General features: G+C 38.3%; 4 protein-coding genes across 4 annotated transcripts; all 4 read left to right on the plus strand.

Annotated features, from left to right (window-relative positions):
• Positions 1–31084: 31084 nt before the first annotated feature.
• LOC100957574 (interferon alpha-5-like) lies at positions 31085–31654 on the plus strand. The gene has a single exon (XM_003782852.1). The coding sequence runs from the start codon at positions 31085–31087 to the stop codon at positions 31652–31654; it is 570 nt and encodes a 189-aa protein (XP_003782900.1).
• Positions 31655–39844: 8190 nt separating this feature from the next.
• Positions 39845–43751, plus strand: KLHL9 (kelch like family member 9). Its single transcript, XM_003782853.3, has one exon. The coding sequence runs from the start codon at positions 40372–40374 to the stop codon at positions 42223–42225; it is 1854 nt and encodes a 617-aa protein (XP_003782901.1). The 5' UTR covers positions 39845–40371; the 3' UTR covers positions 42226–43751.
• A 9659-nt stretch (positions 43752–53410) lies between these two features.
• On the plus strand, positions 53411–53980 carry LOC100958440 (interferon alpha-5-like). The gene has a single exon (XM_003782855.1). It carries the CDS (start codon positions 53411–53413, stop codon positions 53978–53980), a length of 570 nt encoding a protein of 189 aa, XP_003782903.1.
• Positions 53981–71129: 17149 nt separating this feature from the next.
• On the plus strand, positions 71130–71702 carry LOC100958763 (interferon alpha-10-like). Its single transcript, XM_003782856.1, has one exon. It carries the CDS (start codon positions 71130–71132, stop codon positions 71700–71702), a length of 573 nt encoding a protein of 190 aa, XP_003782904.1.
• The last annotated feature ends 387 nt before the right edge of the window (positions 71703–72089 follow it).

The following is a 72089-nucleotide window of genomic DNA, read 5'->3' on the forward strand; positions in this document are numbered from 1 at the left end:
TTCTGTTTAACATTGCTTTGGTGATGGGGTCTCTTCTCTGGTTCCAAATGACATACATCCAATTCAAATATGATACATCTATTAAAGGGCTAATGTCCAGAATCCAGAGAGAATTCAAGAAAATCAGCAAGAAAAAAACCCAAACAACCTTATTAAAAAGTGGACAAAAGACTTAAACAGAAGCTTTTCAAAAGATAGACAAAGAGCTAATGAACATATGAAAAAATGTTCAATGTCACTAATCATCAGGAAAATGCAGATTAAAACCACAATTTAACCACAATGAGATATCACCTACCCCAGTTAAAATGGTTTTTATAAAAAGTTCAAAGATAATAAATGCTGGTATGGATGCAGAGAGAAAAGAATGCTTTACATACTGCTGGTGGTACTTCAAATTACTACAACCTCTATGGAAAACTAACATAGACCTACCATTTGATCCGACAATTTCACTAAAGGGTATTTACCCAAAGGAAAAAGAGTCTTTTTATCAAAAAGACCCCTGCACGTGAATGTTTATTGCAGTACAATTCACAACTGCAAAGATGCAGAATCAACCCAATTCGTGAATGGATTGATGTTGTATATGCACACCATGGAGTACTACTCAGACATAAAAGGATGAATTAATGCCTTTTGCACCAATTTGGATGAAAGTAGAGACCATTCTCCTAAGTGAAGTATCTAAAGAATGGAAAAACAAACACCACATGTACTCACTATTAAATTGGAACTAACAGCTAAGCACACATGTGTTTATAGGGAAGTAAAACTCAGTGGAAATCAAGCAGTGGGGAGGGGCAAGGAGGAAATGGTCAAAAAACTGCCTAACAGATACAGTGAGCACTATTTGGGTGATGAGCACTCTTATAACCAACTCAAGCATTTAAAAAGTGATCCAGGTAACCAAAAACATTTGTACCCCCCTTAATATTTTGAAAAAAAATTATATCATAAAAAAGAAGTTTGAGTCTGAACAGAATGATAGAAATAAGATAATACTTACAGGTGGTTTTAGATCTGAAGGATTCTTGTATTAGGATAAAGGAGATGAAAATCGAGCACATTAAATATTGATGGAAACTAGCCAGGAAAAAGGAAGATGTTAATACAGGAGAGAGAGGAGGTAACCAATAAACCACAGAGGGTTGGCTTACTGACCCCCTTTCTGCCTTCCCATCTAGGAAACCCCTCTGAAGAACAAAGCCATAATAATGCATTATCTTGGGAACCTGTTCTATTATTTACACATGTTTAAATGTATCGGTATTGAAAAATTTACGTTGACCTTGAGTAATTACGAAAACATTTTTCAATGCTCTTTTGAACCTGGCACCATGGCACACTTTTACTCCCCAGCTACTTGAGAAGCTAAAGCAGGAGGATTGTTTGGATCCAGGAGTTTGAGCTGTAGTGGGTAATGATTCTACCTGTGAATAGCACTGCACTCCATGCTGGGCAACACAGCAGCGAGACACTCTGTTAAAAAAAAAAAAAAAATTCTCTTTCACCATTCCTTTCCTGAGTCACTCTTGTGGTAGCTCCTTCTGTGCAAATTTCTTTTTTCTTCAAACGTCAGCATCTTCATTCTTATAGCCTGCTCCTTGCTCTGTCCTTTATTTCATTCATTCCCTTGTCCCTTTCTTAGATGGGGCTGTCCTTTCGCTGCTGTCCTTGATTCAGCATCTGTTTTTTTCACCTGTGAAAACCGATGTCAGATCCTCTTTTAGAAAAAGGGTTGAGAATAATTATACTTAACAATTTTGTCTCTGTCATATATGACTTGAACTTGAAATATTTGGTCACAAAGTCAGCTGGTATATCATAGGAGCTACATACATAATGCCAGGAGGCGATGCCAGGTTACATGGCAATGTTTCATTATGATTTATTCTCTACGTTTATTTGAGGATAAAGAACACGTTCCTTGACGCTCCCTTCATTTGTTTTATGGCACATTAATCCTGAATTGATTACAAATTCTCTGTTTTCACTAATTTGTAATCTCACCTCCAAATGTGTAGATGCATTGGGAAAAAGAAGTATCTTGATTATTTTATGTAACTGGCAAAATGGAATTAACAGTTGGTAGTTATTTCTAAGACTCTAGCATGTGATCAACAAAATCAATGATTTCAGTAATAGTATAACAGAAGGATAAATAGATAAATTCATTATACTCTCGGTGGTTCATATCTATTTCTCTGCGAATGGTCATAACAAGTTAATAAGACGCGTGGAAGGCAAGACCTGTGAGAGTTATGGGTCCTGCACCGGAGAATGAGTGAATTACAAAAATTCTAGTGACTGTGAGCGAGTGGTTCCTGTGGGTTAAAAGAAGAGAAGAGATACTTATACCACCTGCTACCAACTTATGTGAATATGGGAAGTATATTGGAAAAATAGAAGATGGCATATGCTGATGGGTGAAATGTGGGAGATCAGCGCAGACAACAGGGAGTGCAGAATTTCAGTGAATCCCCAGGACCGCAGCCAAACTGAGCGCTCCGCCTCCGCGACCTGTGCGCAACGTCCAACGGCCGACAGAGGGCGCCCACACCTCCGTAACGGACCAACTGGCTGCGCGGCGGGCCGGCGGGCCGGGCTGGTGTCCAGCGCCATAGACGCGGGCGGCGCTTCTGCCTAGGACCCCAGGGTGCTGCAGACACCGTGGGGCCGCCAGCGCAGCGAATGGACTTCGGAGTCCAGCTCTACTCCGCCCCTCCCCTGACATTTTTCTCACATTTTTCTCATGGAACCGTTTAGCGAGACCGTTTTATCCAAGCGTCGGTTTACTGAGGGGATTGACAGCTCGAAATCAGATCATCCTGCATGTGTGTTACAGATTCAGGACTTAGACTCGATTCAGAGAAAGAAGAAAGGCAGAGTCAATCAGGGCACGAATCTGTGAGAAATGGACCTTCCAGTGGACGCGGCCAGTGTCAAACAAGTCCTACAGGAGACCAATGGGGATAAGAAGATGTGTACCCCTAGGTAGGTGCTTCTATTTGTAATGCTTAATTTTTCCTGCAACGTTAAAGTAGTTGAAATATTGGAAAATCGAAAAGTATTAAAAACACATTATTTTAGTTTTTAAACATTTATGTCAAAACTAGACCTTTGCGTACACCAATTTCCATTGTTCTGTTATCATACACTTCGCTGGTAGTATTTTTATGCCAATATAATGGTTTTCTAGTTTATTAATGATTTAATATGCTATATCATATCCAAGTTTGTCTTTCATTTTTAAATGTCAGAACCTTCTTTTGCTGTTATTCTTGGTTACTAGCTGTTTGTTAATCAGGCTCTTTGCATTTATAAATTAATCTAATGGGTATATATGTCTAAAATGTCCAGCGTTTTTAAACCCATGGCAGCGGTATTGGATGTCATCACAAATTCAGCACCTTTTTCCCAGGAGAAAAACAATTGGTTTTACAGTACAAATGTAACTTGCATATGTGAAACAGAAGTGGAATTTCAAGTAGATTATAATTTCAGCAAAAGGTTCTAGAAGGTGCTAACTAACTTGGGTGCTCTTTCTGGATGTCTTTTTTTTTTTTTTTTTGAGTCTTAAGCAGTTTACCCATTTCTAAAACTGAATGATATTTTGCCCAAAATACACAAAATACGAAATGACTAAGGTGTATTCACTTAAGCCTTTTCTAGGCTCCCGGTAGCCTCTACAAAGAGCAAGTCAAACAAGTTTTGAAGAAACAGCATTAAGTTTCTGACTTACATCAGTTCTTTTCTCAATTCTTATAGCCAATGCATTTCCAACAGGAGGTATTCTTCCTGTTAGTTTGCAAAGATGATTTCTTGGCAGGCAATATTTTATATCTTTTCTCAATGGCTGGCATTAATAGCAATAAGCTTGTTGGCACATGTCTAACCCTATCTCCTTCCATTTTGATAATGTCAATAACTACAGTAAGGCATTTGTATGTTTCAAGGAAACAGAAAGGTGATGAGAATTTTCATTATGAAAACTTCAAGATGACAGGTAAATCAATGACATGCTTTCTGCAGTGTTTTGTTCAAAGTGTCCAGTACACTAAAAAGTAAATACCTTTCAACTTTGCACTGTGCCCTCTCCCACCACTCTCAGGTCTTGAGATTGCAGGACTGGATCCTGTCTTTATTGAAAATGTGGATTATTTTTATCATGGGTTTTATCATTTTCATTTTTTAAATTATTGCACTGAAATTCTTTTTCTTCATTACTGAGTTCTTTCACTTAAAGAACTTCTTTTTACTTCCTAAACTGGTGCCTAATCCCCTCATACTGGAAATAGTTTTTGGTGTGAAGTGTTGGGATTTTCCTTGGTTGAAAATTATGTCTGGAAATTTGGGAATGGCCCCAAACATCCCATCTCCTAACCTTTTACTCCCCTTGTATTTTTTTTTTTTACATGTTCTGTCTTCTTACATAAAGTTTCACTAGAGGTGGTCTAAAACTAATTAAAGATGAGGGAAGAGATTATTTATATCATTGATTTATACATTTCGCAGAGTAGCTATGATCTGTTACACAATGTGCTAAAATGCTGGGGTTTTGGAAGACCTTCAGGTGTGCATTGGTGTTTCCTCTCTGTACAAAAGGATTTCACATTGTGAACCTGGGCTGTCCTCCTTCCCTATCCTACAGATAATCTCCTTTCCTAGAGTTTCCATTTGGGGCGAGGGGAGTGCCAAGTTGCCTGACTTTGAGAGTGTCAGGAGAGCTGCCCTCAGTTGTGATTAGAGCTTCTCTTAGCTTGTTTTGGTTGAATAAGAACGTAGAGATTATTATTATTGTGTTATGTTAATACTAAAGGGAGCTGTCTTTTACTATGTTCATACCCAGTAATTAATGGACTTTATTTTCTTTAATCTATATGCGAATTACTAAAATGGTCATCTATTATCTTTTATTATGAATAAACAGAAAAAGGAAAGTATTTAATTTTTTAGGAGACAAATTTCATCAGATATTGGACCCTCCTTATTTCCATTTTTCCTTCATTTATTTTGTGTTAGATACGTCTCAGTAGGGTGGCAGAAGGGGTGTGGGCCTGGGGTTGACTAATGCAGGAAGTCAGAATGCATTGGACAGTGCTGCTCTAGAGGATGGAGCTTCATATTGGAGTAGAGGGAGAAGCCAGAGTAGGGAGACAGGTGAAATAGAAGGGAAACAGCAAGCATGCAGACTGTTATCGGTAATGGAGGAGATACACTGTGGGAAAGGGAGTGTGTGTGTATGTGTGCACACGCACAGCCATGTGCACACATGTGGTTTCCCCATTCCTCCCACTGACAGGACCTAGGAGTAGCAATACAGTAGGAATGACCAAATCTGTTTCCTGATCATGCTTTTAAGCCAGTCTCCACTAAGGAACCAGATCTCCATGGAGAGTAATTATAGGATTGTTTCAGGGGATGTGCAAGATGACCTTAAGAACATTCAGTTGTACCTGAAGGAAGAGAGTGCTCAGGAATGATGGGGAAATGCCCAAAGCATACCAAAGCCATTTTGACGGAGCTCACGCTGGCCAAATTTGAGCCCTAAAACGATGATAGCAACAGATTATAAATCATTATAGAAAAAGGCAATTTATAAACAAAGACATGAGAACTAGATACCAGATGTGATCCTAGAATAGATCCTAGAATAGATCCCTTTAGTATAAAGGACATTGTCATAGTGATTGGCATGTGGGGCTCTTTGAGTGATGAGCAAATGGGTTGGGTTGGACACTGACAGCCTAGAATTCCAGTCCTGGCACTGTCCTTTACTAGCTGTGTGTTCCAGGAAAAGCTGTTTACTAATCAATTTAGCAGTAGCAATACTAGTAGTAGTACTACTAATAATAATAATATCTACCTCACTGGTTCAAGCATTATTTAGAGGAAATAATTAGTAAGGGGTAATAAGGGGTAAACATACTGGTACAGACAGGTTCAAGACCTTTATTAGTAACAATGGGGACTTGGTATTTTACATTGGGTGATCAGAGAAAGCTTTATGGAGGTCATATTTCAGCAAATTCTTAGAAGAGTTGAGGAAGTGAGCAGTGTGGATATCTGGTAGGAGGCAATTCCAGGCAGTACAAACAGCCAAGTGCACTGTTCCTGAAATGTGTGCATTCATGATATACTCAAGGAATAGCAAGAAGCCAAAAATTTTGACCTATTAGATAACTAGTGGAGATGTTTGACAGTTGGCTGACTCTCTGCTGATGGCTCCATGTATGTAAAAAAGCACAAACTACTGAATGATGTCTGTGGCACTAAACTGTGTATATAAAAATCATATACAATATACATGATATATGTAAATTAGGAAAAGTTACCCACCACATTCTTAACAGTGGTTATTGTTTGAGACGGGAGTGGAATTAGCAGTTAATTCCCCAGTGGTCAAGAGATTTTATTTTTTGGAATTGATTGCATTTTTAAAATATAAATATATATATATATAGAGAGAGAGCTCATATAATTCTAAAAATTATACATACACCAGTAAATGCCCTTTAAAGATTATTTTCTCAAGATCACATTCATAATAGTGTCTCTTCTTTACAAATTATTTTTCTCTTTCACCAAAAGCCAGTGAACTCACTTGTCTCCGGTTGCTGATTTCTTACTGGACTTTTCCCCCCATGAATGTAATTATTCTTATCAAAATTATTATTTATCTTAATTTTTTATTATTATTATTTCTGAGTAGTAGCTGTAATGTGCTAAATATTTACTATCTCTAATGATAATAACCACTATCCTATGTTTACATGTGCTCTATCCTTTGTATAATTTACTCAGTTAATTCTCCATACCAACTTTATGAGGTGTGTCATCTCATTATCCATATTTTAATGGATAATTCTCATTATCCAGAATTTTAATAAGTGCTGGACTGGATTTAGATATCCCTCAACATTCTTCAGATAGTCAAATGTAAAACATTTTGGTTCATGCTTAATGTTGACATTTCATTTACTATGATTTAGTACAAGTTTCTTGGTAAGCGAGGGAGAGATGTAGGCTGGATTTACAGGTAAAATTTACATAGATGAGTAGAATGAAGTATCTATAAGAAAGTGCTGTCATAGTGATTAATTATGGGTAGTCTTCCTACTCCTTCCTTTCAGCTTGTAACTTTTAGGACTAGTAGGCACATTCTGCAGAGAAGGATCCTGAAGAAGTGGCAAAGTGGGAAGTTTAGCAGAGAACTCCACAGCATGTGTGTTACAACTGTCTTTAACAGGGCCTGGGGAAAAGTGGAAAGTAACCAAACTTCTTTTTTTGAGAATAATAAAGTCCTGATTCAAGTATTTTAAAAGGATAAAACATAGAATAGAAACATAGATTTCTGAAAAAAAACCTGTAGATACATAACAAGTAAAATATCAACAAACTAAATCAAAAGGCAAGTGAATAACAAATCATAATCAAGTAAAGTTTATCTAATAATAGCTTATCCAATAGCCATTCATATAATTAAGTAGATTTTAGAAGTCTTGTGCTATAAATGCAGAGTTTTACCAAGTTTCTGGATGAAAACCCTCAGAGGTGTTTGGTTACACCTTGGTTACACCCAGACTGGAGGTCTGATGTGAGAGGAAGAGAGTAGATGAGAATCACTTCATGCGTAGTATATTTTGACTTGAAAACCTCAAAATGTAGAGTTGCCAATTCACTGAATGGGCAAGGGTAAGAACAGAGAGGTTTTTTTGTGTTTGTTTACATTTGGTGTTTTGTTGTTCTTTTGTAAAGGGGATTTCAGTCTTGAATAAACTAAATTTGAGGTGCTTCTTAGGTATCAACTATTAAATAGGCAGTTAGAATATGATTTCAGAATTTATATGTACTTGAGATCTATTGGCACTGAGGTTGTTTTTAAGGCCCTGAAATAGAAATTATATTACCAGTTTATGACTTTAAACTGAAAAGGATTCTAGGCACTAAACACAGGAAAACCAGAACTTTAATGTCGAAATTAAAACATAGAAGGGGCTATCAGAGAGAGAGGTAGAAAGAATACAGTGTGAATGTGGAATCTAGAATCTAATTGATGATCGTGCAGATGGTGAGTGTGTATCTCCTACTTACATAAAAGAAGTAAAGAGTTAGTATAAAATAAATAGAAGATTTCTTCAAGTCAGTAAGAAAAAGCATACAATGTAAAAACAATAGGTGCATTATCTATGGGTAGAAAATTCACAGAGGAATAAATATGAATTTCTAATGCATATGGGAAAACTTTCAGTTCCAACTCTGTTGCTTTCTGATTGTGGACTCAAATTCCTTCAGTTACATTTCTGTTTTACTGACAGATTTTTTTTTAATGTTCTTCCACATCAGTTTCTATGGAATAAATTATGTGTTGTCTTGACTGCACTTTGACTGATATGACAACTACCAATTAGGAAAAAGAAAACTAATACTTGCTACTCACCCATCAGATTGGCAAAAACTAAAAAGGGTGATAGTATCTTGTCCTGATCAATGTATGGGAACATTTATAAAGCAAGAATCTGTCCAGGGGGAAATTATCCCTGCCTGCCATGGTTAGCCACAGATCCTTTCCATATTTAAACATGGTCATGCTCTCTGAACTTGCCTGATAATCCTCTCTGCTTGTCAAGGCTCCCATAGAAGCAGAGAGCACACCCAGAGTCTTGGAATGAATGAGGAGGCAACTGTCACAAGTACTTAACTTACTGTTAGCCTCCCTAGTAACCCAACCCTATCCCTGGGACCACAGGTAACAGGGTAATTTGGGTTCTCATTTGCAGATCAAAAAGTATTTCTAGATGAAAGAACTTGAAAGTAGAGCCCATCCCTTGGCCCCTGCTCTAAATAGGCAGATGGGTTTATTTCCTAGTACTAATCCCCACTATTGTGGTTGTATCTAAAAGTCAGATCACCTTAGACAGTATCTGACTCCAGAGAGAAGTGTGAGGCATCATCAGTTGGGCTCTGGAGACCCTGTGCCCACTTCACCCTGAGGTGTTAGCCCAGTCTTTCATTTTTGTTAACTCAGTACTGGGCGTGGGGTGTAGGGCTTGGTCCTAGATGGTGCCACAAATGATGTCCCTGTTGTATTCTGTGTCTGTCTCCTCTTATGTTCCTAAATGTGCAGTACTTAAAGAAGGAAAGTGGGAATCGGGGCTGGAAGCAGAGCTGGACCAAAGGGTCGCTCCTGTCATGTTCCCACCTAACTGGGCTCTTGGCAGCCCCTTTTGGGTGTGCTTGTCTGAATGCCTCACTCCATGTGTGTTTTTGGAGAAAAATACCAATCTAAGAGCTAGGTATGACTTGTTGTGTAACCCATGACCAGTCATTCAGCACTTCTAACCACCATTCCACATTGGATGAGTAGTCTTTGGTCACAGAAGAATGAGAAAGCTCCTGAGGGTCACCTCCTCTGAGTTCTACCTATTTGGTTACTCATCTTCTCTGAACTTCAAATTGAGAAACTCAAATCAAAGGATGTATGTGTGTTATTATTAAGAAACCCAGACAATACTCTTGCTATGGAAGTGTGAATCTCTCTGCGAGAGATAAGGTATGCCTTTCTAGGAACCAGATATGATAGCTAAGCCATGGCATAAAGAAAACAAAACTGAGTAGACCCAGGATGGCCTGCATTGACCTAACTTCTCCTCTCTTCTGAGTGGAACAGGTGGCTCTAATGTCTCTTCTCTCTACTTGTTTTAGGAAGACTCACTTCTGTTTGGGTGACCCTACTTTACGGTTCTTGTTTTCTAGCAGTCATTCCTCTTAGACCTTTAATGGCATTCAACCAGACCAGATGGATGTAGAGGAATATGAAGGATCATTTAGAGCATCTGACCATGTTGGCCTCAGTGGTCCAAGGTGACATCCGAAGAACTATTCTTGCCACAAATTCTAGATTTTACTACTGGGTGGTTTACATGAGGGTGTGTTCCTGGAGGGGATATCTCATGGTTCTATCAAATACCTGGAGATCACAGAGGATTCCTCAGCACTGATACCCTTTGCACCAAGTCCAAGATCCTATGCAATGTCATAAAGAATGACTGAAGGAGGGCATCAATGTCACACACCCAGAAAGGGATTTCCAAGCCTGAAAACATCTCTGCAGGCATCTTTTTTGCTTATATACAAGCCACACTGACAAGATGGCACCAATGTGTTCTACAGTGTCCTTGTCAGTCACATACTGGAGGAACCTGATGTGTGTGCACGTTTGACTGGAAGGTGAGTATTGTCTTGATTAGTGACAATGGAAATATTCCCATTCTTTCCCAGAAGCTGGTTTTATTTTAAACCCTCTTCTCTGGCTTTTCTCCTTTCCCATGCACTCAGCCTCCAACCTTTTCCTCATTATCTGCTTCGTTGTTCTGCAGTCACTGTGTGGCTTTCCTATGAATCATTCCATCATCAAAGGCTGAGTGATCCCTTTGCCCTACAATGATATTGTCAAGCTAGGCACCACGTAGATTCCCTTTCTGTATATGTTGTCTTTCTTGTATATAAGGGAGTAGTTTCCCTTTCTCAAGATACCCACTTAGTGCAGAGAATTCAGTGCTGAATTCAAAATTTTGTTAAGGTAGATGAACAGCACAGGGAAGATCCTGTAAGTAGCACTTACCTTCTTCCTTGGCCTTGCAAACCCCATCCCTCCTATAATCCAACTCAGCAACGTCTTTCCGAACATGTAACCTCCCCTGAAGCTCACCCAAACTTTGTGTCCACTGGACAATGGCTAATTTTTCTAACATTCAAAAAGTCTTTGTTTTCTAGACAATAATTTTATGCCTGAACTTTCTGAAGGCCGGGCTGTCAAGTGGTAGATGGGAGATTGAGCAAGTTACCCAAGGAATAGGTCAATTTCCATATTCTTAGCTTGGAATCCAGCTCTCATCCAGTGTTTGGAAAGTCACAGCCTTCTGTTTAATGTATGTGCAGATTTCTTTCCCAAGCTTGATAAAATGATGCCCTCCTTCGATTGCCAGGTTGCTAAGACCTTACACCTACTCTGCCTTTCCTTTGGTCTCTTGTCCCTGCATGGTGAACCTCAAACATAGCAAGGATTCTGTGTTCCCTGCTGCCCCTCAGCTTGTCATACCAGGAGAAGGGGGGACATGGTCACTTGTATGCTTCCATTAATGCTAAATTAACAGTTGGAGAGCAAACCTAATCTTTCCAGCCTTATTCAGGAATGGAAGAGGCTCTTCTTGAGGAGGAAGGTGGTCTCCATAAAATATTCAGGGTCAAGAGGTTTACTCGTTACACTGCTGAGCTCAGACCACTAAGATTCCAAAACTCCAGTTCCATTTTTGGGACATGTGAAATGTCTCATGCTGTTCATGGAGGCTGAATGGGACCTTTCTGGGCCTATGATGTCTGTATAACCCTAAGCATTCCAACCCATGGGTGTACAGGTTAAAGTATCATGATAGAGCAAGGGGACAGATAAAGTCCAGTTCCTGAGGCATATTCTTTAATTTTGCTCATATTTTTAAGTCTTTAAATGTTTGTCAATTTGTTATGTGTTTGTATATGTTGGGGGATTTTTGAGTATTTTTTTCAAATTAATATGAGGGCACCATTTTTAGGTTACGTCATTCTCCCTTCCAAGGTAAAGTTCCATTTGTATAAGAGCCCCTCACCCAGGGTATTACACCCTCACAATGTGCACATTTGGTGGGATCCCATCTCCTGCCCTCCCTCCTTCTGGCAAACATCTTCCCACCTCCCCCTCCACCTTCCCTCTACCATCAAACTGGAGTATGTCAATGTTTTATTGTTCTTATGAGCATGTTATTGCTTATATATTGATTTCATATTAGTATGGAGTACATTGGATTTTTATTTTTCCATTCTTGTGATACTTTACTAAAAAGAATATATTTCAACTCAATCCAGGTAAATGTAAAAGATATAAAGTCCCCATCTTTTTTAGTGGCTGAATAATATTCCATACCATATATATACCACAGTTTGTTGATCCATTCATGGGTTGATGGGCACTTATGTTGCTTCCATGACTTGGCAATTACAAATGGAGCTGAAATAACCATTCTAGTGCAAATGTCTTTGTGGTAAAATGATTTTTGTTCTTCTAGGTATATACCTAGTAATGGTATTTCAGGGTCAAATATTTGTTTTTTGTTAAGATCATGTTCAGAACGACAAAGGAAGGCACCAGAGATGGTGGTGGGTATGCCATGCTACCATCAGGCTCCCTGCCTAAGTTTTCTCAGTTTTGAAAACTCCAAGTTGGCTGTCAGTCACAGCTGAGCCAACCTCTTCTTTTCTCCAAGCTTCAGTTCCTTGGAGTCCTTCCACCAAATGTAGCAGATGCAAAAGAAAACACTCTCTTTTTAGAAGAAGCAAAATATTTGTGAAGAGTAAGTTTTTCTGTTTTTGGAAACAGAAAAACTATCCTTTTCAGAGGATATGTAATATGAAAAACAATTTTTTTTCTAATTTTATCAAAATACTCTTTTGAGAGAAATTATGTTGGGAGTAGAGGGTGGGGAAGGACTTTCTAGCTGACCTGAGGAAACACATCCCCAGAGACAGATTCTGGGGCAGCTCTGAGGATGGTCTGATGAATCTGCCACTGTAGGTCCAGGCAGTCCTATCCTGGCTGGGGAGATAGGCTCTTTAGGGAGTATGAAAGTGGAATATTTTTGTTCCCTCCCTTTTTTATTTTTGCCCCTCTCCCGAGAGAGATGTCTGATTATGTTTTTGTTGTTACTCTTGGTGGGACTGATGGCAGGAACTGGGGTTTCCCAAGCCCAGGAGCCTCTATTAATCTATCCTGAGCAGGGGCCTCTTCTCCCTGAGGTGGATGGTCACCATTGCTACATCCTCTAATTTACTTTCTTATGCTAAGATTCTCTCCTAAAGATTCTCTCCTGCTCTCTCTCTGTCTCTCTCTTTTCTCTCTCAGTCTCTCATGTTGATGATGAATTCCATTTCTGTTTGCTATCCTCCCCAGTCAGAGGGAACTCTGCAGACCTATAACCAGAATTGGTTACAGGTCTTATGACCATCTGTCTTTCTTTTACCCACAGGTGACCATGGAATCAAAGAGCTATCCCGGCAAGAGACTGAATCTTTTCCGGTCACCTCCTTTCTATGACCTGCCTGAGGGGTTGCTCCAAGAAGGGTTGTGTGACTGAAGAGTCGGCCTTTGAATCACGGGTAGATGAAAAATGAAGTAAAAGTGGAGTGGGGAAGAGGTTGGGATTGGGTCTTCTTCATGTTGAGGTATTATTGTCAAGAACCTCAAAGAGTGTGTCCTGTTTGACATACTCAGAGCTTCCCAATATGGGCTTCTAAAACCTGCTAAAGACCTGGATGAAGGAAAGAGAGCCCCCAAGAGGCATGCTGGTAATATTCTTGGCACAAAAAAGAGCCACATTTCTGTTCTGTCCATGGTTATGATACTTCCCAGGATGGAGCAACCCAGTATGGTGTTGACCTCCCATCTTCTTGCTCAGATATATGTCCTGGGTGTTTTCAGGATCCTTGTAGCCCAGCCTCTCCCTTGGACCCTTTGATATTTTAGATGCAGAACCTGTCAGAAACTCGGCAAACTACATTTTATCTGTATCAGAGCCTCCCCACATAAAGCTTCCCTCGGAAGACAGCTTAGACACCTGCTGTAAGAGGAGAGAGATACATACTACATGTAGAGGAGAACCGGGATGACCCGTCAGGGAAGCCTCGGAAGTGTCGCATTTATTCACATAAGTGACTTTGTGATACTGCTCTTATCTGTCATCCTAAGGCTTTCTTTCACATTCTATTCCCTGTGGACTCTCATGTCAACCCCAAGTTGCACTGGGGCCCTGGGATTCCATAGTGCAAGCTGATGAGGAATATTTGAAATAGTGGAAGAAATTAATCACCTTTTCTGAAGTGAAAGTAGGAAAAGTGCCACATTGGCACCTCTCAGGTGAGCTCTCCAAACTCAGAAAATGGGAGTCTGGATGGTGTCCTGTGAGGGAGGAGGCTAAGGAGAAGTTCCATTGAGAACAGGCTCTTTCACAGGTAGGCCCTGATTTCAAGGTTGCAGTGAGTTGTTAGGATCTCTCTCCAGCAACAGAGAGAGACCCTGCCTCCCTCCTTAAAAGAAAAGATTAGGCCCTAAATGTCCAGGAATTAGGATTCAAGGTGAAAGTTTCAAGGACAGTGAGGTTTACGTATCTCTAAGGCTGTAGCATTTGAAAGTGCTTTTCTACATTATTCCAGGTGATCATCGCAACAACCTCAAGAAGTTTGTGAACCAGGTTTTTTCTCTCAAGGAATCTGATACTTGTGGAAGCTAATTTGTCCTAAATCATAATCCCAAAATTTTCCCCTCCAAAACAATCATTTTTCCACTCCAACTCACTCTGTCACCCAGTGGTAATAGCCATGGTCCATCCCCATTGTTTATTCCTCAGGTTAGATGTTGCCCAGGTTCTGAGTCTGTTCCCTGACAGCACTATTTTCTGAGAAGGACCAGCCCTTGGAGGTGGCATGTCAGTGGTTGTGGACCCAGGACTTTATGGAAAAGATAAATAAGTTAAACCCCCACATTAAACCTGAAGAGCCTAGGGTTGAATAGCAAATGCTAATGTTTTAAAGCTCCTCCTTTTTCCCCCCAGTTTCCTGCCTCTGCATTGTTGCTCAAAAACAAAAATGACATCAGACTTTGCCCTTCTGATTTTAAAGTAGCAAACATTATTAATGAACAATTCGACTTTCTGCATGTATTTAACTGAACCTCGTACCACACTTAAATATGTGGTCCACGAGTCTTGGACAGAAGCTCAGTCCCCACTCTGCCCTGCCCTGCCAGCTCTTGTATCTTAGCAATGCTTCAGTCCTTCCTGAGACCTCCCATTCCTGATATCTCTCAGCTCTAACCATTGGGTTAGAATAGTGGGAATAAGGAAAGGAAAATCAAGATTAATCTCTTTTTGTGGGCTAGACTTTGTGTTCTTTACCTGAATGACATGTTATGTTTTTTTTTTTTTTAATTTATTTTTTTAACTTGACACAGAGTCTCACTCTGTTGCCCAGACTGGAGTGCGGTGGTGTGATCATAGCTTACTATAATCTCATAACCCCTTGACTCAGGCAATCTTCCTGCCTCAGCTTCCCAAGTACCTAGGACTATAGGTGCATACCACCACACCTGGATCTGCTTTCTTGTTTTTTAAAACCTTGGTTAATCTGGGCACTCTCAAATACAGTAATATGACAGAAAGATGGTCCCAGCTGCAAACAAATTTAAAACAAGTGGAGCCAAGGCCCCAGGTTTACTAAACCACAGTTTAACTAGGCAAAGTGCTCCATCTAAAGCACACTGCTATCTAAGATAAATGAGCACAGAGAAGTTGTACTCTGCCACAGAATTCCAGGCCCCTATCCCAGAGTTGATAAGCCTGTTAGGTGAGAGCTTCACAACCCCGTCTCCTTCTTTATCCCTCTCCACCCCCGCTTTAATTTAATTAGTCATAAAGGATTTCTGAGTGTGGAGAAGGGGACAAAAGATGAGCCCAAGGCCTCTCCCCCAATCAGCCCAGCAAATCCAGCCACTCCTCGTGGCCTGTGTGTAAATATACACAAACGTGTGTGAGGTAGAAATAATATATTTACATGCACACTGAGATGTGTGTGGCACCTGTATATGTACAGACGTGGGTCTATACGTGCATATATCGCATATCAGATGTTGTATATGATTTGTTTAAAGGTTGCAGGTGAAAAGTAGAAAAGACCTTAGAAGGGAAAATAGGACTATTGAAGGGTGGAGAGTTATTTTTATGACCTTAGTGTAGTTTTACTTTACATCAACTTTATCCCACATATTATTAGCAGGTTTCTCTTTTCTCCTTGGAGAAATAGACTTGGTCACCACAACTTGGCTTTTGGATGGCTGAAAGTTCCTCAACAATTTTTTACAAATTCCCAGGAACATTTTTGATGTATAACCCACAGAAATCACAAGTATCTTAGGCAGCTAGCATGGTGAATGTTCATACATGGAATGCACTGTGAATGCACCCGGGTTAAAAATTTCCTCCCACCTAGAAGCCTCCTGTGTGAGTGTCCCCTTCTATCAGAGCCTCCGGCCACTTTCCCTGCTCTTCCCTTGGGGGGTCACTACTTTGACTTCACAGTCCTCCTTATTTTTTGCCAGGCATACTTTGATGCATTTTGTGTGTATTTACTCATTTAAGTCTTGCAATAATCCTATGAAAAAATACTATTACTGTCCTCATACTAAAGATGAGGAAACTATGGAGCACTATGTTTGGCTGTTTCCCAAGGTCAGAGCTAGGATCCAGTTTCTGAGCTGTGGCTGCAGAATCACATTCTTTAGCCAATAAATAATGCTGGGGGGGAAATGGCAAGCTGGAAAAACAGTCCATTTCAATGCAATTAGATGTGTTGAAAATAACCACTAACCTCCATCTAGCACTTTGCAGGTGGTTTTACACTTATTGTTAGAGTTCACATTTTCTAAATTGTGTCTCAGAAGGTTGCGGGGAGTCCGGGGCTCAGAGGAGAGATTTGCTCAAAGGCCAAACTGGATGAAGAGTTAAATTTGGGCACAAGATAGACTAGAAACCATTACTTTCCCCCTCCTTTTCACAGTACAGGAGGAACCTGAGCCAGCAGGGTTAAAAGAGTTGTAGTCCCTCCTTTCCAGTAGGCCCCTCTCAGCACTCTGCATGTGGGGGATGCTAAACTTGTATGAAGTCCACGTCACCCCTTGATTTTGAATTTCATCCTCAAATGCTTTTTAAACTCTCAAACTTCATAAGGGAGCCTGGGGTCTCAACTGCATTTATGCTGATAACAGGAGGTTTCTTTATGACTTTGTTTTTAGGATGATAAAAAGAGATGTGGGGGCAGGAATGAGGTTCTGGGCGAGCAGAGCAGAGGCTTTCTGTAAATTCAGGGCTCCAGTAGGGGTGACTCATGGGCACTTGATCTGTCCTGACAACCCACGCAACCTTGGACAAGGAAAAGATCATGGCATCCACTCATGGCAACCACACAATTTTACACAATATTGATATCTTGCGTGAACTTGTCAAAAATGATATGCCAAACAACACAGTTATGACTTAAATGTAACACATTCGCAAATTCTATCTGTGGATTGTGAGCCCAGCATGCCTGATTTTGTTGAGTTTCTTACATTCCAAGTTCTCAAGCTGCTGCTGGCTCTACGGCTTCACAGGTCTCAATGCTCACTTTTCTTGAGAAGCAAACGAGCATGAAGTAACTGGTGTTGTCACTTTGTGGAATCAGAACTTCAAAGTGCCTAAACAAAGCCCCCCAAAAGCTCCTAGATTTCTTCACTAGCTTTGGTAGTGTGGATGTGTGGGCAGTGTTCTCACTGAAGCTCCTTCTGGTACTGAGCTCCTGTGCCTGGCTGGTCCTCTGTGGGGACTTGCCTACTGCAAGGCAGGGCATTGGCAGGCAGGGAGTAGCGGCCCTCAAATTCAGCTGCTTCCAGCTGATACCACATCATCATTTCCCCAAAGACATTGTGGCATCTGTTGTTATAACCCAAACCTCCCTTCATATAATTTCCCAGAGAGAATCTGCCTTGGGTGGCTAAAGTCCTGAGCCTGGGAAAGACCTGGGATGGGTGGGTGAGCAGCTCAGCACTACAGTGGATCAGTCCTCACCCCTGGCTATGCTGTTTCCAGCACCACCTCGGTTTTCTAGTTCTTTTGAAGATACAGCTGATCCTTGAACATGGGTTTGAACTGCAAGGGCCCACTTATAAACGGATTTTCTTCTGCCTTTGCTACCTCTGAGATGGTGAGACCATCCTCCTCATCCTCACCCTCACCCTACTCAATGTGAAGACAATGAGGATGAAGACCTTCATCATGATTCGCTTCCAGTTAATGAACAGTAAATGCATTTTCTCTTATGATTTTCTTGATAACATTTTCTTTTTTCTGGCCTACTTTATTATAAAAGCACAGTGTATGATACCTATACTGTACAAATGTGTTAATTGACTGCTTATGTTATTGATAAGCTTTTGGTCAATTGTAGGTTATTAGTAGTTAAATTTTGGGGGAGTAAAAGTTATTCTCAGATTTTTCATGTGGAGGGGTATTGGCACCCAGGCTGCAGATATTCTCAGGCCAAAGAGACAGTACAAAGCTAGGACAATTTTTTTTACACTATAATAATAAGATGAACAAAAGTAAAATATGTATATGTTAATATGTATGCATGTGTCTATATGCATATAATATATATAATCTAGAGAATACCATGAATAGAAAAGGTCATAATATTTGAAACATGTTAGGGAATCACAGAAAGAAGCACAGAAAAATTCAAGAATTGCCACGCCTTCCTATCCCCCCTGCACTCCCAGTCTCCGGCCCACCTGCTCTCCTACTCATCCACCCAGAAGCAGTAGTAGTGAAGGAAAGAAAGACAAAAGACAAAATTTGTTAAAATATTGCTAAGATTCTCCCTACCCACAATTATATCGAAGTAAACTAAATCATTGGCCTGACACAGGTTCAAAAAATCCAACTTGACCTCCCTCCCTGCTGCCTGAGCAATGCGTGCATGCTCCTTCTCTCACCTCTGTGTTAACCTCAAATACAAAACTGTGTAGGTTACAGCGACACCTCCCAGATTCTGCCAACATCAATATGCTTCAATAATAAAGCCTCTATCACTTGGCAGGACTAGAATCCCCTAACTTAAAATACATCTGAACTCAGCATCTACAGAGGTGCTGATATCACCATTCTTCACGATGACCATATTTTCCAATTATACAGTCAGAGATAACCCGATATAATGAAACTGGAAATTTGCTATTGACAAAGGGGCTTAACACAACTATGAGATTTCTCTCTGATTAAACTGCTGCTGTAGTTCACTGAGTTTACCTGCCTCTACTTCACAGTGTGGATATAGAAGATGATTAAGGAGGCTGTGACTTGAACAACAGGCTGGAGACAAGAAATGCATTTTAGCTGCTATTGCCCAAAAGGCCAGGCCCTGCCTGAATCTGGAGACTTGTTCTTTTTTTAATGATATAAGCTAAAGAGCAGTCTTGTTCCAGTATTAGTACAATTCCTACCCCTAAAGGGCCTGTTGTTCCCTTTGGAGGTCAATCCCTAGGAAGGGACCGCACTTGTGTGTAGAAGAAGCCTGCCTTCCACAGAACCCTACTGTCAACTGTGCCTGAGAGGGAGTGCCTGGTGATCTAAGGTGGAGCTCAGGCAGTGAGTGATGTTAGCACTGAGGAGTGGCTGTAAATACAGATTACCATTAGTAAAGAGGCTTGACTGCACAGAGACCACAATAAATCAATTTCCTATAGACTCATATCAAAACCATCTCTTGCCCCCTGGAAAAAATTGTCTTCCGTGAAACAGGTCCATGGTGCCAAAAAGATTGGGGACCACTGCAATAAAGAATTTCAAATACTTAGTCCATGGTATTTGTATTCCAGACTCATATTCCCAATTTCCAATAAGACTTCTGTACTTTTGTGTCTCCCACTTTGGGAGGGGCATCAAATATTTTATTGACCTTCCAATTATTTATACCTAAAGCTTCTGGTGGAAGAACATCATTGCCCTTTACTTTTATTTTGTAGCATTTCATATCATTGAAATTTAGTAGATGTTTACACTCCTTTTATGTCTATTTCCCTATGAGAAGGAAACCTTCAACACGCAATGATCTCTATTAGCGTTATTCACTTACATCGCTTGGAGGATATTCACAATCTGCCACTGTAAGACTCAGTTGGTACATACAACATGAATGGAAAGAATCAGTGAGTAGATAATATAACATCCATCTTTCAATTTCATTTAAAAAACCAGGATTATGATTTATTTTAAAAAACTCAAGTTTTTAATAAGAATATACTAAAAAAAATACACATTTGATAAAATGGAAAGAACATGTTTTATAAACTTTAATACAATGATAAAGGTGGACAAGTTATTAAGTAAAGCATCTATATGATGTAAGAGTAAACAAATGGGTATATAGATAAATAATCAAGAAACTAACAATAAATAACATTAGGATAGTCATCTCTTAAGAACTGATACCCCTGGAACTGAAAGGTTTTTTTTTTTTTTTTTCAGTTTTTGGCCAGGGTTGGGTTTGAACCCAGAACCTCTGGTATTTTGGGCTGGTGCCCTACTCCTTTGAGCCACAGGCACTCCCCTGGAACTGAAAGTTTTTAACACATATGAGCTTGCTTTTATATACTGACAAAGTATTTGCTAAATTCAAATCAATAAATCCAATGACTAAAGTAGAAATAAAAGCCTTTTGCAATATCCAAAGACAAACACACTAGTATGATATGGAAGATAAGTCAATGAGAATATTTCAGGTTGATCTAGGCCTCCATCTTTGCTTCTCAGTCTTTCTGGCAAGTTTGTTGATGTGGAGAAGGATCTCCTGATGTCCACTCTGACAGTTTCCCAGGCACAGTATATCTTCTCTCGAAGGTGGACATGGGTTCCCTGGAAGAACCTCTTCGAGGCCAGTGTAGGGCCCTCAGTCACCCTGGCAGGGTCTTCCTCTCCTATGGCCTGCACCAAGCAGGTGTCCAGGTGTTCCAGCTCCTCATGAAGTGCAGGGTACAGTCTGTCCAAGAGGGTCGTGTTCCAGTAGCAGAGGAGCCTCTGTGTGGAGGAGGTTGAAGATCTGCTGGAGGACAGACATGGCCTGGCTCTTCTGCAGCTGGCTGCCATCTCCCATCTCCCAGGGGAATCCAAAGTCACTTCTGTCTTTAAGACACAGGAACAGGGATATTTTTCTCATGTGGCTCAGACAAATCCATTTCTCACCTCCAACCCAGACTGGACTTTGTATTGCCTGTAGACGGTATCCAGTGAAGAATCCTTTCTTTTTCTTCCCAATGATTGAAATGTTCCTCACACAAGAGAGACTTTATGCATGACGAATTTGGAAGAATATACTTCCTGTGCGGAAGTCGTGTGCGCTTTTAAAGGGGCTGCTTACAGATGACAGTCTGGCTTGAACATTGGCTTGAAGTACAAATTCAAATTGTATGGTGGTGGTGATTTTTGTAGCTTCATGCTCCTCATCCCATTAAAAGCTCATACAATAAAATTTCATAGTGAAATAAACATACCATTAAAATCAGCATTAATTGGGACATGATCAAAGTATTACTTATCTTGGAAATAAAAGTTGGGTAAATTACGTCTACAAAATACAATCAGTCAGCAATGAGGTTTCCAAGAAAGATTCCTGTAAAGAAGAGTGGGCCAGGTAGGAATCATGGAATTTAAAAGACAAAGGAAAGATGTGCCATCAAAAAAGTGGCTAGAAATTCCACTTTAATGCAAATAACATCTCTGAAATATTCATAAGGCAATAACAGGAAGGAGGAGGGAAAGACTGACTATAAAACAGCTTTCCTAAACCTTTGGGTTCAATTACTTTTTAGACACAATTATTGAGGACCCACTAAGTTTTATACATAAAAAATTTAAACTGAGAAGCTTTTAATAAGATTATACAAGCACACATTCTATGCCCTGTTATAGCCGTGACAATGTCACACATCACTTGACTTTCAGAAGATTATCAGAAACTCAAAAATTAGGAAAAGAAATCTTAACCCTATAATAAAAATACTTTGATCTGTGTACTCTCAGGAAGTGTCTCAAGAGTCCCCAGGCAACAATACAGCTATTGAAAAATATAAATAAATTGACATTTAATGGAATGTTGAACTTAGCTATATAAACTGTGATAATATGTCTGTTATTGATACTAAAAACGTTAAAAGCTGGTATGGAGTAATGATTTTTAAAAGAAACTAGAAACATTAGCATTGACTTTCCACCTAATCCAGATCTCATTAATTTTGTTTATAATAAAGGGCCTAGGGTGAGTTGTTTTCGTGTTATTATTCATCAAAATAGATGATTTTTTCATTCTAACACATCACTGTCTATTTTTCTTAAGGACAAGCTTTAAAAAGATATCATTTTAAGATCTTACAAGGGTGCATGTGAAATCTACTAGATGTAGAATATAAATGTCTTAACACAATAACTAAGAAAATGCTGTGAAGGCTATGTTAACCAGCTTGATGAAAATATTTCAAATTGTATATAAAACCAGCACACTGTACCCCATGATTGCATTAACATACACAGCTATGATTTAATTAAAAAACTGTAATACTCAATATATACTAATAACATTTGTTATTTTGCATATTGTATCCTATATCTCTTGTAATTTCAGATGTCAAATGTGATTTGGATATTTCAATTTTATTATAGCTTTTTTATTTTCTTATAAAAAAAGATATCATTTTGCCTGTGCAAGTATTTATGAAAATCAGAAATAAGAATATGCATAGCTTCCCGAATTCCCTTCATCACTTGCCTATCTGTGTGCCCAATACGTATTACACATACAGAGACAGAGACACACAGAGCTTTTGCTTATGGCCCCAGGGTTCCATTTTCATAGTCCATGTGTAACAAAGGCCCTTGTTACTGTTGGCTCAGAGCCATCCAGGGGCCTGATCAGCTATCCAGGGGGGCTAGTCTAGGGCCCTACCACTATCAGTGCAAGATAAAGTTAGCTTGCTTTGTGGAATCCATAGAAAACTGAGCACATGATGATCCCCTAACAGGCTTCATGGGACTTCCCTTTACAGGATAAAAAATTAGGTTTGCTTGTTTGTACTTTTTTTTCACTTGGTTTTTATAGACTGGGTCATCCATCAGCTTTAGGATTGTCACAAACAGATCTAACAGCCTTTTAGATACGTTAATTGTTATTGGTTCTAGTTTTGGGTTCTGTGTATTTTGAACCTTAATCCTCAGGAAGGACTCCAGACTCTAAATGTGCCTACTGACTGCTGTATGTGCCATTTGTAAAGAAAAGAAAGAGAATAGAGCCACCAATACCCTCTTTTTAATTAACTAAATTAAATAAATGAATTTTCACAAGGTCTTTTCTCTCATTAGAAGTTGTGATTTTCCAGTACTTGCATTACTAATACTAGGCTCTTCACCACTTGTTGCTAAATGCACTCAAATATCCGTCAGTGTCCCTTCTGATCAAGTATTGTTTCATTTTGTTTTGTCTTTAAAGGAGGCTGTATGCAGAGATTTCTTGGAATGCACTGGCCCCATGAATAATTTTCCCTGCTGGAATGATTTGGTGGGTCCTAGGGAGAAAACCCAAGATGCAAATGGCACTGGGATAGCACTGGTCCCCTCCAATACTGGGCAGCCTGCTGTGGAATTGGTGCCCTGGTGCTGGGGACACTGGTTTAGCCATCTCTGCCGGAGAAGCTCTCAGGGTCCGTGTCAATCCTCTCTCCCTCTGATGGGTACAGCTGGCTCCACAGTTGACTCAGTGCCCGTATCCCTACGGTTCCACCTGCCGCAGTCCAGCCAACTCTTTAAAAGCCTATCTGTTTTTCCCAGTTCCCGAGCTGCTACTGGCCCTTTCTACCTAGTTTCGTGACATGAACTTTGTTTTTTTCAGCAAATCAGAGTCGTGGGCCTGCTGCAGTCCGCTTCTGGGTGGAATCAGAACGCCGAAGCGAATACACAGAAGCTCAGACGAGCGCCTGCGTTTTTAATCGCCTCATCGGGTGTAGTCCTGTGGGCACGGCTCCCTCTACTTAACGGTTTCTGTGCCCGACGGGCCACCCTCCACCTCCGCAGCGCAGAGCTTGGCAGGAGGGGCGGGTCTAGGCGTAGCCACGTTTAGATTCTTCCTTCTGACCCTGCTCCCAGCTGCGGCTGCACGGTGATCCCTTACAGCTCATCCCTGGGCACCAGGCTCCGATTCCCGCCTTCCCGAAGTTCCTCCTTCGATAGACGGAGGAGGATGAAGTCCTGCTCGCTGCAGAACCCGTGCGGGCTCAGGGCAGCGCAGCGCTCTCTCCCCTCCAACCCTGGTTCTCCAACACTTCCAAATCTTTAACAGTTTGTAACTCCGGGTATAGCTAAAGGGATTTTCAGGGTAAGGTGACGATGGAGCCAATTCGAGGAACTTTTGAGTTCCGAAATTATAGCGAAAAACAACAATTTTAAATGTATTACACTTAAAAAGCAGCGAAGAACAGAAGGTGTTGGGTAATCACAGAGAGAGGAAGCCAGATGAGTCCAAAAAATGTTCATTTCCTTGTTCCTAAACTGCAGTCGAAAGAAAATCAAAGGGAGAAATATGGCTTAAGGCAGGTGGTGCAGTCATGCAGATCTGTAATCTTAGTAACTCGGGAGTCTGAGGGGACAATCCTCAGGGCCCCAGGAAGCCACAGCAAGCTCATACAGAGCCACTGTATTCCAGCCTGGGCGATGGGGAAGATCTCAGTCTCCTAAATAGCCTTTAACATAACAGTCTCCCAATCCTACCCCACCCCATCCTCATTGGGAGAAAAGCAATATAAAAGTTGGGTTTGTAATCTGAAGAAACAATTTGAGAGATTACACCTAAATTAAAACCACTATCTGCTACCTAAGCAATTTACACACACATTTCCTGATTAACTTCTTCAATTATAATCTTGTGGATAGTACCTTAATATCTCTCATTTCTACCCAAATAGACTCTCCACAGAATGTCAGTTGCCAACACTTGTGTTCTCTGAAATCCCCTTATAGATGTCTACACTCTTTTTTTTTTTTGAGACAGAGTTTCATTTTGTTGCCCTTGGTAGAATACTGTGGCATCAAAGCTCACAGCAACCTCCACCCCTCGGGCTTAGGCAATCCTCTTGCCTCAGCCTCCGGAGTAGTTAGGACTACAGGCGCCCACCATAACACCCGGCTATTTTTTGTTGTTGTTGCTGCTTTGCCAGGGTCAAGTTTGAACCGCAACCCTCAGTATATGGGGCCGGCACCCTACCTATTGAGCCACAGGCACTGCCCTACACTCTCTTAACTACTGAGTCATAGTGGAAGGGATGCAAGGTTATTTTCAAAGAGATAGTGAGAAATTCCTCCTCGACTGTAAAGACAAGCAACATGATCTGATAGTTGGATTTGTAGAACTATCAATTTACTCTTGAGTTAATAATGTACCATCAAACAAGAGATCTTTCCTTATATCTCTTGTCTTTCTGCACCCAGATTGGCAGGTTCCCTGCCTCCCAGTGCGGACACAGTATGTTAAGGGAGTGATCATTCGGGTCAGCTGAACAGGCTGGAGACTAGGATCACATTCTGATCCTCTCTCTCTCCATATCGCTACCCATTACTTTAAGAGAGCATACTGTGCTTGAAGCTGAGAGTATTTTTCCTCTTTAACACAAAAATCTAAAGAAACAGGATTCTTCTAATGTTAGGGTCAGTTCTTCTTTCTCACATTTGGAGAAAACTAGGTAATGGGACAAAATTTCTCATGTTACTTCGGCTACCCACATCGGCTATCAACATACTCTGTCTCTGTGTTTGTCCATCCTGGCCAGTAGGTGGCTCTCTATGCCTTGTAAATATGTTAATAGCCCCCAAAGTAAAATGGATCCTGTTTCCTTTCTTCCTGTGCTACTATTAGTTACATCATTGCAATGGGGTATTCCCTTGTTTCCAAAAACATTCACGGGCGAGGTTGGGGGGGAGGAAACCCCTCTCTTGTGGGAGTTTCTGATGAACCTCCAACTTTTGCTTTCATTGGTAGTAGTGTACTCTTAAGGGAAAACTGACAGCCAGAAACCACAACGGGAGAGGAAACAGCTGCACGGATGTGCAGTGCAGGTTAACGAGGAGGGAATAAGGAGACCACACTGGGGATTTCTACACTGGGGAAGGAGGAAACTATTGTGATATGGGAACGAAAACATGTGGTCTAGTAAGCAGGGAGGAGGGGAGGGTATGTGGCAGGCATCACAATTAGTACTTAAATTATATATCCTTTCAACTTCACTTTAGTAAGCTAACCTCTCTTTCAGATATTTACAGAAACCACCATTTCATAGGACAATATAAAAACCATAGGTATCTCCAATGTTAAGGGTAATCATTTTTCAGTCTTCTTCCCCAAATTGCTTGTTTTTAAACTGTTACTTTTTATAGTCAGTTACTGAGAGACAAGAGCTCACTGTTCTGATATAGATAATGTGAAAAAAAGTGACACCTTCCACATACATGTCCACTCCCACTCCCACTCTATATGTCCCCTTCCACATGTGTTAAATCATCTCTCTGTGAAAGATATTCTGCTAAACACTTTAAAATGTTTTTGTTTGCTTAATAAAATAACTCTAGATATATTTTCAGTTCATTTTATACTTGAGGAAAAATGAGATTCAGAGAATTTAGTGAATTGCCCCAGACCACATCTAACTCTGAAGAATTTCGATTCAATACCGAATTCCACATTGCATGTTATAGGAAATTGCTCAGGTTTCATATTTTGGAATTCTGTGAAGTTTTAAAACTTGCTTTGAACCCAAGTTACATAATCACACGCTTTCTTGTCTTCATTTTATTCATGGGTGCTATTGTATTTTTGCTGATTTTCACTTGATGTATTCTTTACCCTTGATATTGGGAAAGAGAAATTCTCTGATCCAGTTTCATTCGTCCATCATAAGAAGGGATTGAGGTAGACTATTACGTTCATTCAGTTTGTTTATATGTGCTTCTCCTACAATTTATTTATTTTTTTGGCCGGGGCTGGGTTTGAACCCGCCACCTCCTGCATATGGGGCCAGTGCCCTACTCCTTTGAGCCACAGGCGCTGCCCTGCTCCTACAATTTATGATAATGAAGATGACATACAAATTTAATCAGGAGAAATGCAAGGAATCTTAGAAAAGGCAGAAGAAAAACTCTTGGCATGCCTCTATGTACTACAAAACAAATTGCGTTTTTAATTACAATAGTAAAAATAATATAACATATTGGACAATTAGGTAACCAGATTATTAAAATATACAACCCCTAAAATTAATTTATCTGCAGCATTTAAATTTGGGAAAAAGGATATGTATGAGGTTAATATCAGAGAAAAGAGTATTAAATGGATTTTTGTAGCCTTTTTAAATTGTCTCTCAATAACCTCTTACTTCAACAGTAACAAACCTGGTTCCCACTATCTGCCATCTGTGCAGGTAATAGTTCAATTCCAGAATACTTTATGTTAGTTTTAGAATTGCTAACTAGTGCCACCATGAGAAACAGCTGTATTGCATAAAGCCTAGTGGTTAAATACAATTTCTTTTGCTTTTAATCCTAACAGATGCCATTTGTCTCCAAAGTTACTTCTCTCAGTATCTCTTCCTCCACTAACTTTAGTGAATTTATTTCACACATCTATAATAGTTTGAATCTTTTGTCACATTCTGCATTCTATCCTGAGGTCTACTGATCCTCCTAATGATTTTTTAGATTTTTCTCACATTAAATCTGCTTGCATCAATATTTGCATACTAAGATAAAATTATTTGGGTTTTGATAAATGCATATTGGGATTATCAGTCATTCAAGTATCACAGAGAATGGTTCACCTTCGGCACCCACTTTGAACTCCTGAAAACCATAATTTGTTTACTATCTCTCCGGTTTTGGCTTTTCCCGAATGCCATATAAACAGAATCATACACTATGAAGAGTTTTTTGCATAGGTTTCTTTCACTTAGCAACATGCACTTAAGATGCATCCATTTTATTGCCTGGCTTTATGGCTTATTCCTTTTTATCACTGAATAATATACATTACATGAAAGTATCACTGTCTGGGTTATCCACTTACCTATGGTAGGTCATTTTGGTTCCTTCCAGTTTTTGATGACTATGCATAAATATTGGCATGCTGTTTTTTTCTGTGGATATAATTATTCCAACCAGTTGAGTAAACACCTAGAGTTTGAATATTGGATTCTACAATTAGACTATGTGTAGCTTTGAAATAATCTACCCAAGTGTCTTCCAAAGTGGCTGAACCTTTTTGCATTCCCACCATCAATGGATGAGAATTTCCATTGCTCTGAATTCTCATCACCACCTACTATTAGAAGGGTTCTTTTAATTTGAGCCATTCTAATATGTATGTTATAGCATCCTTGTTGTTCTAATCTGTGTTTCCCTAATTACGGATGATGTGAGTCTTTTTGAATGCTAATTTTTATTAAAGTATCAATTCTTATTTGTATATCTTCTTTGGTTACATGTGTATTAGGGTCCTTACTCATTTTGAATTGGAGTTTGTCTTCTTACTATAGAGTTTTATGTGTCTCTGAATATTTTGGATACAAGACCTTTTATTGATATGTATTTTGCAAATATATTTTCTGAGTCTGTGGTTTGTCTTTGTATTCCCTTAACAACACATTTTAGAGTAGAGTATCTTTTTTTGTTGTTGCAGTTTTTGGCCAGGGCTGGGTTTGAACCCGCCACCTCCAGCATATGGGGCCAGTGCCCTACTCCTTTGAGCCACAGGCACCATCCAAGTATCTTAATTTTTTTTTTAATTAAATCATAGCTGTGTACATTAATGCAATCAGGGGTACGTGTACGTGTGGTGTTTTCACGTACAATTTGAAATACTCTCATCAAACTGGTTAACATACCCTTCATGTCATTTTCTTATTGTGTTAAGACATTCATACTCTGCTTTTAGAAAGATTGACTTGTACCCTTGTAAGATAAACCACAGAGGTGACCCCACCAATCACCCTCCCTCTGCCCATCCACCCTCCTCCTTTCCTCCCATATTCTAAGGCTATAATTAGGTTATAGCTTTCCTATGACAGCTATAAATTAGTTTCATAATACAGCTGTGTACATTGGATACTTTTTCTTCCATTCTTGAGATACTTTGCTAAGAACATTTTTCAGCTCCATCCATGTAAACATGAAGGAGGTAAAGTCTCCATCTTTCTTTAGGGCTGCATAATATTCCATGGTGTACATATACCACAATATATTGATCCATTCGTAGGTCAATGGGCAATTGGGCTTCTTCCATGACCTAGCAATTATGAACTGGGCTGCAATAAACATTCTGGTACAAATACCTTTTTTGTAATGTGATTTTGGTCTTCTGGATAATATACCTAATAAGGGAATTTAGGATCAAATGGCAGGTCTATTTTTAGTTCTCTAAGTGTTCTCCAGATGTCTTTCCAAAAGGAACGAATTAATTTGCATTCCCACCAGCAGTGTAGAAGTGTTCCCTTTTCTCCATATCCATGCCAACATCTCTGGTTTTGGGATTTTGTGATATGGACTAATCTTACTGGAGTTAGGTGTTATTTCAAAGTAGTTTTAATTTGCATTTCTCTGATGATTAAGGATGGTGAGCATTTTTTCATATATCTGTAGGCCATGCACCTATCTTCTTTAGAGAAATTTCTTTTTAAGTCCCTTTCCTACCTGAGATGGGATCACTTGTTCTTTTCTTGCTAATATGTTTGAGTTCTCTATGGAGTCTGTTTATTAAACCTTTGTTGGAGACATAACCTGCAAATATCTTCTCCCATTCTGAGGGCTGTCTGCTTGCTTTATTTACTGTGTTCTTGGCTGTAGTATCTTAATTTTAATAATGTCTACATGATCAGTTTTTTTCTTTCATTGGTAGCATTATGCTTTTGGCACTCTACATAAAAACTCATCATCAAAAAAAATTCATGAATACTTTATTCTATGATTACTTCTACAGGAATTTCCATTTAAGTCTATAAACTATTTTGAGTTAAATTTTGTGTGAATTAAGAAGCGTGTATCGAAGCTCATTCTTTGTTACTATACTAATATACAATTGTTCCAGCACCATTTTTTATTTTTAGAAGACTGTTTCTTCATTGAATTGCCTTTGCTCTTTTGTAAAAGTTGACCATATTTGCATGGCCCTATCTCTGGGTTCTTAATTCTGTATCACTTCATCTATATCACACTCTCTTAATTACCATACTTTTAAAATGAATTTTGAAATAAGGTTGCGGTAGACCTTCAATTTTTTTCTTCTTTAGTATCTGTTGGTTATTCTAAGTCCTTGTTTTCCATGTAAAGTTAAGAATCAGTATTAATGTTTTTAAAAAAACAACAAAAACCTAACTGGGCTGGGGTTTTGATTAGGATTGCTTTGAATCTACAGATTAATCTAGAAGAACTGATATGTTATAACAGTATTACATACCTGTAATCCTAGAATTTTGGGAGGCTACGGTGGGAGGATTGCTTGAGCTCAAGAGTTTGAGACCAGCTTGAGCAAGAGTGATACTCCATCTGTACAAAAAATAGAAAAATTAGCTGGGTGTGTTGGTTCATGGCTATATTTCCAGCTACTCTGGAGCCTGAGGCAAGAGGATCGCTAGAGCCCAAGAGTTTGAGATTCCAGTGAGCTCTGATGATACCACTGCATTCTGTGGTGAGAGACCCTATCTTAAAACAAAACAAAATAAATTATTGGTTCTTCAAATCATGAGGAAGGGAGCATGATGTGTCCTTTGAGAATTAAATGCAAATAGTTTATATTTTACCATTTAATTTTAATAGTTTTTGAACACATTAATTAATATATAGAGTGCTTAAAAGAAACCTTGACACTCTTTGGCTATATCTAGCAACTACTGAAGTTGAAAATAATTTTCTCATATGAAGGAAAATTAAATATTAAGTACTCTAAAAAGCATTGTGAAGAAACTAATTTCACTTTTTTAAGTTAGATGTTCATAGAACTTTTAGATTCAAATTTTTTACCATTTTTTACCCTGCAATAAATAAAAAGTAAACTTTATACTTTTTTGTTTTATCTTCAGATATATACATAGGGTATATGAATAAGCACATAGTATATCTGCTATTAAAATGTAATAGGGGTTTTAACTAAGAAAAAATTTATATAAAGGTTCTAGGAGAAAGAAAAGGGAGACAATAATGAAAACAAAAAGATTATGTGCCTAAAGGAAAGCAAAAACAGAAGTGGAAATGTGAGGAAATCCAGAAAATGGAAACTACAATGTTCCCTATTTAAGGCCCATGCGAAAGGCAAGCTCTTCAGAGAACCTAGAGACAAAGGTTCAGGGTCACTTGTCTCAGCCAGCCCAGCAGCATCTTCAATATCCACAATGGCCTTGCCCTTCTCCGTTCTGACGGCCCTGGTGGTGCTCAGCAGCACGTCCATCTACTCTCTGGGCTGTGATCTGCCTCAGTCCCACAGCCTGGGCAACAGGAGGCCCTTGATTCTCCTGGCACAAATGAGGAGAATCTCTCCTTTCTCCTGCCTGAAGGACAGACATGACTTCAGATTCCCCCAGAAGGAGTTTGATGGCAACCAGCTCCAGAAAGCTCAAGCCATCTCTGTCCTCCATGAGATGACCCAGCAGATCTTCAACCTCTTCAGTACAAATGATTCATCTGAGGTTTGGAATAAGACCCTCCTGGACCAGTTCCGCAGTGGCCTCTATCAGCAGCTGAATGAGCTGGAAGCCTGCCTGATGCAGGAGGTGGGAGTGGAAGAGGCTGCCCTGATGAACCAGGACTCCACGCTGGCCATAAGGAGCTACTTCCAAAGGATCGCTCTCTACCTGAAAGAGAAGAAATACAGCCCTTGTGCCTGGGAGGTGGTCAGAGCAGAAATCCTGAGATCCTTCTCTTCATCAACAAGCTTGCAAGAAAGAATAAGGAGAGAGGAATGAGGACAGTTCAACATGGAATCTTTTGATTGACTGATGCACCATCTTACACATTCATGAGTTCTGCTATTTAAAAGACTCTCATGTCTGCTATAATCATGACATAGATTTTGATTTTTTAAGTATTTTCAGGAGTAATAAGCAACATTGTGTTCAGTTCTACAGGTTCTGTTCCCTTACAGATGACCATGCCAATGTATCTATATATCTATTTATTTAAATGTTATTTATTAAACTATTTGTAAGATTTAAATTTTGTCCATGCAATATCATCCATACTTTTGTATTGTAGTTAATATAACAAAAATTTTCTTTATATTTATTCAAATTATTATTTTGTTTTTGTTTATTAAATTTTATAAAAATAGTTGTTGTATTTGTCCATTCCTTTAAAAAGAAATACCAAGTCTGACTGTAAAACCTGATCAAAGAAAAAATGGTATAACTCATTTACCCATCATTATATTTAAGTTATAAGAACAGTTCAAAATGAAGTTCTTTGTTTTAGGTTGTATGTTGTCCTCAGGATATGGAGGTAACCATAAAAATATAGCTTCTTCCCTCTTATAACTTTGAATTTTGTCAGGAAAGAACCTAAAAACTATAACCATACTTAATTAATATATGTTAAGATAAATAATATAGTAACGAAAAAGAAAACCAGTAATATTCCTTTAGTAGAAGCTAGAGTGAGGGAGATAGGGAAATAAAAACAAAAGTAGTAGATATATACTCTACAGTTGAGGGACACAAAATTAACTGCAAATGTCCACTGATAATTCAATATTTGAGTCTGCAATTTTCAAACAAAACTATGAACAGAAGTGGTTATATGGGAAGAGTTTACAGAGTAAAAATAGGACTTAAAACTTATCCCTGCAAACTTTAACTTTAAAGGGAGGGAAAAGACCCCCTTTTTTTTTGGCAGTTTTTAGCCGGGGCTGGGTTTGAACCTGCAACCTCGGCATATGGGGCCAGCACCCTACTCCTTTCAGCCACAGGCATCACCCAAGGGAAAAGACATAAATGAAACTAGTTGGAATGGCCATATACTAGAAGGATAAGAGAAAATGGTGATGAGAGGATATTTAAAGAACTAAACTGTTTAGAAATAGAATTGATACATTCATGCAAACTGTAGATTGAAATTGACTGCTACAATGGGCATTGGTGGTTTTAGTAGGAGCTGTTTTGGTAGAATTAATCAGCAGAAACCGTATCAATATGCATGGTAGGGAAAATAGGAGAAAAAGTTAGTGACAATATATCTAGAAAATAATTTTGAGAATTTTGTCTTCTGAAGTTAAGGAGAGAAATAGAGTAGGATCTGGAAGAAAATGTATATTATATTGTCATAGTTTACTCTTTTGGAAATATACATATTATAGATATATAAAATTATAGGTCATTTATATGGATTTTATGTATTGATAAATCATATTAATGTTTTACATTTTATTTATCTTAAATCATGACATATTATTTCCAATGATCATTTATCATTATTTGGATTAATACTATGTTGAATGCCAGTAAACTGCTCTGTAGGTTGAAATCATCTACTCTAGTGGGAAAAGAGTTGTTATCAGCAACTTTAGTGAAGCTGGCTTAGTAGAATTAATGAGCAGAAACCAGATTGGAGTAGGTGGAAAAGTCAATAAAAGAAAAGAAAAACACCCATTGTCATTTTTTGACCTGGGGAATCACTTTCCTTTCATCATATTCAGACTTGATTTTTATTTCCTTTTGCTTCAACTTATTCAAGTATAATGATGGTTTTCTATGAATGTTTAATGAAAAAAGGAAAAAAAATGACACATTGAAAACTATGGAAAATAATGGTACTGAATCTTTATATTTACTTCCATATTTTGGTATTTACCTCAAGGTAAAATTGAAAGTAATTCAGAAGCAGCCATAAAATAATTGACCAGGAAAATATTAAATTTAAAAGAATGTATACAAATTTCAAAACTAGTAAAAGGAAGCAGGCTAATTTTATCCAAAATAGTAAGTTTGGCTTCATTGACCCACACTTAACACTTTGAGATGGAGAATGATAAACTAAAAAGCTCAACAGAAATTCATGAGTGAATGATCTAAGGACAGTTAGTAGTTACTTCAGCGTAATCTTCCGATGGGAGCAAAATCAGGATGAAATATCTTGTGGCCAGCTTAGAAATGTAAAGCATAAAAAAAGAAAAAAAAAAAGAAATGTAAAGCATAAAAAGTATTGAAAAGTTTAATGAATTGAATTCAATATGGAAATCAACATTTGATAAAATTTCTTTTCCTAGTTAAGGTAAAAATTTAAATAGGATATTTTACACAACTCCTTGCCCACATGCACACATATTGAATTTTTGCTCCTGTCACCTGGAGGCTATGGAAGTATTAAACACCTTTGTATCAGATTAAAAGAAGAGAGAGCTGCTGCTGACAACCTAGTTCAGTCATAGAAACACTCTGGGATCTTCAGCAGTTGATTGAAAACAAAACCAACCACTCTCCAATGAAGGTGTACCCAAATTTCTAAGTTGTAATGAGTAGACTCATGCCAGCCCAATAATGAGTTAGCAAGGGTTGAATTAGAAAACTGGAGACTCTGTTAGCCAGAGCAAATGGTTAAAGGTATGCTATCTCACCTGGGAGGTGAAGTGATGCTGGGGAAAGATAAAATGCTGTGGGTCTTAATTCAAACTGGCACACCACATGCACCTGAAAACATAAGATAGTAAGTGATTTTGGAGTCACTAATAAAAAAATCAATGAAACATGGAAAACTTCTGTAACAATCCTGGACATGAGGCATTGGTGAAGTTCAGCCACAGGGCCATATTTGAAAGTTTTCCTTTGTCAGGGAAAATCTGAGAATATTATTTATTAATAATTACATCTTCAATCATCACTATGAGCTCTGTGATAATGATAAAATAATGAACAAGATATAGCGCTTTCTCTTAAAAAGGTTACTTGCTAAACAGGTCTAATAAATCCTTTCTCAAGAGGACAAATTTGGAGCCTGGTACGCAAAATAAAGCAAGGAAAGAGCCCAGTCAGAGGTAAAATCTTGTTCTTAGTAAGAAAAGGAACACTATGTTGGTTTGACTTTAATACAAACACCTTTCTCGTTTTAAAGATTTGAATCTATGTTAGGACATCAGAAGTTTCTTAGCAAAATTAAACTTAGTTAAGAGAATTAATGGAATCATATAAATTGCTGATGCCCTCTATTCAGTTTTAGAGGCAACACAAAAGGAAGCAAAGAAAAAATGCATACATAGGAGCATTCAGAAAATGAATAGCACTATGTTCTCTACTTACGAGACAAGCATGTAAAGGTCTTCAGTGATGTTAGAGGCCAAGACTCACACAGACACACACTTCATTCAGGCCACTAGCTATCTCAAGATCCCCAATTGCCCATTAATATTGATGATTTTAATGATGGGCTGTGACCTGTCTCACAACCATGAACTAGTTGCCAGGAAAACCTTCATGATTCTGGGCCAAATGAGGAGACTCTTCCCTTCCTGTGTCTGAAAGACAGATATAACTTCAGATTCCCCTGGAAGATGGGAGATGGCAGACAGTTGCAAAAGGCCCAGGCCATGTCTCTCTCCACAAGATGCTGCAGTAGACCTTCCACCTTTCCCACACAGAGTACTCCTCCGTGCTCCTCTGCTGCCTGGAACATGACCCTGCTGGTCAAACTCTGCACTGGACTTCACTGGCTGCTGGAAGACCTCTTTAACAAAGAAGAAGGGACTTGAATGATGAATATTCAGTTTTACAGGGTGTTTTGGCATTTCATCTTTATTCAGCAATTGTGCTGAACACTTGTGATTATCAAATAGGACCATTTTTCATTGTACGTAACAATATGGTATAGAAATGTTCACTTTTATGTTGTGGTAGGAAAGAACAGCAGGCTTGAAGACTATTTCTCTTTTGATGCTCATTTAATTCATGCAGAACCCGTCTATCCAGCTTCTTTTCCTTACCAATTTGTTTCAAATCATCCAATATTGTTGGAGTAGTAACTTCAAACCTTACTGCTAATTCACACAGGCTGGATTGGATTCGTTTCCACTACAGCTGTCACCTCGTCATTGTACACATTGGTCTCAGGTTGCCCGTGTGGCTCATTTTCAAGATTAAAATCACCAGAGCAAAACTTCTCAAACCATTGACGTACTGTGCCTTCATTAGCCATATCCTCCCGAAACAGTTCATTTATATTATTTCAAATAGTCTGCACTATTGGGGTCCTTTGGGTCCACAAAGGAACTCATATTCCAAAATAACACAAATTTTTGACTTACCCAAGGTTTCGCAAAAATTGTTTTAAAAAAATTTTGAAAGATAATCACCAGCCAAAATTTTCATTTGAAAGAATGTGGATGTACTTTCACAATAACCTCCCCCACCAAAAAGAAAACAATACAAAAAATAGAGGGCATCAACAAAGTAAAATGTCAGAGGTATTAACTGTCAAACTTAGTACTTAAGAAAATCGAACATTTCTTGCTTAATAACAAAAAATTATTATTTATTTTATTATTATTAAATAGTATAAACTAGGTCTGACAATTAAGTTCACAAACTCATCCTAGAAAAAGTGCTACATACCTCATTGCTGAACATCACTACAGTCACCTTCGAAGTACGAACCTTGGGAGCTGTGCACTGATGCCAGTGCCTCATCTACCCTTCAAATTTGGAACTCTTTTTATAGAATGACCATCAGAGCTACGATTATACAGCTCACAAGAACGCACAATGCCACTCAGCAAGACATTGGAATACTACGTTAACAAGAACACAGTTTTAAGACACTGATATACCACAGTGGTGAAACCTTACCAAAGTGTTTGTACAGTGCTGCCAATGTACATGCATGGTGGCAAGTTCACAAACTTAATTGTCAGACCCCTTTGGACAACACTTCATGGCAAAATCTTCTCCTTTAGGGACTCTTATCTTCCTGGGATAGAACAGAACAGGAACAGATCACTGATTTTTAATACAGAATAATTAGTGCTCTAAGTATCCAGCATTGAAAGAGGATTACTTCTGCCTACTCAACTCATCATAGGAATACGGTTAACATCTGCATAAAGGGTTTTATAATCTTTTAAGAATTATGGAAGTAGAAAAGCATAATTCATAAGAACAATACAAAAAATAGAGTTAATGTCATAAAATGAAATGTAAATAAAAAGAATTAAAAATAGCAAAGCAAACGGAAAAACATTCTAGCCCAATGTATTTTTAAAAATGTTATACAAAGATGCCTGAAAATTTTAGCTTATTAGGCAGTTATATAAACATTTTAGCTTATTAGCCAATTAAATAAATATTAATTTTATATACTTCGTGTCACTACATCCATTCTCTGAAATCAGTCCTTAAGAAGTTTGTAAAAAGGTTAAAAAATTCATTTCAACAATATGACCACACATTTTTCTCCAGGTACTGCTCTTTTTTCTTTCTCTCTTCACAGATAAACTCAAAAGAAGTTTCTGTCCACTTTGTCCAATGCCTTTTTTCTTACGTACCCTTAGTCAGTATACTCCAGTCTAGATTCTGCAGAATAACTTCTGTCAAGCCAGCTCTCCCTTTGCCTTAATGTAAAACACTGTCCTTTAAACACAGTTCTTCCCTTAAACAACACTCTTTATCACTGTTTTCTCCTGGCTGACCTCCTATTATGCTATCATTCCATCCCAATGCCTTTCTCAGGTTCCTTGTTCTCTTTCCTGCATTAAAATATGAAGGTCTCCAACTACTTCAATTTTTAATCATCTTCTCATTCTCTATTTCTACCAGCTTCACTTATCCCTAGGCATTTGGGTACCAAATATATCCCAGCTCTCAGATTACCATATACAGCCATAGCACTCTGCAAATTCCAGAGTTGTGCATGTCCTCCAGCTGTCAAGTCTCCAATTTCTGGTGATAGAAGCCACCTTTCTTTTGCACATGGTGTTAGCTTAAAATGCAGTTGAAATTAATTAACTAATTAATACTTTTATGTCTTTTTCCAGGAAAAAGAAAAATTTCAAGCAAACTGAAGCTCTCTTTTTACCCTGAAGATAGTCATACATCAATTGTTACATATAGCTTGAACTAGATGAATAATGAACTGAACTTCCATTCTTCTCTTAAGGTTGCCAAATCAGCTTTGGGATCAATTTATTAAAAATAATGCAAAAAGATCTGAAAATAAAACTTTAAATAATAAAGAAAATAATTTAAAAATATAAAGGTAAACACTTTCTATGTAATTACCACAATGTGTAGGTGAAAATATCATAGAAGCAGAAATACTGAAATACAATAAATATTGTAGAATTGATATAGTTAATTATGTAAGTAAATGAATTAATAATGTCATCTACAATGGGTTAAGGTTCCTAACAGCTATATGCTTTAACATAGAGTTGCTTACCATTACCAACAGGAGTGGTGACAAATTTGATTCAGTTTATTTCATGATGAAGGCAGAAAAAATAGTCTTTTGAAATAACTAAACATGCAAGAGTATGATGAAGAATAACTGTCCCTAATAATAATTTCATTGAGAGAACAGGTCTGTTCCTTAGCTATTAATTTTTCTTGCAAGTTTGATGACAAAGAGAAGTACCTCATGATTTCTTACTCTGACTTCCCAAGCACAGCAATGCTGTTCTTTTCCAGATAGAGACCAATTCCCTGGAAGTACCTCTCCACAGCCAAGTTGGACCTGTCACTGCTCAAAGAGTCCTTCTAATAGCCCAACTCCGGCACCAAGCAAGTTTCTTGAATTTCCCAAAGCTGATAAAGTCCAGTAAAGAGTTTATACAGGCTAGTCTCATTCCAACCAGCCTCTTGAGTTGTACAGATTGACAACCTGCAGAAGCATCTCATGGAAGACCATCCATCACAAACAACAGGAAAAAAAAAAAAAGAAAACATTAAATGTCTATCAGGAGGGACTGATTAAATAATTTATGATATACTCACTCAGTGGGCAACAACTGAATTATTTAAAATATAAAGAAGCTCTATATATATCATAAAAATTTGAGGATATCTTGAGGAGGTGAAAAGGAAAGATGCAGAACAATGAATATGGTATGCTAGCTTTTATATAAAAATTAGAAGAATGTAATAAAAGAATATAACTATATTCTTAACTATATTCTTAGCTTGCATATGCATTTGAAACTTTGGATGGATTCAGAAGATGACAGTAATTTCAAACTTTGGAAAATGCTGGAAGAAATTTGCTTATATGTTAAAATTTAAATTTACTAGTAATTATAGAAATTTGAGTTAATAAAATACCCATAAAGAGAAAAATGAGCAGAGGGGAAATGCGCAAACATCGTTGATGACAGTATTTTGGAAATATCATCTTGAATCCATAGTCTGTTAAATATTATCCCAAACAGAGCAAACTTTTGTGTCCAGATTCTGTTAAGTTTATTACAGATGCTATAAAACAATGGAGACAAGAAGGTATATATTCAGAAATAATGGGCAAACTATGTAGAGTTATTGAAAAAGTGTGTAATCATTTAGAAATTGCAGAAAATAAAAGCACGAAAAAATTATTTATGATATCACCGTGAGCCAAAAATTCAGAATTTATCATTTATCATAGTATAGGTACAAACTTGGTAGACAAATACTGTGTGTTTTGAATACAGAATATGAACCAAATTGTACCTGAGGGGTTTATTAAATTGTGTGAGATAAAAATTAAGTGCTTTATAGAAAAAAAAAAAAGCATCCTCCTTCTGTCTTTTACCAGATCCTCTTACAATTTATACAAAAGCTGCATTTGATTGTTACTCAAAAGACAAGCCAGGAAGTGTAAACCCTTTTTTTTAAAGTATCGGTTTTGTGGAAAGAAAAGCTCAGACACCGCGAACAGTTTTATACCAGAAGTGCAGGAAAACACACGCATACTACCTGGGTCACCCACTCTGGTCTAATTTAGTCCCACAAACACCGCCACCCTAAGAACCCCAGGGGGCGCCCACCCCAAACAACTCGGCTTCCGCAATCTCGGCCCTCCCCGCCCGGCTCACTTCCTCCCCGTCCCGCGACCCCTCCCCCACACGCCCGCCCACTGACAAGCTCTGCAGGCCGCGCAGCCGCAGTACCTGCTGTGGCCGCTCCTAGCCCGGGGGATCCTGGGACTAGGCCTTTCCGGAAGGACCGGCTCGGCGTCCGGGGCTAGGCCCGTGTTCCAGGCCCAGGCCGGTGTTCCAGGCCCTTGCTCGAAGACAGGCCGGTGGCCGCCGCAACGCTCCAGTGACGTCGGAAGGTGCAGTGAGCCGCTCGCTGAGGTGCCGTGACTCGCGGCCTAGGGAGCAGCGGAGCCGCAGTACGTGGCGGTGCCCTCCCCCCACCGCCTTGGCCTGAAGCGGAACTGCTGCAGGAGCGGCCTCGCAAGCCGGCGGGACGAGGTGAACCGGGTCATTTAACTGCCTTCAGGTGATGAATCATCTGCATAATAATCAGATTTGAGGTCCACAGCCATTTGTGGTCCTCGTAGAGAACGATTATTATCGGTGGGTGACTGTGTGTTCTGAGGGTGCCACAGTGACTGCTCTTGATAAGGAACGCGAGCTCTCCTGCTCTTTGGACACCTAGTTTCCAGTAGAACTTTCGGGTTGGAGCCTCTTTCTTTGGCTTACACCTCTGTGCAAAAGGAAGGCTTTCCCATGAAAGTGTCTCTGGGTAACGGCGAAATGGGCGTCTCTTCCCATCTGCAGCCTTGCAAGACAGGAACCACACGCTTTTTTACCAGCAATACTCACAGTTCGGTGGTATTGCAAGGTTTTGATCAGCTTAGAATAGAAGGATTGCTTTGTGATGTGACTCTGGTACCTGGCGATGGAGATGAAATTTTCCCTGTTCACAGAGCTATGATGGCGTCTGCTAGTGATTATTTCAAGGCCATGTTCACAGGTGGAATGAAAGAACAAGATTTAATGTGCATTAAGCTTCATGGGGTGAACAAAGTTGGTCTAAAGAAAATCATTGATTTTATTTATACTGCAAAACTTTCTCTAAATATGGACAATCTTCAGGACACACTTGAAGCCGCCAGCTTTTTGCAAATTTTACCTGTTCTGGACTTTTGTAAAGTATTTCTTATATCAGGAGTCTCTTTGGATAACTGTGTTGAGGTTGGACGAATTGCTAACACCTACAACCTTATAGAAGTGGATAAATATGTTAATAATTTCATCCTGAAGAACTTTCCTGCTTTACTGAGTACTGGGGAGTTTCTAAAACTTCCTTTTGAACGGCTTGCCTTTGTGCTTTCCAGTAATAGTCTTAAGCACTGTACTGAACTTGAACTCTTTAAAGCTGCCTGTCGCTGGCTTAGGTTGGAGGACCCTCGGATGGATTATGCTGCAAAATTAATGAAGAATATTCGATTTCCATTGATGACACCACAGGACCTCATCAATTACGTGCAGACAGTAGATTTCATGAGAACAGACAATACTTGTGTGAATTTGCTTTTAGAAGCTAGCAATTACCAAATGATGCCATATATGCAGCCAGTGATGCAGTCAGATAGAACTGCCATTAGATCTGACTCTACTCACCTGGTTACATTAGGAGGAGTTTTGAGGCAGCAGTTGGTTGTCAGTAAAGAATTAAGGATGTATGATGAAAGAGCACAAGAGTGGAGATCTTTAGCCCCCATGGATGCTCCCCGTTACCAGCATGGCATTGCTGTCATTGGAAACTTTCTTTATGTAGTTGGTGGTCAAAGTAATTATGACACAAAAGGAAAAACTGCTGTTGATACAGTTTTCAGATTTGATCCTCGATATAATAAGTGGATGCAGGTTGCATCATTAAATGAAAAGCGCACATTCTTCCACTTGAGTGCCCTCAAAGGACATTTGTATGCAGTTGGTGGGCGCAGTGCAGCTGGTGAACTGGCCACGGTGGAATGTTACAACCCAAGAATGAATGAGTGGAGCTATGTTGCAAAAATGAGTGAACCACACTACGGCCATGCTGGAACAGTGTATGGAGGCTTAATGTATATTTCAGGAGGAATTACCCATGACACTTTCCAAAATGAGCTCATGTGTTTTGACCCTGATACAGACAAATGGACACAGAAGGCACCAATGACTACAGTCAGAGGTCTGCATTGCATGTGTACAGTTGGAGATAAGCTCTATGTCATTGGTGGCAATCACTTCAGAGGAACAAGTGATTATGATGATGTTCTAAGCTGTGAATACTATTCACCAACCCTTGACCAGTGGACACCAATTGCTGCTATGTTAAGAGGTCAAAGTGATGTTGGAGTTGCTGTCTTTGAAAATAAAATCTACGTTGTTGGTGGATATTCTTGGAATAATCGTTGTATGGTAGAAATTGTCCAGAAATATGATCCAGAAAAAGATGAGTGGCATAAAGTCTTTGACCTTCCAGAATCTCTTGGTGGCATTCGAGCTTGTACCCTCACAGTTTTTCCACCTGAAGAAAACCCGGGGTCACCTTCTAGAGAATCGCCTCTCTCTGCACCTTCGGATCATTCTTAAGTCTGAGATAAAATAACATTGAAATACATTATGGGTGATCTCAGACTTCCTCTTTACTTGTATCTTCTTGTGATGATTGGTACAGTTATTAGATAAAAAAGGTAATTGATGTTATTTGTCTTGTTTGGTAACTTAGTGAGTTTATCAAATGGTTAACAAATGTATTCAACATAGTTAGCTGTTTTATCAATGAAAAAGATATATAGAGAAACGTTTAGATGTCTTTTTGTGATGTTACATAAGTCAAACTGTAGGTGGTAATTTGTCCATTATGCTTAAGAGTTGAATGTTTTCATATTTGACTGCAAAACATCAAAGGGAGGCCACCTGCTCCAACCTAAAATAATACATAAATGGTTGCCAAGTATTATTAGCTACCTCCCTCTTTTCATAGTTTCTGACATTCCTGTTAACAAATTAGATTGTGTGGTTGCATTCAGAATATGTGAAGTTTCTTAGATAGTAGAAATAATATTAACTAGAAAAAATGTTGTAGCACTAAGTCAGGATCTGATATCTCTAGAGAGAGAAAGGAGAAAAAAACATGTAGTAAAAATATACATGTATACACATATACATACTTATGTATATACATACATATACGCAGTTTTAAAATGGGCACTTCAACTGTGGTGAAATTGTCTTTCAATTTAAATTGTTTTCTTTCCACAAAGCAGCTTTTGCTATTCAAATGGAAATCCTGTGCCAGAGAATAAATGTCTAAATAGTCATACTGAATTTAGATAAATTAGAGCTACATCGTATTAAGTTGAAAACTAAATTTGTCATTTGGTTAAATTGTTACTTTAAATGAAGCTTGCATTTTTTGCTTGTAGAATGTTTTATATAGAGTTGCCTTTACACAGATCAGCAAAGGTCTGGTTTCAGAGAATTATTTTTGCTCAGTAAATTTAGGCTCTTCTCTTTTTCACCTTTTTGTTCAGTAAAGTTTAGGGATATGAAAAAAAAGAAAAATATTCTGAATAAAATTACAGAATTTTAAGTTCAGTCCCCCAACTTGATCATCCTAACGTGATTATTTTGTGATATGGGGTGATTGCCCTGGTGCTGCTCCAGTCCATGTGCATTCTGAGCTGTGTGATCTGCCTCAAGGTTATGATCTGAGCCAGCAGGAGATAGACTGATAGATTCTCTTCTGCATCCAGTCAGAAAAATGTCCATTTTTCAAGGTCCTGTTTTAAGGATGGGACCAACCTCAGACTCCCTAAGAAGCCAGTTGCAGAAAACCTGGTCTTGCAGGCAATGGTAATGTATATCTTCAGCCTCTGTAATACCAAGGGTATCCTTACTGATTGAGAACCTCATGGGGAGATTTGATGGGACCTTATCAGCAAATGGAACTATAGGAGCCCTCTGTAATGAGTAATTCTAAAAAGGTATTTTCCTAGAATGATTGTCTAACAGAAGAAAAAAATACCATAATGACAAAGTATATGTATATCCCTATAGTTGGGACATTGTGAGGATGTAAATCAGGAACAACTTTCTCTTTATTGACAATCCCATGATAAAACTCAGGAACCAAGGCAAATGATTGGCTTCTAGGGATCTGAACCTTACTGCCCATACAAGTGTAGATTCATTTTAATTTTTTGATTTCTGCATTGGCAGAAATTTTCATATTTTTTGTGTTTTTTCTAACAACTCAGTGTTTTATTACTAAAAATAGCATATTTGAGTACATTTAGAAAAAGTAGAAATTGCTGTTACACTTTGTTGTATTGAATAACAAGAAATGACATCCCAATCCTTTTCTTGAATATTAATGAGGTGAATATTTGTGTAATTTTGGGTAGTTGTGTTTCCTCTTTGATCAGAACTATTCATGTCCTTTGCCTTTGTGATACCTGTTGGAGTTGCTTTGTTTTTCATATCAAGTTATGTAATCTCTTTATATAATAAATATAATTTAACTGGCATTTGTTTGCATTGTTGGTTTTTTTCTTTCAATCTACTCAGTTAATTTCTGAAGTCATATTTGTCTTTTTTGTATTTTGACCTTTTAGGGGTAATTTTGTTAGGATTTCTTTATTTTTTATGTAGTATTGGTGTATTACTTTTCAGTGCTAATCCTGATATGCCAAGGTGGTATAGCCCTGCTTCTTTTCTATTCTGTATACCTTTTTTTTTCTCTTGTTGAAAAAAGGATTTCTATCTTCTATTGTATCGGACCTTAGTGCTTTGTAATTAATATAATTGCTTAGCCAGGTAAACTAACTCTAATACATCCCTTGCCTCCAGCCTCACATAGCCCATCTCTGATCCTTTTAATTTCCCATTTTCTGCAGTTGACAGCTCTCTTGACAATCATACAAATGGCTGACTGATTCTGTGCTAATACAGATGGAGCACCTCTTGTCTTTAAATCCAAAATTATTTGAAGGCTGACATGATGCCACAAGTGAAAAATTCTACACCTGACCTTATGTGATAGTTGCAGTCCAAAGTTCATTTCATGCACAAAATTATTAAAACTTTTATAAAATTATTTTCCATTTTCTGCAGTTGACCGCTCTCTTGGCAATCATACAAATGGCTGACTGATTCTGTGCTCATACAGATTGAGCACCTCTTGTCTTTAAATCCCAAATGCTCTAAAATCCAAAATTATGTGAAGGCTGACATGCCACAAGTGAAAAATTCTACATCTGACCTTACGTGATAGTTGCAGTCAAAAGTTTGTTTCATGCACAAAATTATTAAAACTTTTATAAAATTATTTTATATGTGTATAAGGTATGTAATATAAATGAATTTTGTGTTTAGACTTGAGTCCCCTCCCTAAGACATCTCCTGTATATGCAAATATTCTTAAAATCCTAAGAAACTTCCAAAATCTGAAACACTTGGTCCCAGACATTTTGATTACAAGATCCTCAACCTTATTGTCACTTAAACGTGGAATTCTTCCTTATAGAGGTAGAAATTTTAGGTGGCTTTGAAATGATAGACTGAGAAGATTTATTTTCAAAAGCTGATTTTTTTTTTTTTTTTTTTAGAAAAATCAGGTTGGAAAAACATTTAAAGAAGATAAAAACTATAAGCACATAAAGCATTCTATTAACATTTTTGACTTTAGTTTTCCTGATAAAATATTCAAAAATTTACATGTTAACTTTTATGACATAAGTTTTATCTATTACAGAAAGTGTAGGAAAATAAAAGTAAGCAAAAAGTAACTGTGATTCCACATACCAAAGATTACTTCTGTTACACACACATTTATCTGTATGCGCAGACATATATCAAATATTTTTCAAATCAGCCAAGCCCCAAACTAAAAGCTAGCCAATAAAAAGAAACAGATCCAACTTTCAAACAGAGACTTCTATCACTATGACTTCTCAGTTTTTAAAATCTGTGTATGTTAGAAAATTAAATGTAAGAGATTTTTCCTAATTGTCAAATGGATGTGCATTAAAAATTTTTTTCATTTTTGTTTAGACAAATCCAGATGTAATTTTTCCTTTTTACTAACAAGAGAATTTTTGCAGTTCACCTGCAAAGCAAACACATCCAATGATGTTCAAATATTTGTAATTAAAATTATTTTGTTGTCATAAAGACAAAATATGCTCCCACAAAACATTTTAAACTACGTAAGTATACCATAAAGAATTAAAACCAATGCCGCATCCCCTGCTTAACCAATTGTTAACAATTGGTGAAAGACCTTGGGATTAGTTTACTTCTCTAAGCTTCAGTTTCCCCATTTATTTGCGAGGCTGGGTGTAGTCACTAATAATTCCATCTATATCAGAGTTATTAGGAGACATTATAGTCAAGTATTAGTACAAGACATGCACAGAGAAGTATTCAGTAAACAACAGTTATTTCTAACAAAGTTAACATAATTTCTGACTTTAGTTTCATCTTAATTTTCAAGTTACTATTCTTTGAAAGTGTTAAGTGTCTGCCGTGGTTCATTCCATGAACATGCCATGTTTTTTCCATTTCCTTATTTGTAGATACCTAGATATCTACCACAAATCTTTCACCATTGCAAATGAAGCAAAATTTAATATTCTTACATAAAACTTTGCTCATATTTACTACCCTATGACAAGTGTTACATGAAATCTGAATCAAATAGTGTAAGCTTTTTTAAATGCTTTAAAAAGATATTTTCAGGAGTATGCCAATATGCACTTCCAATGGAATTATGTTCAGTGACAATTTCAAAGGAAATCTTTGCAGTTCTAGTTACTTTACTGTTTGAATTTACATTAATTGCTAGTTAAAATTTGTTCATGGAGTATGTATATTTTTCACATGTGAATCACTTATTCCTGTCTTTTGCTTTAATTGTCCTATTTACTATAAATACTTTTTTTCTCAGTTTATGGCATTTTTAAGGGAGCAGAGTTATTCAATTTAACATGATCAAATATGTCCATCTTTTTTACATTTTGACCTTTTGGCAGTATTATTTCAGAGGGGGTTTGTTTTTAACATAGTACTGATGTCACATTGTTCTTGATCCTATAGCTTTGTCAGTTCTAGTTCTTGATATGCTAAGGTGGGTGTTTACTTCTTGTCTCCTGTTCAAGTAGCTTTTCTTTCTGGTTGAAATCAAGATGAATTTTTCCTAATTTTAATAGGAATAATTCTAGTTTTAGAATTTCTTTGTTAAAGGAAGATATTTTTGATCTTGTACTTCATTAATGTCTTAAACATTAGTGGTGCATATCTTCATCATACATGCTTAGCAAAATGTATTGAGATGGTGGTTTAATTATTCTCATGTCAAATATTGAATGTTTTTTATTTCCAACTGTTGAATTAGCACTCTCATTTATTGTTGAGTTTATCAGTTGGTCTAAAAGATTTAGAAAGCCTTCAGATGTTTGCAGCCCCAGCAGACATCTTGATTGCAACCTCATGAGAGATTCTGAGCCCACAGAAGGTACTGTTGACTTCTTGATCTACAAAAACGTTAGGTAATAAACATTATTTGTTTTAAGCCATTGAGTTTTTAGTTATCCATCAACAGAAAATTAATTCATCAATGCAGGCCACACAATGTAAATTTCCAGCCTCCTTTATAGACAGGACATTGGCACTAAGCACAACCTGCCCATCTGGAGCTGCTAATCCTAATGTGTCTGCTTGGTGGCTCCGTGTTTGCTGGCTGAGTTGGTGGTTTTCCATGGTGGAAAGTTCAGGGTTTTGGCAAACAAATGGCATTAGAGAATGGTGGTTCCTTCTAGTTCTTACTAGAGCAGCAGCATCAACAGTCTTGTGGGTTTTTTCATCAGTGGTCTTTACCCAGCTGCCTGATCACCTGCTTGCCTGAGATACTCCTCCAGGAATTTCAGTTTTTATACTTCCCCAATTTTGTTTCCAGTTCACTTTCTCTTTCTATACACAGGCTTCAGATAATGTCATGACCTCAGCACTTCTTTTGTATTATGACAATGGAAATTAAACATACTCAGAAAATGAGAGAAGTCTCAGTCTAATAGGACGTATTCATCCACATGACAACCAGTGTTGAAAGAACATCCTCTCTGAATCTCAATCTATGTCTCTTTTTAAATTTGAGTAATAGGAGGTTTGATTCTGGATGCCATTTTGACACTTCTTAAATTGTACTAAAATACAAGTTGCCTCGCCTCTCTGCAATTCCTTTTAAAGGGCTAACACACTTGATGTGATTTCTTTTTCCATTTTTTCAATAGCTAGAGCTCATGTATTCTGACACAGTCTACACACAACAGTGGAATAATACCGGACAACCAAGGGTTAAGTCATACAGTTGTCTTCATTCTGTCATGAAATATGTGTTGGCTGCAGATATGTGACAGAAAATGTGGTTGGCAATGTAGAATCACGGGTAAGACAGGATGGTGACTGCCCTCCAGGGAGCAGGTAAGATAGACTATTCAAGACGCGATTATGATTATACACTGGAAGCTCAGTGCAGCTAAGAAGCACTGAACTAATGAAGGGGGAATTAAGGGGCAAAAGAATGCCCCATTTTTTGAAAATATTTATGACTCTTGGGAAATTACATGACATCTGATTTTCCTCTCCCCTCCTCCCTCCAAATTGAGACACTTTGATCAGTTGTCACAAAAGGAAACTGTAAAGATTAAATAAAGTTTACAAATTACTGGCTAAGAATCTGAGCAAAGTAAACAAAATTTACCTTTTAGTACCAATATAATAACATAATCATCTGTATAATCCATATTCTACCAACTCAAGCTTTTTCTCCACCAAGTCAAACATTGACTGCAGCCCCCCTGACACTCTTTAGGGCCAGGGACATTGGCATCCCCTGGATGGAGACTCTATGAGGGTGGACTGCCTGTAGAGGAGGCAGAGCCCAGGTTCTGATTTACCTGGCACATAAAAACTTAATAGCTCACTTGAAGCCCTTTCCAGGGAACCACTGTCTCAGCAAGTTGTATTCGACAGAAAGCAGGTGCTCTAAGACTAGTATAGATAAATAAAATAATCCTTTGCCTCATATTTGGAAAGCTTCAAACCACTACTTTCAAAGGCTTCAGTTAAAATTTTTATCAATGAGGGAGTACATAAGTGACAGTTCATAAGGTTATAATACATTTTTCTATATCTTTTCTGTGTTTAGATACACATATACACACCACTGTGTTGCAGTTGCCTACAGTATTCAGTACAGCAACAAGCCGTACACTTTTCTAGCCCAGGAGGAATAGGCAAAGTCAGAGAGCCTAGCTTTGTAGTAGTGGATGGTGGCATCTAGGTGTAAGTACAAGCTAAGTTTCAACAAGGATGCAATTGCCTAAGACATATTTCTCAAAACTTATCTGTTGTTAAGTGATGCAGAACTACATTTACATGTCATAATAATATAGTAAACATAAAAACTCACATATAAGATCTATGTGTGTATATATGTATATATATACACATACACACAGAGAGAAAGAGGGGAAATGATTGGACATGGAACATTCCTTTATTTTCAGCCACAGAAAATGACAACATTAATTCAAAAACCATTCCCTGGACTGGTATTAGGGGAAGTAAGTAGTCCCTTCAAGCACAAAATTTAAGGAGGCAATAAATCCGAACAATAAAGACAAATAATATTGTAATACAACATTTAAAAGTGAAAATTAATGCCTAAACATCCAGACTGAACCAAATATTGAAATTTAGGTAAGGACAAACAATGACCCCACCCTTTCAATCCAGAAGTCTTAACAAAGGAGAGGTGCACAGTGCAACAAATTATGGCAAATACCCCTCAGTCTATAAAATTCTTAAGAAAATAAAAAGTTCTCACCTGCTAAAAGTCTTCAACTGCTTGTCTGCAACGCTACTTATTTCTCTTTTTAGTAACACCAGTCAAGGTAGGGTTCTGAGAAAGATGTCTCAGTAAGTAACTTTAAGTTAGATTAAAAACAATCTAAGATTGTCACAGAATCATGTGAGAAATTGTCAAACATGGCAATTCTTTCCGTCGAAATGTATGGATGTTCCTTCCTTTAAAGCTAGGGAAGTAAACTCACAGAAAATTCTTGTTTTGGTATAAATAAAATATTTAAACTTAAAATAATGCTGTGAATTTTAATATACCAGAATTAGTGTTTTTTTAACTATGTTACCATCATAACGTTGAAAAATCAGCCACTGGAAAACCACAGCGCGTGCACATGGGGCACAGTTCCCCTTCCTCGGGCCCCAGCGAGCAGCCGGACGCAATTCGTGGGGCCCCAATAATCTATCCACTCCAGCGCCCCTGGTCTGCCTCTTCCCTGGCTCAAAGCCGTCCTGGCACTTACCTCGCCCCAGACACAACTACAACTGCAAGCTCAAAGAATTAGAACTTGTACGATCTCGTGCCCTCACGTCCCTGAATAAATGGGTTCTTTTGTAAAAAAAAAAAAAAATAAATAAATAAGTCTCTGCAAAGTCTCTTATGAGAGACAAAGCCCCGAATACAGGGAAAAGTTCAGAAAATCAAAGGTTCTGCTCTCGCCAAGAAGGATGTCTCAGGAGAAGCCGCAGCAGGGTTCCCATCTAGCAATCTAACGGAGATTTTTGTTGTTGTTGTTGTTCACTGTTGCAACCGCACAAACTGAACAGATCTGAAGCCGCGATGGCGTTTCCCTCGGGCTGTCTGACCCACTCAATCCAAAAGCCCCAAGTCCGCCTTTCTGCAATCACCGGCGCGTCACCCGGCCACGCAAATTGCTCTTGCAGCCCTAGCCGGCTGGAGAATCACTGAAAATGGCAACGGCCCACCCCTCCTGGCCAATAGCAGCAGAGATGATCTGCTCCAGCCCTGCCTGCTCACTTGGCTGGGGTATGTCTTGGGACCACTGCAGGGAAAACAGGAAACCTCAGTGCTATTGAGACAGCAGAAAAGGATCCCGAGTGACATAACTTACTTCAAATTTCCGTGGAAAAGAGAGAGTATCACCCAAATCCAGAAGACACAACCCTCCTGTTTCCACCACCTGATGCCCCAGTGAATCTTTAACCTCTTCAACACAGAGGATATCGTGGGGCTTGGGATGAGATTCTCTTCAATAAACTGCTCAGTTCCAGTAACTTTGATCTCAGCGTGGGTCAACTGGAGCTGACAAAAATAGAAAATCTCTCTTTGGGAATTGTACAGAAGCATTTCTGGGGAATCATCTGCTACCAGACGAAAAAGGAATGCAACCCGTGTGCCTGGGAGACTGTCAGAGGAGAAAATGAAGTATGGTTTCCTCTCATTAGTTATCCTTAAAGTCAGCAAATAAACAAGAAAGTAATACTACATATATTCACGACTCTGTAACCAATTACATTTTTGTTTTCTAAGCCAAAAAGCAATCTCAATTCTGATTTTTACACCAGATTAAAACATACCTGAAACTAAAATCATAAAATTATTTTAAAATTGTATTGTACATCATGCATTTACATAGTCTATTTTCATAATATTACAATTTATAATTTTCTTTCTCTGCTTAAAGTATTGAGGGATGTTTGCTGCTTCCAAGGTTTGAAATTTAATTTTTTATAGAAAAGATCCTTAGGATAATTTGTTTGTTTGTTTGTTTTTCTGAGACAGAGTCTCACTCTGTCACCCAAGCAGGAGTACAGTGACCTCATTTTAACTCGCTGCAACCTTGAATTTCTGGGCTCACAGGATCCTTCCATCTCATTCTCCGAATTAACTAGAACTACAGGCACATGTCACCATGCTCAGCTAATTTTTCTACTTTTTGTAGAGACGGAGTCTCTCTTTTGCTCAGGAGGGTCTCCAACACCTGGATTCAAGGCAGCCTCCTGCCTCAGCCTCTCAAAGTGGACACGAGCCACTGTGCTCAGCCCTGCATAGTATTGTTAAAAGACATTTGTCAGTTAAGTTGATGCCATCTGCTGCAACAAGCAGAAAACTATCAGTAATTAAATCATAACACAGATTGCTCTTTGATTCACATAAGAGCTCAATATAGAAATTCTGATCACATGCCTCTTTAGTTAGCCCTCCTCCAAACAGTGTTCGGGGACCTGAGTTCTTTCTTTGTTGCGACTTTGCCATTTTTGACATAGAGCCCCAAACATGGGAATGGTGCTTGAGTCTGTCCTACTGAATTGCAAAGGAAAAACATATGACATGGGGATGTTTTCAAAAGGCAAGACTTTAAAGAACAAAAATCACTTCCATCCATACTTACTTGGCCTCGATTTATTCTCACAGGAAGCCAAAGTGCAAAGAAGTTAGGGAAGGCAGTCTAATTGGGTGACTGGCGGGAAGAGAAGATAAGAGGCTAATTAAGTTCAATATCAATAGGTTTTAAATTTAACTTTTAGCTTAAAATTTTTATTTATACTCTCTCTCTCTCTCTGTTTTTAAAAATGAAACAGAGTCTCACTCTATTTCCCTAGGCTAGAATGCCTTGGGGTAAGCCTAGCTCACAGCAACCTGAAAGTCTTGGGTTTAAGTGATCCTTCTGCTTTAACCTCCCAAGTAGCTGGGACTAATTTTTTAATTTAGAGTAGAGATAGGATCTTGCTTTTACTCAGGCTGGTCTCAGACTCCTGAGCTGCAGTGATCCTCCTGCCTCAGCATCCCAGAGTGTTAGGATTACAGGTGTGAGCCACTGCACCCAACCTACTTAGTCATTATTAATTGAATAAAAAATTAAACTTTACAATTTTTATATACAAAGCCCAGTTATAAATACAGAGATTGTTATGAATGTTTTGAGATACACAAAAATCAAGAAAATGTAAAAATCCTAGCAGAGAGAAATAAATGAAGCCCTCTCAGCAAAACCAAGAAGCCTAGTCAGTTGAAACTTGCACAGATGAATTAGAAAGCATAAAATGAACCATAAAACAATCTGTCTCATAACTTTTGTAGTGACCCACATACAGTGTGTAAATATGCTTCTATATTATTAAGTTATCATGAGGGGCTCAAGTAGAAAAAAATAGGTAATAAGTTCTGGAGCTAAGGGGAGGGAAAGCAATAATGGACAAAAAGAAAATGGGAGACAAAACAGTGCTCTAAACCCATGTAGAGAATGCATAAAGAAAGCAAAAACAACAACCTAAATGCCCACCAACCTAGGAATGGATTAACAAGCTGTGATACACACACGCGCCTGCACACACACACACACACACACACACACCATTGAATACTATCCAGACATAAAAAAGATGGAGACTTTACATCTTTTGTATTAACCTGGATGGAGGTGGAACATATTCTTCTTAGTAAAGTATTACAAGAATGGAGACACAAAAATTTAATGTACTCTATTCTAATATGAAGGTAGTAGATGACCTAATACATGGTGGGTGGTAGGGGAATGAAGGAGTGGGGAGAGGGGAAGAAAGAGGAGGATGGGGGATCAGGGGGTATGGCATACCTCTTGGGGAAAGGACACAATTATAAAAGGAAATTTACCTAACAGATGCAATCAGTGTAACCTAATTCTTTGTATCCTCAATGAATCTCAAACAAACAAAAAAAAAATTAAATTGAAAAAAAAAAGAAAGCAAAAACAGAAGTAGAAAGTAACATGAGGTCATTCAGAAAATGGAAACTAGTAAGTATGTTCCCTATTTAAGGCCTATGCACAAGGCAAGGTCTTCAGAGAACCTAGAGACCAAAGCTCAGGGTCACCCACCTACCTAGCCAACAGCATCTTCAACATCCACAATGGCCTTGCCCTTCTCTGTCCTCATGGCCCTGGTGGTGCTCAGCAGCATATCCATCGGCTCTCTGGGCTGTGATCTGCCTCAGTCCCACAGCCTGGGCAACAGGAGGGCCTTGAAAGTCCTGGCACAAATGAGGAGAATCTCTCCTTTCTCCTGCCTCAAGGACAGAAGTGACTTCGGAATCCCCCAGGAGAAGTTGAATGGAAACCAGCTCCAGAAGGCTCAAGCCATCTCTGTCCTCCATGATATGACCCAGCAGACCTTCAACCTCTTCAGCACAAAGGACTCATCTGAGGCTTGGAATAAGACCCTCCTGGACCAGTTCCGCAGTGGCCTCTATCAGCAGCTGAATGAGCTGGAAGCCTGCCTGATGCAGGAGGTGGGAGTGGGAGAGGCTGCCCTGATGAACCAGGACTCCATGCTGGCCATAAGGAGCTACTTCCAGAGAATCACTCTCTACCTGAAAGAGAAGAAATACAGCTCTTGTGCCTGGGAGGTGGTCAGAGCAGAAATCATGAGAGCCTTCTCTTCATCAACAAGATTGCAAGAAAGATTAAGGAGAGAGGAATGAGAACTTTCTCAACATAAAAACAATTCTCATTGACTAAAACACAATCTCACACTTTCGTGGGTTAGGCCATGAAAAATTCTCATTTCTGTGATACACATACCATGAGTTGAATCAAATGTGTCAAATATTTTCAATAATGTTAAGGAACATTTTTAACTCTGTAGGCACTAGTCTCTTACAGGGGACCATGCTAATGGATCTATTTCTCTACCTACTTAAATATTTATTTATTAAGCTGTTTATAAACTTTATTTATTAAACTACTTATAAGATTTAAATTATGTTTGTTCACATAATATTATGTATACCTTTACACTGCGGTTAATAAAGTATGTTCTTATATTTAGTCAATTTATTATTTTGTCTTGTTCATTAAACTTCTTACATCTGTCTATTCTTTAAAATGAAGCGTCCAGCCTGCTTGTACAACCTAATTAATACTGGATTAAAAATAGTCCATTTACTCATCATTATTACATTCAAATTAAAAGTAAAAATGTACTTTCTCTAACCTAGGTTACATGTCCTCAGGATATAAAGGTAACCATAACAAAAACAGTTTCTGCTCTCTTGTGTGTTTGATTTTTGTAGGGAAAAGTCTTAAAAATAGTAATCACATTGAATGCCATTTTCGACAAATGGTATAGTGAGAAGCAGGAACAACTGACTGAATGTCTCTTAGCAGAGGGAGAACCAAGGCATATTATGAAATACAAACAAATGCAGAGATAAGTTTATAAACTGACTGGTAGACAGCTAAATGCAAATGCCCACTGCTGGGTGGATATATGAGTTAGCATTTCACAAGGATTTGGGAGGCTGGAAGTTCCTATGTGGCAAGGGAAAGCCCAGAAATGGAGGTGCTCCTGTGGGGAGAGAGTGCAGAGGGAGAAAGGCTTTCAACATGATTCTGAGGACCTTTAATCTTTAAAGGTGGGTGAAGGGACCATTCCTTCTTCTCATTAGAGCATTTGCAACCAAGGGAACAGAGCTTGCATTCCCACCAGCAGTGCAGAAGTATTCCCTTCTCTCCACATCCACACCAACATCTGTAGTTTGGGGATATTGTGGTGGGCTACTCTTACTGGAGTTAGATGGTATCTCAGAGTGGTTTTGGTTTGCATTTCTGATGATTAAAGATGATAAGCATTTTTTCATGTGTCTGTAGACCATGCCCCTGTCTTCTTCAGAGAAGCTTCTGTTCGTGTCTCTTGCCCACAATAAAATGGAATCACTTGTTTTCTTCTTATTAATAAGTTTGAGTTCTCTGTGGATTCTGGTAATTAGACCTTTGTCGAAAATATAACTTGCAAAAATCCTCTCCCATTCTGAGGGATGCTTATTTGCTTTACTTAATGTGTTCTTGGCAGTGCAAAAGCTTTTTAATTTGATCAGATCCCAGTAATGTATTTTTGATGTTACTTCAATTGCCCAAAGTGTCCTCCTCGTAAAGTATTCTCCCAGGCCAATTTTTTCAAGGGTTTCCCTTGCACTCTTTCTAAGAATTTTTATAGTTTCATATCTTAAGTTTAAGTCCTATAACCAGGGAGAGTCAATTTTTGTTAGAGGAGAAAGGTGTGGGTCCAGTTTCAGTCTTCTACAGGTCACCAGCCAACTTACCAGCACCATTTGTTAAATAGGGAATCTTTCCCCCAATTTATATTTTTGATAGGCTTTATCAAAGATCAAATGATGATATGTGTCTGGGTTCACCTCTTGGTCTTCAATTCTGTTCCATACATCTACCTCTCTATTTTTGTGCCAGTAACATGCTAGTTTGATCATTATCGATTTATGGTGTAATCTGAAGTCTAGAATTGTGATTCCTCCCGATTTGTAGAGCTAGTACATTCCTTTTGGAAGGAAGTTTGAAGAACACTCAGGGATCTAAACGTAGATCTGCCGTTTGATCCTGCAATTCCTCTTCTAGGTGTATATCCAAAAGATACAAAATCATTTGGCAACAAAGATATTTGCACCAGATTGTTTACTGCAGCTCAATTCATAATTGCCAAGTCATGGAAGAAGCCCAAGTGCCCATCGACCCATGAATGGATTAATAAATTATGGTATGTGTATATCATGGACTACTATGCAGCATTAAAAAAATGAAGACTTTACCTCTTTTATGTTTACATGAATGGAGCTGGAAAATATTCTTCTTAGTAAAATATCTCAGGAATGGAAAAAAATATGCAATGTACTCAGTACTACTATGAAACCAATTTATAATCACTCACACTTTCATATGAAAGATGAATCACAACTATAGCCTAGGATGAAGGAGGGAAGGGTATGGGGAGAGGAAGAAAGGGTCTATAGAGGGAGGGTTAATAGGGGGTCCACACCTGTGGAGCATATTGCAAGTACAAGTTGGATCTATCATGTGTAGAACACAAATGTCTTAACATTGTAATTGGGTAAATGAGTGAAGGCTATGTTAATTAGTAGGATGTAAGCGTTCCAATTTGTACAAATAATCAACACATTGAATCCCGTAATGGCATAAATGTATTCATGATCTATGTACAAATGTCTTAATATAAAAAAAATCAGAATTAAAAAAAGGAAACAGAGGAGGAATGAGCACACATATGAAGGACAATAGGGGACTTTGGTGATAAAAGTGTATTGAAGAAAATAAATGTGCAGAGAAGAATCAGTGGATTCACAGGAGGTGTGAATTGAAGCTTCTGTTCATGTCTCTTGCCCACAATGAAATGGGATCACTTGTTTTTTTCTTATTAATAAGTTTGAGTTCTCTGTGGATTCTGGTTATAAATTATGGTACATAGATGGCACTGACACTCTTCCTGAGAGATGGCTTGGTAGGATTCATAAGCAGAATCCAAACTGGTGTAGGTGGAAGGGAACCTAAGAGAAGAGGAGTCAGTGACTGTGACGTGCAGAAGGAAATAGAAGGAAGTGTGGGTTATTTTTTCCTGTGCAGGTTTTCTTTTTTTATAATGTATTTTTTCTGGGTAGATTTCTTAGAACTTATGGACTAGCAATGAATATTAATAAATTTACCATATTTATTTTAAGTTATAACAAATTTAACTACTTAAATAATAATATATCAATGTTTTAACTAATACTACTTGGAATATCAGAAAGTTGCTTCAGTTTTTAGTTAATTCTTTAGACAAATAATTTAGTATTTCATCAAAATATTTAACTAATACTGAAAATATCATGATTCCTGTAATTATGGGCTTTATTAAATTAAGTTACATAACTTGCATGATTTTCACACTAGTTTATTACAGTTAGGCTGAAGTTTTCATTTTCTTTAGACTAGACATAATGAGAATACTTTTATATTTCTCATTGGTAATTTTCTCCTGTTTTCATTAATATTAAAATCTGATGTTGATCTAAAAATAATCAAGTTAACATGGACATAAAGACTGAAAAATTCCCTTCACAAAATAAAAGTGGGTGATCTTTCCAGGAAAGATCACATATATGGTCTGTCTAACAGGGGTACAAGTGAACTTTTCTAGAACTAGAATATAAATGTTTTAACACAGTAACTAAGGAAATGACACAAAGTCTATGTTAACCAGTTTGATGAAAATATTTCAAATTGTATATGAAAACACTACACTGTACCCCATGTTTGCACTATGTATACAGCTATCATTTAATAAAAAAAAAGAAAGAAAGAAAAAAAACAAAATAAAAGTGGGAAACTGGATTGGAGAATGTCAGCACTTAAGGAAATGAAAAAATATTGGTTAAAACTAACTGAAAATGCAAAATGAATTACGGAAATTCAAGAAGCAAAGGAGAGTTATGTATGATGCAAAAATAAAAGGCAATTCAACAATTTTAACAGAAATCCAGAACATAACACTTAAAAAATCATTTAGCATTGCAATTGCATCATGCTTGGATGTTTGTGTGACATTCTGAAACCCACTCTTTCAGCCTCAGTTTTCTCATAAATAAAATAGGTTCAAACAAGTTTGAGGTAAGCTTTCCACATTGTATATCAAATCAGCACCTTGTACCCTATAAATGCATTAATGTACACAGTTATGATTTAATAAAAAAAATTAAAAATACATAAATAATTAAATAGGCTCAAAATATTTACATAGTGAATACTAATTGAACATAGGCTTTTAAAGCACCTAGCACAGTATCCTCCATAGAGGGAGGAGTTAACATTTGGTAGATATTTTCCTCTTTTTCTTCAGAGAACTATAGATGAGAATATTATTTTTTTTCCATAACATGCTTAGGAAGGGTGTTCCACCACCTTTTGTAACTGACCTACAAAGTAGGTGGTCTAAAAAATACCTGTATCCTGTGAGGAACTCTAGAGAGGCTGAAGAAATTGTCACTTGGCTCCCAAAGAAGTGTCCTATTTATTATACCCAGTCAGAAAATGGTGGCTTATCCAAATACCAAAGAGTAATAAGCATGTAGGTGCACAAGACAAGAAATATTTATTTCCTGCGTCTAGCACCTGGTGCATGCCCGTCCTCACCCTCAGCACTCCAGAATACACTCCCACAGCACCTGGGTTCCCTTCCTGTCAGGGTAGAAACCTCCGGAGACCTGGCCATTCACCGCCTTCACCTTCCTGACCATTCACACAGAGCGGCTTTCTGTTCTGCTGTCATTCGGGCTTCGTGGTTTCCCTAAAGAGCAGAACACCACAAACAGAAAGCAGAAGTTACATAAAATTTCTAGTTTGTGCAAAAACATCTGCAACAGAGGATTTCCTGACGTAATGGTAATTGTAGCTAAAAGGAAAGGGAAAGCAGAGTCCAGGCTGCACGTGGACTACTGAAGACCTTCCAGGGGAAGACCACTGCTGGTCAAGTGTAGCAAGCCATGGATCAAGACTGGAGGGCTGGTTTCAGATCTATGCAGAAAGCATACGTCTTCCTGGGGATTTCTTACTCTGCTGCAAAAGTGCTCATCTTCAGCAAGAACAGACTCTATGTTGTCATAAATCTGTTTCCTTACCCCTGGACTATTACACACAAAATCAGTCTCCAGCTTCAGGGAGACTGTGGACGCTTTGGGTGGCAGTTATAGTCACAGAGAGAAATGTACTTACTCCCTGCCCACAGCCTGCTATGCAACCAATATACACATCCAAGGATCACCCCATCCACACACGCTGTGAGACTCCAGAGGGAGGTGGTGCTGTTGATCTAGGCATGGAACTTCACAGTATTCAGGAAAAGCTTGTGTAGTAGTGAAACAGGACAGTCTTAGTTTCGCAGATTCATTCCTATTATCAGTCTTCAAATACTTACAAACACAAGAATATTCTCACTGCCACTTTGAACAATGATCAAAGACAACTTTTCCATAGTATAGTAAAAACTCTATCTAATCAACAGAAGAGAAAAATCTCATAAAAAGTGTGGAGTATGAAAGAATACTATTGTTACCTGAGAGCTGGTGAGGTTTTTCTTACTCAAAGGTGACATTTTGGTATACTTGAGTGGCATTCCCACTATCAGCACCATATTTTCATTGAGGTATTTCACCAGGAAGTATGTGTGAGTTGCTGAGGCTTTTCTGTTTTGGCAGAAGTCTTTCCCATGGCAGAGATTTTTCTTCAGACCTAAAAAAAAGGCTCTTTCCTATAAAGAATTGACTCTGATACTGGAATAAGTCCATTTCTGTAACTCTTGTGTCTTAGTCAATATCCTCCAAGTTTCAGGAAGGGCATGTCCTCTTCTCTGCAAAAGTGCTAAAGGGTCAGAAAGGGAGATAAAGTGTCAGAAAGTGTCCCTTGCCCCGAGCCTACTCAGTATTCCAGGGCCTCCTGACTCATCAGTCCAACATTCTGTGCCAACCAGGGGGCTAGAGAGCCTGCCCATCTGAGTGTGGAAATCGGAGGGAAGATCTCCCATTTGATGGTACATCAGCTCTTTTCTTTAGAGTACATTGTCAGGATTATATATTTTTTCCTACTGTCAGATCATGTCCCTTGCCTGTATAACCAGGAGAAAAATTTTATTCTCATTTTGAAAAACAGATGAGCTTGCAGCAGTTCCATGTGCCCTTAGTAGCTGGAGCCAGAACAGAAGCAAAGGAATTTCAGAGAATACAATGTTTGCCTACTGACACCTGTGGACCATCTATTTGGGTAGTTGAGAGGTATTGGTGTTATCTGGGCAACAGTGTAGTTAAAGAAGTTAATTGGCAAGGGTGTGTGAATTGCCCAAGTGTGAATTGCTCAGTAGCAGTGAGGCGTTTCAGGTTAGCAGGGGTCTGTCAAATCTGTCTCAGGTTAGAGGCAATCTTTCCTTGTCTCCTGTGGATGGGGCTGAGGGCCTTCAATTAATATCAAAGGATTTTTTTCACCTTGCAACTTCTTTAGAAATCAAACAAAATGAAACGATACCTGAATTATTTCTTTCCTCCTCCAGTATTTGTAGGGGAACCAGTTTAGAAGCAGGGCCACATGGACATTTTTTAAAATATCTGGATCTGTCTTTGTAATTTCCTAACACCTTTCAAATTATAACCAATCTATTCATTATGTTTTTTATAATGAAACAATCTTTTTTCATTACATTTTCAGGGTGCTAGTGTTTTATTAATATGATTTGGCTTCCTATTGTCACCTCCACTTAGTATTATCTGTAGGCATATCCTTTTTTTATATCCTAGAGTTTTTAACTTGTTGTATGTTCTAGAGCAGTGGTTCTCAACCTTCCTAATGTTGTAGCCCTTTAATACAGTTCCTGTGGGTCGCGACCCACAGATTGAGAACTGCAGTTCTAGAGTATTGGGGAACCGAGTGGCTGGTCTGGAGGGACCCGGGCAGGGTTGCACTGGTGGTCTGTCCCACCTATGTCCAGCTGCAGAGTGGGACTTTACTCCCCAACCCCAGCCAGGGCATATCTGTACACACACAAGAAGATGTGCAGGAAGGCAAAGATCAGCATCTTGGTCCCGTGGAAACAGAATGAGGGATCACCATGAAGCCCCAGCTGGAGATAGCTAAGGTTTTCTAGCTTTGGGAGCAAACATGTGAACATACATCCCTCCTGCCTGCTGATTCCTGAGCTGGGGTCTAGATCCATTGAGGTTCAGTCTGTCACCAAAATTCAGTAATTGGAAGGATCCCTGCCCACACATATACACCTAAAGAGCTGATAAAGGATCTAGGAGCTATCTGTGCCTTGGTTTGACACTTCCATCTTCTGATTCCCCTGGGAGGAGACTGCACCGGCACAGAATTCACATTTTCTCAAAAAATCCACAGTGCTCTTACTGAATATGAAGAAGTTTAAAGACCCAGCAGTAGGGTGAGGTCTTGGAAAGGAGATAGACACGATTAAAGTGTTCTCTAGAGATGGAACAATGCCAATGGGAGGATGAGTTAACTGTTCAGATCATTCCGGTCAGCAGGAGAGAAGATTGAAGTCGATGCTAAATGCCCTGAGATCTCCCAACATCAGAACCCCCAGTGTGGGTGACACTAATACCACAGCAGGCTGGAATGAACAGGGGTGGCTTAGGGCCTGCTGTATCTTCTGTTTTCTCTCTAGAAATCACAGCATAAGGAAAAGCGTTAATGGAGCCAATGAAATTCAAGGAACCTCTTAAATTATGGTCATGTTGCAGCCTTCACTAAAACCCAAACAGTTTGGTTAGTTTTTGAGTGTACTTATTCATAAGTGGGGCAGAGCCTTCCCAGCAGGACAAATAAAAGTAATGTGAATATTGAAAGATCACTATTTCTAATGGCAGCAAAGACCTTTGCCAAAATTCAATTCATGTATTTAACTTAGTTAATTGAAAAAGAAAACACTGGCAGTTGAATTCTCTTTCTTCTCTTTCTAGTTGGTGCACTCTGCATTGAGTAGGCATAGTTAGAATCTGGAACCTTTCCTGAGGATTAGGGTCCACAAAGCAAAGAACACCAAACCTATATAAATATCTGGGCATGATGGCTCACCTGTTATCCCACCACTTTGGGAGGGGAGGCAGGAAGATTGCTTGAGGTCAGGAGTTCGAGACTAGCCTCATCAGAGTAAGACTCTGTCTTTACAAAACATAGAAAAATGATTCTGGTATGGTGGTATGAAGTCCATAGGTCTAACTACTAACTACTCAGGCAGCTGAGACAAGAGGATCTCTTGAGCCCAGGAGTTTTAGGTTGCAGTGAGCTATGATGAAGCTACTGAACTCTGCCTATGGAAACAGAGTGAGGCCATGTCTAAAAAATAAATACACACATAAATATATACAACAAATTAGAATCATTAATGGAGGTAGCTAAAGGTCTGTTATAGTAGCCCATTACCCCAGTTAATCATGAGGCTGGTGATAATGAAGTATTTTAAAAACTCATACAAAGTCACCTACAAATAAGAAGCATATCATACAAAGAACTCTCCAATGAAGCTTATTGAAGGAGTGATTCTAAACTCCAATTACTATGATTCCTTGTGAAACAAGCTACATTCTTCACTGATGGCACCAGGGCACCATCCCATCACCCCAGATAGACATCAAGACACCTGCACCGGGAGTACTGCCAGACAATGAGGGTCTTTTCCTCATCTTGACTGCATGTATAGTCTGGGGCCACTGGAAAAAGCTCTGTGTCTGTGTGTGTCGTGTGTGTTTGTGCACACAAGGAAGGCAGGCCAACATCTAAACAATGGCTGGATACTCCTCCCTAAATCTATAACTTCAATCTAAGCACGAAATGACTACATCCTTCCAATCTGATGAATATTCTGCAAAATATCTAACCAATGTTGTTCAAAAGTCTCAAGATTATGAAAGACAAGGCAAGACTGAGGATGTGTTAAAGATTGGAGGACACTGAAGAGATAAGACTACTGCATTCAATGTAGGATCCTGGATTGATTCTTGGAATAAAAAAAAGGAAATATGAAGTTTAGTTAGTAATATTATATAAATGTTAATTTCTTAGTTTTGATAAGAAAACTTAGTTTTGATAAGTACTGTGACAATACATGTTGTATATACATGTATTGCTGTGGCAAAGAAAGTATTTCAAATATATTCAAGTTTATAAAGGTAAATTCTCAAGAAGACAAAACTAGGAGATAACATATGTAAGTAAACTAAGGCTCAATTTAATCATAATGTAACCTGTCTTGCATGAGGAAATAAGACTTTTGTGAGAGAAAGTGAATGGGAGCTGAAAAGAAAGACCTTATCATTATTTAGGGAGGACTCTAGTGGAAAAACATTGATCAGTCTAGAAATCAGCTCTGGTTCTTCTGGCAGGAAATATTCCAAGAGAGTATGTAAGAGCTGAGGATTCGGAGTCGGATTTTCTGGGTTCCCACAGTGGCCCCACAATTCATTACCTCTCTGTGATAATGGCAGAATCCATCCCTCTCTGTGCTGGTCACTGTGTAAGTAAAAGTTCTCAAGAGACAGACTCAGTAGATTTATATACGAATTATATACACACATATATATCCATATATGCAATGAGACTTGTTAGCCAAAATGGCTCACACAGTTATAGATAAGGTGACCAGATTTTAACATTTGCAAAGTGGGACACCATTGACTGGGGGTGGGGGGTGGTGTGGTGGGGAGGTGTTCTTAATTAAAAATTTGGTCTATATGGAGAACAAAAATTTTCATAAAATGCAAAAATAGTATTGTAATTTTTTAAAATTTCAACATAAGTACAATTTACAAATATATTTTAAAAATTTTATATAGTATTATTTTATTCTTTGACATATTTCTTGTCGAATTCTAACAACTGATCAACAATACGAACTTTGATAAGCAGTTCTCGATAATCAGTTCCCAACAATTATTTGTTATTATTAAAGTTTAACATTATAAAATTAACAAAAATAATATAAAACTCATATCCTAGTGAAACAGCCACACGGCAGCTGAAAACTGTATATTCCCTTCCCGTTGTCCCGCTGTTCCCTAGCTTGTCGTGCATTCTTTGCAAAAATTGGGACTTTTTAAAAATGCCACAGGACATGGGACAAATTGTTAAAAATCAGGACTGTCTCACCAAAAGTGGGACGTCTGGTCACCTTAGTTATGGAGGCTGAGAAGTCCCACAACACTGGGCTGCTGGTCATGTGGCTCAGTCACCAGTGAAGCTGATAATGGAGTTTTCAGTCCTAGGCCAAAGGCCTGAGAACTTGTGCAGGTTGCTAATACAACTCCTGGAGTGCAAAGGCCAGGGAGCCTGGAGTTGTGTCTGAGGACAGAAGAGAAAGAAAACAGTTCCACAGAGAGATCCGCGCATCTGCCTCTGCCCTGTTTCTATTCTTTCTGATCCCCAGCAGTCGGGGGGCATGGTGCCCACTCACGTTGAGAGTGATGTTCCCCACGTAACCCACTCAGCTTCACATGCTAATTTCTGCTAGAAACACCCTCAGACACACTCAAAAATAATGCTTGACCATGTTTCTAGGTATTTCTAATGTAGTCAAATTGACACCTAAAATTAACCATCACAGTAACTGGTATATCCAGGGACTAAATAGGACCAGGCATTAGGTAGGTGTTTAATAAGTATGAAAAACAAAGATATCCCTCATTGGGAAAAATGAAGATTGATTTGTAGCCTTCTACAATTTAGCTATTTCATTCTTATTAGCATTATACTCATTATTTAATTCCTTTAAGTTGGGTATCCTGTAAGGTCATTTATTCCCTTGCTTCTTGTTGCAGACATAAGAAAATTATTCTTCTTCTAAGTTTATCCGTTAGAGAACTTGATGCAATTATAGTTACCATTTATTCAGAATGAATATTGTTACTCTCACGAATTTGCCTTTCTTGTGTGTAAGTTCTTATGAGTTGGTTGATATGTCTCCCTTGACTCTGTGAAGGCTGGATTTGGCAAATCTGAAAGCCAACCCCTGAACCAGGAACGATTTCTTTTTCTTGAGTCCATGCCCATTTGCTGCTTTCGGTCTGCAGCAGCCCCTCTCCCATTTTGAGTCCCTTCTGCCTCATCCCTTAGTCACCATCTTGGCCTGGCTGAATTTAACTAAGTTACATTTTATCTTCTTTTCTTCAGTGGAATAATGTTGTCTTTCTTATGTATTTAAAAATTATGATGATATATGATTGACAAAATTTAGTATCTTAGGCTTGGTGCCCATAACACAGTCATTACAGCATTGGCCACATGCACCTAGGCCGGGTTCGAACCCGGCCCAGGCCAGCTAAACAACAGTGACAACTGCAACAACAAAAAAATAGCTGGGCACTGTGGCAGATGCCTGCAGTCCCAGCTGCATGGGAGGCTGAGGCAAGAGAATCGCTTAAGCCCAAGACTTTGAGGTTGCTATGAGCTGTGACATCACAGCACTCTACTGAGGGCAACATAGTGAGACTCTGCCTCAAAAAAAAAAAAAAAAAAAAAAGTCTTAACCATTTTAAGCATACTTTGCAGGAGTGTTAAATATATTTACACTGTTAGGCAACTAATCTCCAGAGTTTTCCATCTTGCAAAACTGAGACTCTATATGCCCATTAACCAACTCCCCATTCTCCATTCTTTCCTTCCCATCCTCAGGCCCTGGCAACCACTATGCTACTTTCTGTTTCTATAAAGATGGCTACTCTATATAACTCATAGAGATGGACTCATATAGTATTTGCCATTTGTGATTGGCTTATTTCACTTAGCACAATGTCTTAAAAGTTCATCCATGTTGTAGCATATTTCAGAAGAAGGTTGAACAATGTTCCATTACATACATGTATGACATTTTGTTACATAATATAATGTGTAATATTTTCCATTGTATAAGACTGAATAATAGTCCCCTATATGTATATGCCACATTTTATTTTTCTACTCATTCATCCGCTGATGAATACTTTAGTTGCTTCCACCCTTTGACTATTGTGAATAACACTAACATGGAATACAAATATCTCTTCAAATACTGCACCTAAAAATGTTTTTGAATATATATCCAGAAGTGCATTGCTATATTATATGGTAATTCTATTTTTAAATCTTTGAGCAGCATCATACTGTCTTACAGTGTGAGCAGGCTGTGCCATTTTTACATTCCCACCACCAAGGAACAAAGATTTCAATTTTCTACATCTCAGTCAGCTCTTGTTATTTTGTTTTTTTGGTAGTAAACATCCTGATGTATAGTGACATCTCATTGTGATTTTTATTTGCATCTCCTTAATGGCCAGTGATCTTTCCATATGTTTGTGCTAGTCTGTTCGGGCTTCTATCACAAAATACTGTACACTTTGCAATTTTTAAGTAATACAAATTTATTTCTCATAATTCTGGAGCCCAGAAAGTCCGATGTAAAGGCCCCTGCAGATCTGATGAGGGCCTATTTCTTGGTTAATAGATAATACATTCTTGTTGCATTCTCATGTGGTAGAGGGGAAGCTGGCTTTCTGGGGGTCCCTTTTATAAGGGCACTAATCCCATTAAAGAAGTCTCTGACTCATGACTTCATCTCCTCTCAAAATGCTTTACCTCCTACCATCATCTTAGTGGTTATGATTTCAACACGTAAATTTTTGGAAAAAATCTAGTTGATTGCAATACTTTTCTTCATCATTTGTATATATTCATTGGAGAAATATTTATTTGTGTCTTTTGTTCATTTTTTAATCGAGTTACCTGCTTTTTCTTGTTGAGTTGTAGGATTTCCTTATGTGTTCTGGGTATTACCCCCTTATTAAATATATGATTTGAAAATCTTTTCTTCCATTCTGAAGGATGCCTTTTAACTCTTGATTATGTTCTTAAAACATAGAATTTTTTTATTTTGATGTAGTCCAATTGTAGTCCAATTTATTTACTTTTACTTTTTTTTTTTAAGACAGAGTCTCACTATGTCACCCTTGGTAGAATGCCATGGCATCACAGATCACAGCAACCTCCAACTCTTGGGCTTAAGTGATTTTCTTGCCTCAGCCTCCCAAGTAACTAAGACTACAGGTGCCTGCCACAATGCCTGGCTATTTCTTGTTGCAGTTGTCATTTTTGTTTCTGCTGGCCCGGGCTGGGTTCGAACCTGCCTATCTTGGTATATGTGGCTGGTGCTGTAACCACTGTGCTACAGGTGCGGAGCCATATTTATTTTTATTTTAATTACCTGTGCTTTTGATGTCATATCCAAGAATTCAGTACTAAGTCCATGGGCATGAAGCTTTCCCTTTAGGTTTCTTCTGGGAGTTTTATAGTTTCAGGTTTTAGGTTTAGAGTTTTAACTCACTTTGTGTTAATTTTTATATGTTGTGTAAAGTAGGGGTCCAATTAGCTTCTTTCAAATGTGAGTATCCAATTTTCTCAAGATCCTTGAGAAACTGCCTTAGTCTGTTTTCTTTTACTTATAATAGAATACCTGCAACTGGGTAAATTTATAAAGAAAAGAAGCTTATTTCTTACAGTTATAGAGGCAGAGAAGTGCAAGCTTGAGGCACTGCATCTGGCAAGAGCCTTGTTGCTGCTAGGAACCGTTTGCAAAGTCTGGAGGTGATCAGGGCATCACATGATAAGGGGGCTTCTTACTATTCTTATAAAGGCACTAGTCCCACTCTGAGACTATGAATCCATTAATCCATGAACAAATTTTGTTGAATGATTTTTTTTTGCATCAAGTAAGATGAGTGCATGTTTTTTCCCTTATTTTTGTTAATGTGGTATTAATGTCATTTTTTATACATTGAAATATTCTTGCATTACAGAAATAAGTCCCACTTGGTCATGGTATTATGATTATGATGAACTTTAAAATGTAATAAAAATGTGTAGATCAGGTAAACTACTAAAAGTTGTTAATTTCTACAATATACATTTCTGGAAAGAAGACTAATTAATTTGTTGTTGGAACTCCTGTACTGATTTCAGAACTTTGAACATTTTAATTATTTAATGATATAGAGTTTAATTGAATCATGAAAAATAATGAATAATAAAATTTATTTGGTTTATGAAAACACTGATAATTTCCAATACCATTCTTGTAAAAACAGGTTGACTTTATACCAGTGTCACATAAATATCATCAAGTGATTTCAAGTCCAGATTTCTGAATGAAGAAGAAATGATATCATAACTACTTACAGTTCACACCATGTATGCTCTTACTTTGAGAGGGCAGAAAAGGGGGAGGATTGATGGTTTTGGGGGAAACAAGGAAACTACCTCCAAGACGAAAGTGTGATCTTACTTGTTATTGAGCTATGTGAATCACATATTTTGTCTATAATTTATATATGTGGTATATATATGGCATTACCCTAGTTATTTCTATCATGTCAACATAGAGGGAAAATTAAACATGACATCATACTTAGAATTTAATATAGTGGTAGACAAAGACGAAAAAGTATGCTGCTAATACTATAATTGCAGTTAATCCACAAAGCCATGTGAGCCTTAAAGAAATTAGAATTCTAGTTATTTTAATGATAAACTAAGTAGACATTATTGACATTCAGTACAGTGGAAATATTAAGCACTGTCTATTATGATTGTAGCAAATATGGCCATAATGAAGGAACATGGCTTGGTCATTTATGAACACCTTCCAACAGAAAGAGAAAATCTGAGAAAGTGCTTTACTAAAAATTATTTCTTAGTAATTGTACTAGTCCTAGAGCTGAGGTGAACTCAGTAATCAAGATATAGTGCAGTATCAAAGAGCTAATTTGCTGAAGATGGATCTCAAAGAGTAAAAGATTTAAAGAGTAAAATTAGTCAGGCACAGAGTTACACATTTGTATTCACACCTACTCTGAAGGATTGCATAAGCCCAAGCAATCTAGTCTAGCCTTAGTAGCACAGCAAGACCACCATTTTGAAAGCCAATTAGTAAACAAATAATAAATAGTAGAAATCTAGAGGACTGAGGCAGCCTAATTTCCTATGTAGAAGAAGAAGGGAAACGCAGAGTTCATAATTGGAGTTGTAAGTTAATGCTTCACTTGATAATATTCAATATTTATCGAACTATGAGTTTAGGCCATAGATGGTTCTCTTTTGTCTGATAAAAATCAGTTTGGTAGAACCTATGAAAGTACTTTGGGAAAATGGACTTTAATGCAAAAATAAAAAGAAAGATTCAAATTGATGACATTTCCAAAATCATATATTTTTATTGGATATGTTATCCCTCAATGGTGCAAAAATTGGTCATGTGGTGGAAGCAATTCTTAGATATCATTATAGTTTGTGGCCCTACAAATATTAACCCTATTCAACATAATTTTATACCCCAATATTCATTTTGCTCATTGAGTTTTCTCATGCATTACATAAAAATAATTGACATTGAGTTAACGGAAGATAGACAAAATAAATGCAAGATCAGTGCTATAAACTTGTGATGAATAGATAGCTCACTGGAGGACTTTCACTCTGTCATTTGCTTGAAATTGAAGTCACATTGTGAGGGTGGCTTTTGCTCACTTCAGGGCTACCACTGTCTGTCTTCTCAATGATCTTTAAGGTCACAAAGTTTGGGGCCCTCCAAAGCTCAGTGCTACCAGTGAAAACAGTATTCTGTAATTATTGATTTTCACTGAATTTTCTTATAGATCACATAAGGAACACTGACATTGGGTTCATGGAAAATAACAAAATATGTATCTAAGGTCAGTACAACAAACCTATGCTGGATGGAAGTCTGTGATTTCAGAGTCAAATCAGGAGAGGTGGCCTCTGTATACATATGTGCCATCATTAGCTTCTTCTGGATGTTGTTGCTTGATGGTTAGTACTTCAATATGTGTTGTGGACTTTGTGAATTAAATACAAATACTTGAAATACTCAACACATCAATAGATATGTCAAAAAATGAAGAGAAGAAAAGAAAGTCATGGATAATTATCTCCAAGCTAGAGAAATTAAAATGTTTCTTATGAAGCAAAATTAAAAGTTAAGTACCTTAAAAGTAAATGTTAAAGAAATAATTTCACATTTATTTATTTTTTTGAGTCATTCGTTGATTTTTTATTTTTTTGATTTTGTGATTAAATCATAACAGTGTACATTGATGCATTTATGGGGTTCAGTGTACTGATTTGATATACAATGTGAAATGCTTACATTGAACTGATTAACACATCCCTCACAACTATATAATTTTCTTAATAGTTCTGAAATGTTCCATCGTATGATGCACATTAGGTGAGGTCCCCTCAAATACCACCCCTCTTCCCTCCTTCCTCCTACTGGCTCTGCCCTCCCTTCCCCTCACTCTCCTCTACCCTTTTACTTTCTAGACTATAGTTATGTTTTACCATACATATGAATGTCTAGGCAATTATATATTGATCATAGTAGTATTGAGTACATTGGATATTTTGTCTCCATTCTTGAGATACCTTACTAAGAAGAATATGTTCCAGTGCCATCCAGGTAAACATAGAAAATGTAAAGTCTCCATCTTTTATGTGGCTGCATAGTATTCCATGGTGCAAACATTCCACAATTTGTTAATACAGTCAAAGTTCTATGGGCACTTGGGCTGTCTACCTATGTTGGCAATTATGAATTGGGCTGCAATAAACATTCTGGTACAAATGCATTTGATGTAAACTGATTTTTCATCATCTGGGTATATACCTAGTAGATGAATTTCAGGATCAATGTAGGTCTAATTTTAGTTCCCTGAGTATACTCCAAACTACTTTCCAAAAAAGATTAGGTCACTAACTAAACTTAGTCATGAAGTTAAGTTGAAAGTCAGTACTTGGTAAACAGAACTGTGGCATTTTAACTTATAATTTTCATTTGTAGTACATTTTCAACCCTGCATTTAATACAGAGATTCAACATTGCCATTCATTGTATAAAAAGTGGAGAAATACATAGACTACATATAGAGAGATGTAGTTGACCTGTATGTAGTTTACAGAACTTCAATTAAAAATAATCTTAAAAGGCTCACTGGTCAAGGAGTACAGAGACAATAATGAAAAAGGACATGAAAATAATTTGGGTGAGAAAATGCTCTAAAGCCATGTAGAGAGTGCATAAAGAAAGCAAAAACAGGAGGAGAAAGTAATGTGGGGACATCCAGAAAGCAGAAGCTAGTTATGTTCCCTATTTAAGATCAAGGCCCAAAGCACCATCTTCAGAGAACCTGGACCAAGGCTCAGAGTCAGCCACCTCCCCCTAGTCCAGCAGCATCTTCAACAATGGCCTTGCCCTTCTCTGTCCTCATGGCCCTGGTGGTACTCAGCAGCACGCCCATCTGCTCTCTGGGCTGTGATCTGCCTCAGTCCCACAGCTTGGGCAACAGGAAGGCCTTGATTCCCCTGGCTCATATGAGGAGAATCTCTCCTTTCTCCTGCCTCAAGGACAGGAGCGACTTCAGATTTCCCCGGGAGGAGTTGCGTGGCAAGCAGCTCCAGAAGGCTCAAGCCATCTCTGTCCTCCATGAGATGACCCAGCAGACCTTCAACCTCTTCAGCACAAATGACTCATCTGAGGCTTGGAATAAGACCCTCCTGGACCAGTTCCGCACTGGCCTCTATCAGCAGCTGAATGAGCTGGAAGCCTGTCTGATGCCAGACGAGGGAGTGGAAGACACCGCCCCCATGAACGAGGAGGACCCCGTGCTGGCCCTGAGGAGCTACTTCCAGAGAATCACTCTCTACCTGAAAGAGAAGAAATACAGCCCTTGTGCCTGGGAGGTGGTCAGAGCAGAAATCCTGAGAACATTTTCTTCAACAACAAGCTTGCAAGAAAGATTAAGGAGAGAGGAATGAGACTGGTCCAACATGGCAACCATTCCCTTGACACCGTCACTATCTCGCACTTTCATGAGTTCTGCCATTTCAACACTCTCAATTTTGTTATAACCAAACATTATTGAATCAAATGTTTCAAGTATTTTCCAGAATGTCAGGCAATGTGGTCTTCATTTTTACAGGTAGTAGCCACTTACACATGACCTTGATGATGGATCTATTTATTATTCTTTTAAATGTCTATATATTCAACTATTTATAAGATTTAAGTTATTTTTGTTCAGAAAATATTGTGCAAATTTATGATGTTAATATACTAAAATGTGTTCTTTGCATTTATCCAATTTATTAATTTGCTTTGTTCATTAAATATTTACGAAGGACAACTTTTTGTATTTGTTTATT

This window comes from Otolemur garnettii, unplaced genomic scaffold (assembly GCF_000181295.1).
Source record: "Otolemur garnettii isolate 467f Iridium unplaced genomic scaffold, OtoGar3 scaffold00006, whole genome shotgun sequence".
Taxonomy (NCBI): domain Eukaryota; kingdom Metazoa; phylum Chordata; class Mammalia; order Primates; family Galagidae; genus Otolemur; species Otolemur garnettii.

Coding starts and splice junctions, on each gene's coding strand:
- LOC100958763 (XM_003782856.1), top strand. CDS start 71,130: ATGGCCTTGCCCTTCTCTGTCCTCATGGCCCTGGTGGTACTCAGCAGC.
- LOC100958440 (XM_003782855.1), top strand. CDS start 53,411: ATGGCCTTGCCCTTCTCTGTCCTCATGGCCCTGGTGGTGCTCAGCAGC.
- LOC100957574 (XM_003782852.1), top strand. CDS start 31,085: ATGGCCTTGCCCTTCTCCGTTCTGACGGCCCTGGTGGTGCTCAGCAGC.
- KLHL9 (XM_003782853.3), top strand. CDS start 40,372: ATGAAAGTGTCTCTGGGTAACGGCGAAATGGGCGTCTCTTCCCATCTG.